Genomic DNA, 72089 nt, shown 5'->3' on the forward strand with positions numbered 1-72089 from the left:
TCAAACATTTTGTGTCACATGGGGATTAGAGTTGAATATGGATAAATCTAGTATAGTTGTTTTTTTAGAACCGGGGGTATAGTGGCACATTCTGAAAAATGGTCATTCCGTGGCAAAAATATGAATGTTGTTTCATATTATAAATATTTGGGTCTTTTACTTTCCAGCCGATTAAATTTGTCCATGGCATGTAAAACTCTCGCAGCGCAAGCTAAGAAGGCATTATTTTCCATTTTCAAACTTTTTAAGGCTAATAAGTTTGTTTCATTTGAATCTACTTGCTTACTTTTTGACACTAAAATAGCACCAGTTTTGTCATATGGATCAGAAATATGGGGAGCAAATTATTTCGAAGCCATTAAAAATGTCCATGCATCATATTTTAAAAGATTTCTTACAATAGGTAAACTTGCTTCCAATAAAGCCGTGCTTGGCGAAACAGGTTGCTATAACATGCATATTGAGAGTCAAATGAGAGTTATTAGATACTGGATTAAACTTATAAGAATGCCTGATTATCGTTACCCCCATCAAAGCTATCAATTATTGTTATCACTAGATAAATGTGGAAAGTATTCATGGGCTTCAGATGTGAGAAATATGTGATTTTCAAACGTGTTTTCTTAAGTTTGATTTAAGCAAGATGTTGTTGATATGAAAATGTTTTTGTCAACATTTAAACAACGAATAAAAGATATATATTCAGAATTGGTACGCATCAGTAAATTCATCCAGTTTTCTTAGTCATTATTCCCAATGTAAATCGATGTTCGGACCTGAAAAATATATCAGTGTTCTTAATGATAAGTCCCATTTAAGAATTTTTTGTAAATTTAGAATCTCTCTACATGCCTTAAAAATACAAAGTTTTAGAAAAGATAATAATACATTGGAAGATTTATCATGTTCTTATTGTTCTTCTGGTAAAACTGAAGACGAACGTCACTTATTATTAGTCTGTGAGGCTTTCTCTGCCTGCCGAAAGAAGTATTTAAAATGCTCCAATGATGCCCCGCAAACGATATATAATGTGCTTAATTCTAATAATGCTGATATTATAAAATCTGTTGCCATTTTCATAAAACATTTGATGCCATCCGTAAATCACATGTAAAACCATAATTTCATGTCACGTGACCTATAGTTGTAATTGAGCAACTTCAATTGTACTCTGGGCCACTGGGCCTTAACTACTGAATAAAACCTGTCTGTCGGTCTCTCTGTCTGTCTGTCTGTGTGTCTGTCTGTGTGTCTGTCTGTCTGTGTGTGTGTGTGTCTGTGTGTGTGTCTGTCTGTCTGTCATTGTCCAGGTAATCCATCAATGTCAGGTGGTTATTTGCAAGTCTGAACTTCAAGGTATCTAGTCGTTCCTCCAAATCTCTGTACTTCTTTTTGGGGACAGTATTTGGCCGGCATTGTACTGAAGCATCTTTGCCTCGTTCAGTTCTTGTTCATCTGTCAAGAACTTGGCCATCTCGAAAAGGTTGGGATGTTGTTTTCCCACAACCTTAGACAGACGTTTTGGTAAATAGTGTTTTCTGGTCAGTTCATATACAGAGGAAAAAACTATTCTAAAAGGGTAATCTAAAAAAAATATTTTCATAAAGAATGGATAGAATTCACAGATCAGGATACCTCTAATCTCTAGAAGTTTTCTATTCAGTGCACATATTATGCAAGTCCAACAAGACGCTCAACATAATATGCAACGTTACAAGATACATCATTATGCAGGCATCGCACGAGTAAATAATATAGTGTAATATCATGACTACAGAGGATCTGAGTTGTACGAGTAACTAATGTAATATCATGACTACAAAGGATCTGAGTTGTACGAGTAACTAGTGTAATATCATGACTACAAAGGATCTGAGTTGTACGAGTAACTAATGTAATATCATGACTACAAAGGATCTGAGTTGTACGAGTAACTAATGTAATATCATGACTACAAAGGATCTGAGTTGTACGAGTAACTAATGTAATATCATAACTACAAAGGATCTGAGTTGTACGAGTAACTAATGTAATATCATGACTACAAAGGATCTGAGTTGTACGAGTAACTAGTGTAATATCATGACTACAAAGGATCTGAGTTGTACGAGTAACTAATGTAATATCATGACTACAAAGGATCTGAGTTGTACGAGTAACTAGTGTAATATCATGACTACAAAGGATCTGAGTTGTACGAGTAACTAATGTAATATCATGACTACAAAGGATCTGAGTTGTACGAGTAACTAGTGTAATATCATGACTACAAAGGATCTGAGTTGTACGAGTAACTAATGTAATATCATGACTACAAAGGATCTGAGTTGTACGAGTAACTAGTGTAATATCATGACTACAAAGGATCTGAGTTGTACGAGTAACTAGTGTAATATCATGACTACAAAGGATCTGAGTTGTACAAATATGCCTCTGTCTTGTTGATCATCACCAAAGTATTTTGGATGCAAAGTGAAACAGCTATGTCTGTAAAACATAGATTTGTGAATTGATGGAGATGTCCGCCAATAATGCCAAACAAGGAGACAAATAGTTACCACCAACATATCCCAATTAAGTTCCAACACAAGAACTCCTGTATCTGTGAGTATGGCCGATGATATGAGCCAGTCTTTACAAAAACATAAGCAGAGACAAAATGGTGTGGATAAAATATAGTTAACTTAACGAAACCCTGCTATTTCCTGAATATAAATCACGAGATGGTAATTGGTCATGTGCGCATAAACTTCCCATAAAAGCTTGACGGCAATTGTTGCATTCCCCCAGTGCTGTTTATGAAATATCTTCCACAGTACTATGATATTTGTCGGGCTACATGAAAGTGGCCTTTATTGATTTTCGTGCGAAACATAAAACATATGTTCTGATCTTTTACTTCCTATGACTGTAGAAGATTATATACAATCCTTCTGGGACATGATGGTAGTATTCACTATATTGTTTTATGATACGTCTAGGAAATGAACAATAACAGGGATTTAGTTTCGACTTGTAAATCAATGACATGATTCAACTCCTTCCTTTCTGAACGTCAGTGAAGAAATACCCTTCTTTCTGGCTTCCAAAAAACAGTTAGGCTGCAATGTATACCGGGACTGTCTGACACTACAGACGGTATAATTTGTGTTTTACAAGAGTGTAATCATGAAAAATCAATACAATAATACAAAACCATACTGAAACACGGTTAATAAATCGGTTTTATTTTCGTACAAACCTTGCATTGACAAGTAGTCCAGATAATTTAGATCGAGCGTTTTCGTATGGTTTTCCGGCTAAAAGGTGGACTGATTTGGCTTTGATTGGCTGATTGTGCACTCTGACTTTCGCTACAGTAAATCATTCATATTTTGACACCAATAACATCGTTTTTGTATACGCTGAAAACAATGGAAAACAAACTGGGTTAATTTTAATATTAAATGTATTCATCAATATCGGAAGTATCGGCGATAGTTCAGGATGACGAATCTGGGATGAGGCAAATTCAAATCACAAATGCAAATAGCAGATGACATCACTGCAAAATGTGGAGGCAAGTTATTTGGGGTAGGGTAGGGGGCGGTGGGGTGTTGGATGTGGCCAGACTCCTTCATGCCCACCAGCACCGACCTCTAAAAAGTTGCATGATCATAATTGAATATTAAAAACATAATTAATGCATAAACCTTTCATTTAAACTTCACTGTTCAACCTTGATATACGGTCGTGTTCAGTAAGTATGATCGGCCAGGGATTGGGATAGACGACGAGGGGCGTAATGTCAGGTATTGAAGCGGGATTTCCACAGGGATAATAGGACAAGACACAGAAACACCCGAGTAGTGCGTTTCGTAGTTTACTGTTACTGTCATTGTTACTGCTTGATGACCTCAAGCTGGAATAATTGCGTTGATCGATGCTCAAGGTGTTGATCACTGGGTTGTCTGGTCCAGACTCGATTATTTACAGACCGCTGCCATATAGCTGGAATATTGCTGAGAGTGGAGTAAAACTAAACTCACTCACTCAAGTTGTAATGCTGGAACGCAAACTGGAGCCCACGTTGCATGAAGGGGATACTATCTCATTAGCCAAAGTCAGCAAACGATTATGACAGATGTTAACAGTTAAAAATAAGTGTATGTTATTCCTTATGATAATGATTCATTTTATTGATAAAAAAATACGATATTTGTCAACATTATAATTTGAGAGAAGAAAAGAGCGAAACATTTGGGAACAGTGCCGTCATATCGCTGACATGAACACACGCTGTTGCCAGAGCCACCGTTGTTGATACCCGTGAATCAAGCAGCTAGACACTTGAAAATAACAGTAAGTCCAACAAGTCAAAACAAGTCCGGACACCTTAGTTTTCATATGACAAAAGTGAATCGGCTGTACTAGGACGACCTCTTTGAGTGGCATTGCAGAAGCAAGTATGATGAAGAGGAACAATTGGTATGGATAGACAACTTCTTCACATGTTTCGGTTTAGATGCTTGTAATGTTATCAAGCCTGTGATACACATTACACACAAGGAGACTATATGTGAAGGGTATTTGAGTTGATGTACAGTGTACCGTGATGAGATTATTGATGGTTGTTGTGATTACAGGTACTAGGATGTCTCACTGTATTATTACAGCACACAGACCCGTGAAGGTGCGGGTCAGAACTGGTCTTCAGCAACCCATGCTTGTCATATTTGGCGACTAACGGGATCGGGTGGTCAGCTTCGCCGAGACGGTGCAGAGCAGTTCTGTGGGATATTGAAGACAACGCCCTGCTGGGAACGGACGCCTTCACTTATTTATTTTTTTTATAAGCAATACATGTTGAATATAACATTTCATCTGTTATACTGTAAATTGTGCCTGCAACAGAATAAATTCGTTAAAAAACACCTATGCAGGGTGTTTTTGTAAGAGCATATGAGCTGCAAAAGCCTTTCCACAAGAAGTCCTAAAACCAGAGTTTAAGATTAAGTGTTTGTGTGTGTGTGTGTGTGTGTGAGAGAGAGAGAGAGAGAGTTTAGTTTTACGCCGCACTCAGCAATATTCCCGCTATATGGCGGCAGTCTGTAAATAATCGAGTCTGCACCAGGCAATCCAGTGTTGAACAGCATGGGCATCGTACTGCGCAAATGGGATACGATGACATGTGTTTTAAGATTAAGACTTCATGATAAACAAGTCCCTCGAAGGTATTGCGAAAGGCGGTTTTATCACTTATTTCTATGAAAACCTATCAAATAATGCTGATACCAGGTGTGATACCTTATTGCATAGCAAGTATTGCTGTTGTCATATTCCATATGGACACGTCTAGTTTCCACCAACATATCCCAATTCAGTTCCAACACAAGAACTCCTGTATCTGTGAGTATGGCCGATGATATGAGCCAGTCTTTACAAAAACATAAGCAGAGACAAAATGGTGTGGATAAAATATAGTTAACTTAACGAAACCCTGCTATTTCCTGAATATAAATCACGAGATGGTAATTGGTCATGTGCGCATAAACTTCCCATAAAAGCTTGACGGCAATTGTTGCATTCCCCCAGTGCTGTTTATGAAATATCTTCCACAGTACTATGATATTTGTCGGGCTACATGAAAGTGGCCTTTATTGATTTTCGTGCGAAACATAAAACATATGTTCTGATCTTTTACTTCCTATGACTGTAGAAGATTATATACAATCCTTCTGGGACATGATGGTAGTATTCACTATATTGTTTTATGATATGTCTAGGAAATGATCAATAACAGGGATTTAGTTCCGACTTGTAAATCAATGACATGAGTCAACTCCTTCCTTTCTGAACGTCAGTGAAGAAATACCCTTCTTTCTGGCTTCCAAAAAACAGTTAGGCTGCAATGTATACCGGGACTGTCTGACACTACAGACGGTATAATTTGTGTTTTACAAGAGTGTAATCATGAAAAATCAATACAATAATACAAAACCATACTGAAACACGGTTAATAAATCGGTTTTATTTTCGTACAAACCTTGCATTGACAAGTAGTCCAGATAATTTAGATCGAGCGTTTTCGTATGGTTTTCCGGCTAAAAGGTGGACTGATTTGGCTTTGATTGGCTGATTGTGCACTCTGACTTTCGCTACAGTAAATCATTCATATTTTGACACCAATAACATCGTTTTTGTATACGCTGAAAACAATGGAAAACAAACTGGGTTAATTTTAATATTAAATGTATTCATCAATATCGGAAGTATCGGCGATAGTTCAGGATGACGAATCTGGGATGAGGCAAATTCAAATCACAAATGCAAATAGCAGATGACATCACTGCAAAATGTGGAGGCAAGTTATTTGGGGTAGGGTAGGGGGCGGTGGAGTGTTGGATGTGGCCAGACTCCTTCATGCCCACTAGCACCGACCTCTAAAAAGTTAATGAAACGTATGCATGATCATAATTGAATATTAAAAACAATTAATGCATAAACCTTTCATTTAAACTTCACTGTTCAACCTTGATATACGGTCGTGTTCAGTAAGTATGATCGGCCAGGGATTGGGATAGACGACGAGGGGCGTAATGTCAGGTATTGAAGCGGGATTTCCACAGGGATAATAGGACAAGACACAGAAACACCCGAGTAGTGCGTTTCGTAGTTTACTGTTACTGTCATTGTTACTGCTTGATGACCTCAAGCTGGAATAATTGCGTTGATCGATGCTCAAGGTGTTGATCACTGGGTTGTCTGGTCCAGACTCGATTATTTACAGACCGCTGCCATATAGCTGGAATATTGCTGAGTGTGGAGTAAAACTAAACTCACTCACTCAAGTTGTAATGCTGGAACGCAAACTGGAGCCCACGTTGCATGAAGGGGATACTATTTCATTAGCCAAAGTCAGCAAACGATTATGACAGATGTTAACAGTTAAAAATAAGTGTATGTTATTCCTTATGATAATGATTCATTTTATTGATAAAAAAATACGATATTTGTCAACATTATAATTTGAGAGAAGAAAAGAGCAAACAAATTTGGCACAGTGCCGTCATATCGCTGACATGAACACACGCTGTTGCCAGAGCCATCGTTGTTGATACCCGTGAATCAGGCAGCTAGACACTTGAAAATAACAGTAAGTCCAACAAGTCAAAACAAGTCCGAACACCTTAGTTTTCATGTCACAGAAGTTAATCGGTTGTACTAGGACGACCTCTTTGAGTGGCATTGCAGAAGCTGGTATGATGAAGAGGAACAATTGGTATGGATAGACAACTTCTTCACATGTTGGTTCGGTTTAGATGCTAGTACTGTTATCAGGCCTGTGATACACATTATACACAAGGAGACTATATATGTGAAGGGTATTTGAGTTGTTGTAGATTATTGATGTGATGAGATTATTGATGGTTGTTGTGAATACAGGTACTAGGATGGCTCACTGTATTATTACAGCACACAGACCCGTGGAGGTGCGGGTCAGAACTGGTCTTCAGCAACCCATGCTTGTCATAAGTGGCGACTAACGGGATCGGGTGGTCAGGTTCGCCGAGACGATGCAGAGCAGTTCTGTGGGATATTGAAGACAACGCCCTGCATGGCACGGACGCCTTCACTTATTTATTTTTTTTATAAGCAATACATGTTGAATATAACATTTCATCTGTTATACTGTAAATTGTGCCTGCAACTGATACATAACTACATGTGTTATCTCACTTCAAAGTTAACAGAATAAATTCGTTAAAAAACACCTATGCAGGGTGTTTTTGTAAGAGCATATGAGCTGCAAAAGCCTTTCCACAAGAAGTCCTAAAACCAGAGTTGAAGATTAAATGTTTAAGTGTGTGTGTGTGTGTGTGTGAGAGAGAGAGAGAGAGAGAGAGAGAGAGAGAGAGAGAGAGAGAGAGAGAGAGAGGAGAGAGAGTTTAGTTTTACGCCGCACTCAGCAATATTCCAGCTATATGGCGGCGGTCTGTAAATAATCGAGTCTGCACCAGTCAATCCAGTGTTGAACAGCATGAGCATCGTACTGCGCAAATGGGATACGATGACATGTGTTTTAAGATTAAGACTTCATGATAAACAAGTCCCTCGAAGGTATTGCGAAAGGCGGTTTTATAACTTATTTCTATGAAAACCTATCAAATAATGCTGATACCAGGTGTGATACCTTATTGCATAGCAAGTATTGCTGTTGTCATATTCCATATGGACACGTCTAGTTTCCGGTGTGCCGCACGGTGACGCATTGTTTTGTTGGTCGGCCTTTGACAGATGTATCTTGAAACAGCCACTTCATGCTTTCCAACTGAATGTGGAAGCAGTATGACTTAAAGAATTTTAATGACGGAATGTAGTACCCAGCTTGACTCTGTAATTTCACTCAGCAAGACCAATTTCCCATCGTCAGAATCCGGAACTCATCATATATTATGCAACACATAGCTCGTGATAGGACATTCTCTTTTTGCAGAGTTTATGATGCAAAAAATGTACATGACATGAATGACAATCTTCATCGCAAACACAGCCTGAAAGGAGAATTGATCATAAGGTTACACGATGCAAATTATATCCATGAATGACAATCTTCATCGCAAACATAGCCTGAAATGAGAATTGATCATAAGGTTACACGATGCAAATATATCCATGAATGACAATTTTGAAACATTTCGTCTTGCACCACATGTTCCCCTGATGTAGTTTGTTTGTTTGTTTGCCTATTTGTTTGTTGTCTGGGATATATTTTTTCAGCATAATTGTATTGTTCGACATTGCATGTATTAGCAACGGAAGCCACCGACATGGTATAAACTTAGCTTTTCGTGAAAACCTGGTATAACCCCTCCTTGATATTGATGTATAAACAGATGCTTATGATACAGACAGAATCGTACAGTCGACTCTGCTTTCCTAGCTTGTGGCAAAGTTTCGTCATCATGATAACCTCTCAGCCAGATGGCAACACATTAATCCACCCATGTAAAACTATCCGTCTAGAGGTAAACTATAACACAAATATTACAAAGAGATGCTAATGACCCCCCATTGTCGCTCAACCAGGAGCCATTTGTGGAGGTAAGAGTTGAAGCCAAAGTCAACAGTACATAGGTGAATTTTCTTAGTTAGTCACTGGACCAATTGATAATGACGGAAGTTTGTCGAATAAACGACTTCCACCGCTATCTGCTATTTCCAGATGAATCAAAATTGAATAAAAAATTGATTTCTGACATGCGCGAAAGTTATTAATGTACAAATACGCGTATTCTTCCTAGTACTCTGAAGCATATATACATGCGGATACCAACTGTGATTAGTGCCTCCCTTCTTCATATTACAGGATCTAGTCTCCAGAAGTAGTTTGATGTCACAGTTGCAATAGTCATATGAGACTTGATCAGTTAGAATTTCATCACAACCGGAAGTCTAAAACAGTCGTCCGCACACCTAATTCATCGTTGAAGTTTGTGCGATCTACATTCTGTCGCATCAATGTTGTTGTTTTTTTCCAAGAAGAACTTACTGGGTATGATTTAATCAACAGATACGTTACAATTGGAACACTTTAATCATCACAAGTGTTTCTCCAGTCTACGTGTCAGGCAGTCTGCAGTGTGTGGGAAGTATCTCTAACTTCCTTGTTTTATCATAGGTCAAATCAGTCCTTGTAGACATGATAAGGCAACTGCGTAGAACGACACAAATAAATTCAAATATTGATTTTTTTCATCCCAATACTAAGGAAATGTTATAAAGAAACAAGAGCTTTATGTCAAGAGTGTCATCTTCACATAGATATTGAAAAAGGTGAAATGGGTTTTAACGTCGTATTTATGAATATTTCGCTCATTTGAAGAATATATTTGAAATAAGATTTGATCATCAAAGAGTCATTAGTAGTACACTTGTAAAGCATATAATGGACGTATTTTCATGCAGATACGATGACATGCATTTTTTATTCTCTTTAGAAGCTCAGATGGAATCAAACCTACTAATGTTCTCTTCTTAAAGGGTTTTTTGATGGGAATATCCACGACGGAACACTGTTACTATCTGTAAATGTATGTAACAAAAGCAATAATTATCCACATTAATGTCTCATAAAAGAATATATGGTTATGTCAACGTTGCTTCACTAACATTTAGTGTGTACACGTCTCTCGATATACACAGTACAACCAGAAATTATTGAGAATTTAAAGACTGTAATTCTTTTTTTTTCACTCATTACTCACGTATTAAATGTGAATATTAGCAGAACATAACTCCAGATTCAAAGAAAGGTGAACAGTTAGTATTTTGTCAAGTCACCATGGGTAGCAATGCAGGCTTCAATCAAAGAAGTTAGAAAGTCGTGGTCCATGCTGTCCCAATATCGGACCACCTCTTCTTTCATTTCAGCAATATTTGTCAGATTTTTCTTATTGACACTTTCCTTCATAAGTCCCCAAACATTTTCTATTGGATTTAGGTCAGGGCTTAGCTTGGCCAATCTAATAATGTCATATTTTGGGTACGAAACCAGGCCTTCTTTCATTTCAGCAATATTTGTCAGATTTTTCTTATTGTCACTTTCCTTCATAAGTCCCCAAACATTTTCTATTGGATTTAGGTCAGGGCTATAGCTTGGCCAATCTAATAATGTCATATTTTGGGTACGAAACCAGGCCTGTTAATGCTTTGAACGATGTTTTGGGTCGTTGTCCTGCTGGAAAATCCAAACATTTCCATAGAACACGTGAGCAGATGGAAGTAAATGTCCCTCGAGAATATCTGTGTACCGCTCACTGTTCATATTCCCTTCAAATACACAGAGGGGCGTTGCCCCTAACACAGATATGCCACCCCACACGTTTAATTTCGGACTGTACTTTGGGCGCTGATACAAAGGTTTTTCAGTTTGTTTGGTCCAGAATTTCAGTGTATTAGGAAACAGCCACACAGATTTTTCATCTGAGAAATTCACATTGTCCCAGTTAAAATTTCTATGCTGTAAGCACCAGTTCAACCTTCGCTCCTTTTGTTCAGGTTTCATAATCGGTGATGGAATTCCTCGACTTTTCTGCCAACCCATTGCATGCAGCTCAGTTCCTCTATCAATCATATCCAGCCTTAAGTTTTCTAAACTACTTCGTTTGTTTTAGAAACAAGAATACCAAGCCGCCTCCTGTCACCGACAGTCAATTTTCTGGGCCCCCCTGCGCCTCCCTGGTGCTCAGTGCCATATCCATTTGCGATATTTTTCAAAACACGATAAACAGTGGACAAAGGGATGCCTGTTCTACTTGAAATCACTTTAGCTGATCTGATGTCCATGTTATAATACTCTAAAATCAACTTCCTTTCTCTAAATCATCCATTCTGAGGATCACTGAAAATGTAGGGGGGGGGGGTAACTCTTCACAAACTAATGAAAAAGGATTAACGGAGTTGTCTCTCTTGAATGAAACCAAGCACTTGATAGCAGGTCAAGGTTGTTTATACTAGAAATCCAATTAAACATATTCCTAAAATTCTCAATAATTTCTGGTCATACTATATATGCTCATGTGTAAGCGTGGACTGAAAAATAATGTTATTTTAGTATTCAACGCAATGCGGACAATCACGTCGACAGTGATAAGACGAGTATTCAGGCCAGGTATTTCTTAAATCGTCATTTGTACTGCTATTGTTCCATAAACATCGAGGATGAAAAAGGGGTATCTTTCCCCCTGTTCTCCTTCATCAAACTAAAGTATGGCAGTAAAAGGCAGAGAAAGCAAAAGCATGATCTCAAGTTTGTTTGAGATCGTGTTTTGACAAACATCACACTTTGTGTACGATAATTCAGAGTACATCTTTTCCGCTGGGGTTAAATATGTCCAGTCATATCTTTCAGTGTGGCGATAGACACTCCGTAGTGTTGTGATGGTGGTAGTAGTGTTGGTGTAGTTTATTGGTGATATGAACCAGAAATATGGTATATTTCCTTTACTTGAACTATCATATATATAAGTAGACACACTGCACTAAAAGATTTACTATGCATAAAGATGTAGTCATTGTATTAACTTATTTTGATGAAATGACAGGATCCTCTGCTGAATTAAAACATAAAGCAACCAATTATTTTTGGGCGAAAAAAAAGGACCCAAACATTCACACAAATAATATGCTCGTGTAATAAGAGCAGAAAAGCAAACAGAAAATAAAATGTTACATTTTTTTAAAAGCAATGCATATATTTTGTTTAATGTTTCTACCTTATGACATAAGCTTGGTAGTCTCCAATTTGCCTGATGTGGCCACATACTTTGGTACAGCCATTTGAATTGATTTGTATATGATGTTGGGGTCCAATTTTGCAGGATCGGAAAATGTATCACCTTTTCTTGAGCACGACATTTCTTAGTTTTTGTCTAGATTTTATGTTAACATAACGGAGACAGTCCAATGGCTAGAGTTGAACTGTTTCAGGCGTCCTATCACTCCATTGGTCTCAGAGAGGTGATATTTCCTTGTCAACAACAATTGTGTAGGCATTGTGTGCACAGTCATGGGCGTATCGAGGGGGGGAGGGGGTTCGAATCCCCCCCCTTTTGAAGATGACTTAAAACCACATTGAAGATGTTTTGTTTGCGTTGGCTGAGCCAAAGGGGGTTCAGGGGGTTCGAAGCCCCACACACACACACACACACACACACACACACACACACACACACACACACACACACACACACACACCTTTTCAAAATTCCTGGATCCGCTCATGACAGTTACCAAGGCGAAGTTAAAACAACTTCATCACGTCTTTTACGACGGCGAATTATATAAATTTGTATTACTGGAGGACAGAGTGTGTACCTATGTCTTCTTGTAGATCCAACATCCAACACGTTTGGCAATTTCATAGACATCGACTACAAATGGCACATTCAAAGTTGCAAGGCCTGAATTCAAAATGATCAACCTCATACTTTAGCGGTCCTGACCAAGCATGATTATCTGCTGTTTCATTACACTGCTTAAAGGGCAACAGCTGCAACCCATACAATAGCATATGAGATATAGTTAGTATTTAAAATGTTGTCCAGTTTTAAATGTTCGTAAACAATATTAACCGATTAACTTCAGACTAAAATGGTGTCTAATTTCAAATGTTTGTAAACAATATTAACCGATTAACTTCAGACTTAAAATGGTGTCTAGTTTCAAATGTTTGTAAACAATATTAACCGATTAACTTCAGACTTAAAATGGTGCCTAGTTTCAAATGTTTGTAAATAATATTAACCGATTAACTTCAGATTTAAAATGGTGTCTAGTTTCAAATGCTTGTTAACAATATTAACCTATTAACTCCAGAGTCAGTAGCCTTATTGGCTACCAATGAATCGGTAAAATGACTGCTTCAAAAACACTGAAGTTTCTCTGTATTACGAATGGTCTCACTGTACTAGTCATTTCCTGAAACCACAGCAGTCCGCAAACATTAGAAGCGCCAATGTCACTATACTAAGGTCTCCTAACTCTACAAAATGATAAAAGATCTGCGTTGTAAAAATATGCCTCTGATTTACTGATTATCACCAGTGTATTGTAGATGCACTCGCAGTCACATAACCCTGTCTGTAATACATAGATATGGTGACACTGATAGGTAGAAATATCGACCAATAATTCCAAACAAGGAAACAACTAGCCATGACCAACACATCCCAATTCAGTTTCAACACAAGAACTCCTGCATCTGTCAGTATGGCCGATGATATGAACCAGTCTTACAAAAAAAAACATTAGCAAAGACATAATAGCGTGTATAAAATTTAGTTAACTTGACGAAACCCTACTACTAGTATTTCCTGAATATAAATCACGAGGTGGTAATTGGCCATGTGGGCATAAACTTCCCATAAAAGCTTGACGGCAATTGTCGCATTCCCCCAGTGCTGTTTATGAAGTACCTTCCAAAGCACTATGCTATTTTGTCGGGCTACATGAAAGAGGCCTTCGTTGATTTTTTGTATGAAACATAAAGCATATGTTCTGATCTTTTACTTCATGTGTCTGTGGAAGATTATGTAGTATTCTTCTGGGACATGATGGTAGTATTCACTATATTGTTTTATGATATGTCTAGGAAATGAACAATAACAGGGATTTAGTTCCGACTTGTAAATTAATGACATGAGTCAACTCCTTCCTTTCTGAACGTCAGTGAAGAAATACCCTTCCTTTCTGGCTTCCAAAAAACAGTTACGCTGCAATGTATACCGGGACTGTCTGACACTACAGACGGTATAATTTGTGTTTTACAAGAGTGTAATCATGAAGAATCAATACCATAATACAAAACTATACTCAAACACGGTTGATAAATCGGTTGTATTTTCGTACAAACCTTGCATTGACAAGTACTCGAGATAATTAAGATCGAGCGTTTTCGAACTGATTTGGCTTTGATTGGCTGATTGTTATTCCTGACTTTCGCTACAGTCAATCATTCCTATTTTGACACCAATAACACCGTTTTTGTATACGCTGAAAACAAAGGAAAACAAACTGGGTAGATTTTCAATTTGGAATGTTTTTACCATATTCGGAATTATTTTATTATCAGATTTCTTATTAGACAAGTAGACCAAGTCCAACCACGTATGGTCTTCTGACTTGTAAGTAGTTCTGTATGTATATATATGTTTGTCAGGTTATCACCTCTTAGCGTCAGCTATAACACTGCCTACAAGCCGCTTAAGACAAATCGCATGGTGACAGTGATTTAGTGTACGTCGGAGGCATTTAATAACCATTCACAACCCAACACCAGAACACGAAACGAAATACACATGGACTACAAAAGTAGTGGTGTAGTTTTGCCTACAGTAATTATTATAATCAGTTTGTACTTTGTTTGGAAGAATAATGTCCAGGAGACTACTTGCATCAACATGTACATCAATGACACGCAGACTCGAGATGCGATTTCATATCAAAGGCCCTCTTCCTAAAACATCAAAGACTGGTAATCACATGGCCATTGGTTCAACTTGGAACTGGTATTTCCAGATATATCAAATTAAAATTAAATCAATTTCTGACTTGAGCGAAATTAAAAAAAATAAGCGTATTCTGTCTGGTCACTTTAAGCATATCTACACGTAGATACCAACTGTAATCAGTTTCTCTGTTATTGATATTGTAGAATCTATTCAGGCTGCCTTCAGAAGTAGTTTTATGTCACAGTTGCAATGGGAGTTAATAAGTCAGTTAGAATTCTATCACTGTTAACATCTGAGCTGGGTTTTCACGTTTGCCGTCGATGCAATCCCTCCTATTTTAATGATATATGTATCGTGAAGGTCCCCGACCATAACTACCGGAAGTTTATAACAGATCCGCTCACCTGACTTCATTCTGACTTCTACATTTTGTCTCATCGATTTGTTGTTCTTTGTGTCAGAGAGACGGGTACTAACTCCATGAAGGCTTGCTTGGTATAGTTTAATCAGCAATACGTTAAAGCCGGAACGCCTTCATCATCACAAGTGTGCCAGACAGCTCGGTGCTATGTGTGGGAAGCATCTCCATCTTCCAAGTTTTATCATAGGTCACATCAGTCCTTTTACACTAGATAATCCAGTTCTTGACAACTGCGTAGAACGACACAGATCATTTTTAATATTAATTTTCCGTCCCAATACTGAGTAATTAAACTAAAAACGATGCTCTTTAATGTCAAGAGTGTCCTTTTTACTTTGATATTGAAATAAGATTTGATCATCAAAGGATCATTAGTAGTACACTTCTGAAACATGTAATGGACGTATTTTCATGAAGATACGATGACACGCTAAGCATTATTATTTTCATTCTCTTTTCAAGCCTTATAAATCAAATCAGTATTAGTCAAACCTACTACTGTTACTTCTTAAATGGGGGGACCGCCGTGGTGTAGTGGTTAGAGCGTCCGCCCGGAGAGCGGAAGGTCGCGGGTTCGGTAGTATATATATTGATATGTATTAGTGTCTGATAGGAGGATAGACAATCAGTACAGACAGAAACAATGATGTTATTCTGTAATGTAATGAGGACAATCACGTCGACAGTGGAAAGTTGGGTATTCAAATGATTAATTTGTTATGTCTTCATTTGTATTGCTTTGGTTCCATAGATATAAAGAGCCCCACAGGGATCCTTCCCCTTCTTCTCCTTCATCAGGCTACAGAATGACACTAAATGGAGGAGAAAGCAAAAACATGATCTCAAGTTTGTTTCAACTATTATTTTTCGTGACAAACATCACACTTTATAGTCGATAATTCAGACTCGTGCCTGTTTGTGAGACCCACGAAGGTCAGGGTTAGAATTAGTCTTCAGGAACCCTTGCTTGTCGTAAGAGGCGACTTACGATGGCACATGTAATCGTATTCCGGTTGCGTAGATTGATGGTCATGCCGTTGATGACTTTATACACCGCAACCATACAGCTGGGATATGGCTGAGTTAAACGACAGCCACCCAGTTAATGTTATGTTGTTGTGGTGGTGGTGGTGGTGGTGGTGGTATTGTGTAAGGGCGACGTAGACCAAAAATAAGGTATAATTGCGCCCTATACATTAACGGATGTTGAACTATCATAGATTGATGCTCATGCCGTTGCTGGCTGGATTGTCTGGTCAAGACTCGATTGCTTACACAAACCGCCACCATTCAGTTGGAATATTGCTGAGTTAACCAATAGCCACTCGGTTACTTTGTGTTATTGTTGTTGTGGTGGTTACCCGTTAAGATCCGGGTTAGAATTGATCTTCAGTAACCCATGCTTGTCGTAAGAGGCCACTAACGGGATCGGGTGGTCAGGCTCGCTGACTTGGTTGACACATGTCATCGGTTCCCAATTGCACAGATGGATGCAAATGCTGTTGATCACTGGATTGTCTCGTCCAGACTCGATTATTTACAGACCGCCGCCATATAACTGCAATATTGCTGAGTTGCGGCGTAAAACTAAACTCACTCACTCAGTGTTGTTGTGGTGGTAATGGTGGTATTGTGTGAGGGCGAATTAGGCCAGAAATGAGGTCTATTTGCACATTAATGGATGTTGAACTATCGTAAATATAGGTAGACATACTGGACCAAAAGATCATATTTACTATACATAAAAATGCATCTATTATATTGAGAAAGTTTGATGACATGGCAGGATACTCTGCTCATTTAAATGAATTAACACATCCAGCAACCAATTTGTGTTTAGGAAGTATGATGCTCGTTTAAGACAAACACAGGAAATCAAACTGAAAATGAATAGTCAAAACGATTTATAAGCAATACATATAATTGATCTAATGTTTCCACCAGACGACATATGCTTAGATTGTCTCATACTTACCAGATGCAGTCGTGTACTCCAATACAGCCCTTTGGATTGAACCGTAGGATTTTGACGCCCAATATAATGTAAACCTTTCAAGAGCACTGCACTACGTGTTTGCCTTACGTTTACATAGCGGGAACTCTGATTCTGTAACAAACTGAAAGTTACAAAATCGTCCCCAGAACGAATCATCTGCAAACTAAGCAGCATCGACATTAACAGGTTGGTCAATGAAAAAGTCGTTGATCATGATATTAAACAAAACTAATTAGACTTCCAAGGAGTATCATTTCCTTTAATGTGCGTACCAGAAAGTTCTGCCCCAATACGTACCTGAGACAGAAATGGTTGAATTTATCCAAACATGTTACCTTTTATTGCAAGCTTTCAAATTATAAAAGCCAACCCTGTCGTCAAATAATACAATATGCATTTTTATATCAAGAAACACGCTGAACACATACTCCTGGTTTCCAATTGCCTTCTCAGCTTCCGTCTGAAACCATGCTTGAATAAAAACTTGTTTTCCTCACGATAATTAGTCATCGGTTGGTAACTATTCTCTCCATGGGGGCGAGGGGTAGCCTAGTGGTTAAAGCGTTCGCTCGTCACGCCGAAGGCCCGGGTTCGATTCTCCACATGGGTACTATTTGTGAAGCCCATTTCTGGTGTCCCCCGCCGTGATATTGCTGGAATATTGCTAAAAGTGGCGTAAAACCATACACAGTCAGTCAGTCCCTCCATGACTTTGCATAAATTAGATATAAGATAACTTGGCCTGTATGAAGCTGGTAGAGAGGGGTCTGTATACGGCTTTAGTACCTGTATGACTATGGCATGTCTCCATGCCTTTGGCACAGATCAACATTGCCAGCACTTATTAAGAAACTCGCAAATAACTTCAAGAGCAGAAGAGCTTTCATGATTAAAAGGCTCAAATTATCTGCTCCGGGTGAGGAGTTGTGCGCTTTAGAAATTGCCCCCTTGAGCTATTCATGTGTAATAAGTGTATTTAAATCTGAAGAAAAATCAGCCGTATATCTGGCTTCATAGAAATCCTTAACATTTGGAAATTCTTGAAGGATGTTTTCAGAACTACTTGCATCCAAAATCTGTTCTACCAACCAGCTAGCTTGTGCACTATGTTTCCAGATATGCCGCCCATAGCAGGAATGAAGACCTGTCATTTGTGCCACTTCTTACCCTGGACCAAATTGACTACAATGGAGCAAACCTATTCATTATAGAGACTAACGGCTTCGAAACACGAGCGTTGGTACTCAGCATGCTTTGTAACAATACGTTGGAATTATGTAGGTGTATTTTGAAAATCAGCCACATCGCAAGAGAGTATCGTATTATAAGCTGCTTTCTAGCACTGTTGGCCTTTTCACATTCCTGATTCCACCAAGGTTTGGGGGCTGAGACTGATCCCTTGACAACTGAAATATGGACCATTAGATGACTCAACATTTTTCGCATAGTAACACATGGTTTTCCAGTGTTGCATACATTGATTACTGTCAATTTATTTGCCATAATATATGTCTACTGCTTTAGTTTCATAGGCTGTTCTTGGTAATATGTGGTCTTTAAAATATACATCAGATTTAATAAAACTGGTACATCCTCCTCTATGGTGAATGTTCAGATTGGGTTACCAGTTATTCTGTGTGTAGTGTTGTGAATCTACTGATGGAAGATACAGTTTTCTGTTTGATGTCAAGCGGTAAACACAACAATTCCATAAGACTTTTTAATGCCAGTGATCATGGTTTCACCATGGATCTGAGTCACACCACTAATCCGAGTCTCACCATGGATGTGTCATACACTGGTTTTAGTGTCAACGTTGATCTGAGTTGTTATAATGTCGATCCGTGTTCTACCACAGACCTCATCATAGATCTGAATCATGCAATAAAGCCGAGTCCAAAAACGAATTTCAATCTCACCACAGATATGTGTTACCGTTGATCCGAGTTTTCCATAGTCTTACTTCGGACCTGTGTACTACCACAGATCGGAGTCTTATCACAAATCGTTGTCTCACCACGGTTCAGAGTCTCAACGCGGATCTGAGTTCTACAATGGAGCTAAGTCTCACCGTAGATTGGCGTCCCACACAGATTCAGAGTCTCAAAGTCAGATTCAAAGTCTCCCCATCGTTCAGATTCTCTCCACGGATAGAAGTTTGTACACGGTTCAGAGTCTTTCCACGGATCGAAGTTTGTACACGGTTCAGAGTCTCTCCACGGATCGAAGTTTGTACACGGTTCAGAGTCTCTCCACGGATCGGAGTTTGTACATGGTTCAGAGTCTCTCCACGGATCAGAGTTTGTACATGGTTCAGAGTCTCTCCACGGATCGAAGTTTGTACACGGTTCAGAGTCTCTCCACGGATCGGAGTTTGTACATGGTTCAGAGTCTCTCCACGGATCAGAGTTTGTACATGGTTCAGAGTCTCTCCACGGATCGAAGTTTGTACACGGTTCAGAGTCTTTCCACGGATCGAAGTTTGTACATGGTTCAGAGTCTCTCCACGGATCGAAGTTTGTACATGGTTCAGAGTCTCTCCACGGATCGAAGTTTGTACATGGTTCAGAGTCTCTCCACGGATCGAAGTTTGTACATGGTTCAGAGTCTCTCCACGGATCGAAGTCTGTACACGGTTCAGAGACTCTCCATGGATTGAAGTTTGTACATGGTTCAGAGTCTTTCCACGGATCAGAGTTTGTACATGGTTCAGAGTCTCTCCACGGATCGAAGTTTGTACACGGTTCAGAGTCTTTCCACGGATCGAAGTTTGTACATGGTTCAGAGTCTCTCCACGGATCAGAGTTTGTACATGGTTCAGAGTCTCTCCACGGATCGAAGTTTGTACATGGTTCAGAGTCTCTCCACGGATCAGAGTTTGTACATGGTTCAGAGTCTCTCCACGGATCGAAGTTTGTACACGGTTCAGAGTCTCCACGGATCGAAGTTTGTACACGGTTCAGAGTCTCCACGGATCGAAGTTTGTACAGTTCAGAGTCTCTCCACGGATCGAAGTTTGTACACGGTTCAGAGTCTCTCCACGGATCGAAGTTTGTACACGGTTCAGAGTCTCTCCACGGATCGAAGTTTGTACATGGTTCAGAGTCTCTCCACGGATCGAAGTTTGTACACGGTTCAGAGTCTCTCCACGGATCGGAGTTTGTACATGGTTCAGAGTCTCTCCACGGATCGAAGTTTGTACATGGTTCAGAGTCTCCACGGATCGAAGTTTGTACATGGTTCAGAGAGTCTCCACGGATCGAAGTTGTACATGGTTCAGAGTCTCTCCACGGATCGAAGTTTGTACATGGTTCAGAGTCTCTCCACGGATCGAAGTTTGTACACGGTTCAGAGTCTCTCCACGGATCGAAGTTTGTACATGGTTCAGAGTCTCTCCACGGATCGGAGTTTGTACATGGTTCAGAGTCTCTCCACGGATCGGAGTTTGTACATGGTTCAGAGTCTCTCCACGGATCGAAGTTTGTACATGGTTCAGAGTCTCTCCACGGATCGAAGTTTGTACATGGTTCAGAGTCTCTCCACGGATCGGAGTTTGTACATGGTTCAGAGTCTCTCCACGGATCGGAGTTTGTACATGGTTCAGAGTCTCTCACGGATCGAGAGTTTGTACATGGTTCAGAGTCTCTCCACGGATCGAAGTTTGTACATGGTTCAGAGTCTCTCCACGGATCGAGTTTGTACATGGTTCAGAGTCTCTCCACGGATCGAAGTTTGTACATGGTTCAGAGTCTCTCCACGGATCGAGAGTTTGTACATGGTTCAGAGTCTCCACGGATCGAGAGTTTGTACATGGTTCAGAGTCTCTCCACGGATCGAAGTTTGTACATGGTTCAGAGTCTCTCCACGGATCGAAGTTTGTACACGGTTCAGAGTCTCTCCACGGATCGGAGTCTTGTACATGGTTCAGAGTCTCTCCACGGATCGAAGTTTGTACATGGTTCAGAGTCTCCACGGATCGGAGTTTGTACATGGTTCAGAGTCTCTCCACGGATCGAAGTTTGTACATGGTTCAGAGTCTCTCCACGGATCGAAGTTTGTACATGGTCGGTTCAGAGTCTCTCCACGGATCGAAGTTTGTACACGGTTCAGAGTCTCTCCACGGATCGAAGTTTGTACATGGTTCAGAGTCTCTCCACGGATCGAAGTTTGTACATGGTTCAGAGTCTCTCCACGGATCGAAGTTTGTACATGGTTCAGAGTCTCTCCACGGATCGAAGTTTGTACATGGTTCAGAGTCTCTCCACGGATCGAAGTTTGTACATGGTTCAGAGTCTCTCCACGGATCGAAGTTTGTACATGGTTCAGAGTCTCTCCACGGATCGAAGTTTGTACACGGTTCAGAGTCTCTCCACGGATCGAAGTTTGTACATGGTTCAGAGTCTCTCCACGGATCGAAGTTTGTACACGGTTCAGAGTCTCTCCACGGATCGAAGTTTGTACACGGTTCAGAGTCTCTCCACGGATCGAAGTTTGTACATGGTTCAGAGTCTCTCCACGGATCGAAGTTTGTACATGGTTCAGAGTCTCTCCACGGATCGGAGTTTGTACATGGTTCAGAGTCTCTCCACGGATCGAAGTTTGTACATGGTTCAGAGTCTCCACACAGTCTCAAAGTCAGATTCAAAGTCAGATGCAGATTCTACACTGATCTGTTCCTACCACGGATCCGAGTTTCACGTCTCTATGTAAGCACTCACTTGAGAAAAAGTTCTTGGTAGTGCGTGTAAAGTAAGGAGATACTTACATCATGACAAGCGAGTATTAATGCATCTCCGCCCGCTATTTGTGCTTGTTATCGATTGATATGTCACTAATCCAACAGACAAAAATAGCATGTCCATATGCTGACGAGAGCTCACCAATAAAATCAATTAATGTAACTAATTTCGTTAAAGCGTCAAAACACAAGAAACAACATTCGGCATTGCGGAAAAAATCTAATTTATTAGAGCTAGGTTATTTTTACTGCAGAATAACGTACAACGTAATAAAGGTTAGAGTATCAAGGATGTAACATTACACATCAACAAGGGAAGCATAGATGTTCTCCAGAATAGCTGCGTCTGGGTGCAAGTCAGATGGCGATGTAAATGTTAACGCACAACTCCCAGTATAGCAGCTGTTGACACTGATATCGATTTGATTATAAAAACATTCGGAATCCTTAATCTTGATACAATTACACGATCAATATAAATAGTGTCACTACATTCCCTTAACAGTCTAACAAGAAGAACTGTGCACTAGAGAGATTGGGCTGGATATTACGAACAATCAATTTGCCTACAAATGGACCGAATGTAACCTAGAGAACATTAATAGAGAACGTTGTTTTCGTGGTGAAGAAGCACACAATTTCATAAAAGATCCGGGACAAGTTTAATTAAACTTCACTTTTTCTATTTCATACTTAACACTAAATTCTTGTTTATTTCGTTTGTTGTGTGTTCAAATTGCAAACTTTGAATTTTACATACAAGTGATCCCTGCACCCACCTCCCCAACACACACACACACGCATGAATGCACGCACGCGCGCACGCGCACACACACACACACACCGAAGCGGCAGTTGTTAGTCGTAATAAGCCTTCGACCAAAGATCGAATTACCGGTTATAAGTAATAACAAAATTTATAGTTTCCTAAAAACCGTGTCATTTTTATCATGACAATATTCCTAACTCCCATCTCCGATAGTTACAGTAGCGCGTCTGTTGTTTCATGATCCTTCAAACTCTCACGCACGAACCCACGGACGCACGCACGCATGCATGCAGGTATATACACACAGATATGATTTATCATCAATACGTTTACTGATGGATTTAATGTGAGTATCATCATTGTCACTTCCCAGATGACTACGGCAGTTGTAAACCACGTTATTTTACAGCCACTTCTTCTGATATATACGCTGCATTCGGACGTCGATTTGGGCTACAATTATTGTAAATCCCTAAGATCGCTATCTTAGGCTACAATCACCATCCACTTGCGCAAGGCGATTGTTAGGAGCTAAGATCATTGTAGTCTGTGACAAAATGGCGTTCAAGTTAGTGTCTGTTCCACGCAAATAATCAGCTTTACGTTTGGAGATATATTGCATATAACTGTATTATTCGCCTCGACACTTCAACAACACGGCACGACGAAGACCCGGGTTCGAATGCCCACATGGGCACAATGTGTGAAGCCCATTTCTGGTGTCCCCCGCCGTGATTTTGCTGGAATATTGCTAAAAGCGGCGTAAAACCAAACTCAGTCAGTCAGTCAACAGCACGGAGAATGCACCACCGATTTAACGTCAGAAACATCGTTATTTGCGGCAGTGAAATACATAACTATCGAGTCGATATCAGAAAGTACTATTCCCATCCGGTTCAGTGATAATCAAGGAAAGTATAGTAACGAAAGTATAGTAACATCCTCAAGCAATCTTACTGAATAATTTTTTTCACAATATAAACACACTCTATTTTCAACTGAGACACTTTCCCAACGTCCTGACTCAATACGTAAATTATTGTATCCACAGCGAAATGTAGTCATAAACCTTTTAAAAAGTTGTGTTTTTATGTTAAACAAATATTGTTCAGGTTGAAGTGAGAACTTAAATATTTCATAAAAACTTAATTTAACATTTTCATTTATATTACATAACCATTTTTGAAAAGAGACATCTTTGAGTCTTTGTACAAAAGAATTACTAAGCGCATTTCCAACACCTTGATTTAGCCAAGCAAAACCAAAACCATACTCACAACAAATAGTCTCTAACAAATCCAACCCATGTTTGTCTACCAACATTATCAAGTGAGTACATCATTTTATAACAAATAAGTGGATATCTACAATCTGGCATGGACAATACTTTCAACCAATATTTAATACATTTTGTTACATACATACATATAATCGATACCTTCCTAACTCACCAAGTACTGCGACATTACTAGTATTACTTGAAAGACCTAGTAATTGTTTTCAAAATTAAAGTTGAATATTTTCAATACATGACATATTTTGATATTGTCGTAACTGGCGTTTGGGTGCTAGTAAACCCTATCGCAGTTACCCATTGGTTATGGTCGTTCCACATTGTCAGGGGGGCATGTTCCCATTTCGCCTACATCCCATTTTGCCTACATCCCATTTCGTCAGGGGAGATGTAAGCTACAGCTCTGCACTCGCTTGGTCCATGGGGAATGCTCAGTCAGGGAGTGAGGCGTCGGGCGACCGTGACTCCTAACTAACTACATCACATTCATGTACTGGCCTACATACATTCAAGAATAAACGCAACACCAAGTTCTATACTCACTTAGGTTTACTGTCTCTCAGCCCATATCTCTCCAAGTACAACTTTAACACAAGACAGAGCAAGCTCGTATCCCAGTGATTTGTTACTTCCGTCTCCGCCCTTTAACTCATGTATTTTGTAACTTTCCTCTGACGACCTTGTCGTGTCCTTGCCTCACGAAAGTTTTAACCAAGTTCATATCTCAATGTTTATCTTTCTCTTATTCCCGACTTTCTGTCTCCATTATGTGTTTAACCGTTCTGAGCCAAAGGTTATCAGTTCTGAGTCATACTGCTAATCGAAGTACGGAATCTGCTGTATTTCTCTTAATGCTTTAGGGATACATTTTCCCCTTATAACAATATCCCCAAATTTAGAGCCGTATACGAGGATGGGTAAAATCATTCTATCAAATAAAAACAATGATTTGGAAATGTTGATGTTATAACGCTTAATAAACTTTAAATGAGAAAAGGTTCCCTTCTTTGCTTGTTGAGGTAAATGTTGACAGGCTTTTCCCCAACTTAAAGCAGGTGTAAAATAAATGCCTAAATATTTATAATTTGAAACTGATTCTAAAGCGTGCCCTTCAAAAATATATGTTGTAACTACAGCTACACTGTTACCCGTAAGATGCGACAAACGGGATTGGGTGGTTGGGCTGGCTGACTTGGTTGACTCATGTCATCGATGCTCATGCTGTTGATCACTGGATTGTCTGGTCCAGACATTATTATTTACAGACCACCGCCATATAGCTGGAATATTGCTGAGTGCGGCGTTAAATAACAAACCAACCAAATAAGCAACTACAGTTGCGTTGTTAATACGTGGTAAAACTACATCCGCGTCGACAATAACTACTGTCAATAACTGTAAATAGCTGTGTCAACTTAAATCTATCGTAGATATGACTCGCCGCTGCATGGTAATGGCGACGCGGTTCTGCAGGACGTGAGGTCAATAAGGTCTGGAACGCTGGACAGCAATCTGAGAGTTTGGTATATACAGTAATCAAAGACTATTTCTCCTCAAATCAAGTTAGTGAGAGAGATAAAATTGACTGCCACATCGGCAACGTTTCAGCCATATCGTGACGAGAACAATTCATACAATAAAGAAATATACATTACGACTTTAAACTTAAGTAAACAGTAAAACAACAAGAGTATCACAGATCTGTTTTAAACTAGCGATAAAACAGATACTATGCACTGTATACACGATTGAGTTAGCACGGCAGCACTGGTACAAGATAGGCTCAGCTTTTCGCGAATACTTGTTATCATGATCACAGTTTGATTCATAACACATACTTGTGATACAGTCAGAATCGTCGGGGCGGTGGGGTAGCCTGGTGGTTAAAGCGTTGGCTCGTCACGCCGAAGACCCGGGTTCGATTCCCCACATGGGTACAATGTGTTAAGCCCATTTCTGGTGTCCCCGCCGTTATATTGCTGGAATATTGCTAAAAGCGGCGTAAAACTAAACTCAGTCAGTCAGAATCGCCACGATTTCGTGTCTTTCGTTTACTTTCTAATTAAGCCAACGACTCGGTTGTGTATTTCTCTCTGGATACCTAACTCCTTGTGAAAACTCTTGAACCTCATTACACTCCCATAGCACATATCACTATGTTCAGTAATAACACTTTGCAAGACAATAAGAAAAGAACCTTCACAACGATTGTTTGATGTGAGTATTAAACGAAGCTTACGTAAAATCTCAATCTTATTCCGTACATGAAGGCATTATATTCAGTAAGAATGGAACTAACAGGCGCGCGATAAGTTGAGGCATCGGTCACAAGTACTGATGTGTCATTTGACCATTTGATGTATCAGATTTGGAAGTGTCCTTCCGAACCTTTTGAAAACTTTGCCAAGTGCTGATACAACAGTGTTAATTCGAGAGACATGAAATGAAGTTACCGATATCCGTTGAGCAATAGTAGTCTACAAATGTCAGTCTCCTTAATTTAGTAGACTTTCTTTAAGTAAAAGTCGCTATTGTTGCACACACTTTATTTTCACCCGCTTTCTATGCTCATTTAATAAACGTTCAGGATGCGCACCCCTGCACACCCACACCTCACACCCCACACTTCCCATGCCCTCTGGATCCGCCTATGCATTTAAGCGCACTCGCACCAAGCTCTAAGGATATGATGACATGGATTTGAATGAACACTTGCTTACTCTCTATCCTTACGGTGGGGACAACGGATTGTGCAACACACTGGCTGAGCCAGATGACAAAGTTGGGACATCCTCTCTCTCTCTCCCTCTCTCTCTCATGCTCTCTCTCTCTCTCTCTATCTCTCTCTCTCTCTCTCTCTCTCTCTCTCTCTCTCTCTCTCTCTCTCTCTCTCTCTCTCTCTCTCTCTCTCTCTCTCTCTCTCTCTCTCTCTCTCTCTCTCTCAAACGCCGTGAGTCTGGTTAACCTCATGACCAAGTAATCCCTTATAGCAGTGTCATACAGTCATTAATATTCCATGTCTTACAGTCACAGTAACTCGGTGTTATACAGTCATGGATATTTGATAATACACCTCGTATGACTAATACATGCTATTGAACATATGGTGAAGCTCGGACTCTTCAATCAACAAAAACATCGAACCATTTCAAGTAACATTATCGTCACAGCAGAAAACAACCATTATGCATCGAAACATTCAATTGGGCGTGAAAGTCAAAACAGCAAAATAACACATGTTATAAACTGACAGGTTGCTGGGGTACCTGCACTCCTGAGTGTCCCGTTGATATACCTGACTAATTATCATTAAAAAGCTTTCTCAAACATCGTCTCCAGTTGGGTAATTTGGATCTGGCAATATTACGTTATATTCAATAGAACAGGTCAAACTGAAACGTTTGTAACAGAATACTCAGAACACATATATTGTGTGAGATGTCCTGAACGCGGAAGTGTCAGTGTCATAGTGTCTTCCGGTGAAGCTATAAACACCTCATGTCCTCCCACTGGGAACTGCAGGCGTGCTGAGTCACCATGGAGAAATACATCGATTAGTTTCCATATCTCTTCTATTTTTATTACTTGTTTATGGAAATGATATGCTGTCGTTGCACCTGAACACAGTTGGGTCAGGTCATAAATTGATACGTATGTTGGCTCGACACTATTTGAACAAAGGAACATATAGACATTGTATGGGTTTTCCGTGAATTAGCTGACGGTATTGTGATATTTGCTATCAATCTCTCTGTGAGAAACAGATGTCTATAAATGACCCCCCTGACACTGATGAATATTACTATACATCCACTTTACGTTCATTTTATTATCTCTTTAACCATTGCACGAAATGACAAATCAAAATGTGTATAACGTCAATGAACGTTACTCAATGACATTTTTTTTATAGTTGTGTATTCGTAATTTATGCCAAGAAACAAACGAAATTGAAACCCTATCTGGCGCATTCAATCGTACTAGCCACAACTTAAAATGTCAAGCATTTATAAGCGTTGTACAATTATTGTATGAAGTATTGATCAACGCAAGGCTGGCGCGGTGTTTACAATAGCATTCTTTCATTAGTGTTCCTTCTGAACACGCGTAACCCTAATGATATCGTAGCTTAAAAACACGTTCTGATTTACAAAGGGCAGCTCAGTCTGTCGGATGAAATTCATACTAGTTTATCGATGTCGGATGTCGATTGCGTGTAAATAAGCCTGCATGTTCTCGCGCCCCGACTGGCGTGTATCGTCACTGGACCGTGACACGTCACACAATATGTGTATTACTACCAGGAAGACATGTAACGGTGCGCTCGGTATTCATACAGGGACAGTTATGGACAACGTGTGAAAATGTGTAAATGCAAGGTAGGTGCATGAAATGTGTCTTTTTGTTAGACTGGGCTGCAGGGCTGCTCCGCGTTTCATCTGTTGCCTAGTACCCAGGTCAAGTGACATTACGTTACTATGACAGCAGTGTCACCTGCCAGGCTTATATCAGGATATCAAAGGTAAACAGATGGTTTAGACCGACAAGGTGTGCAGAACATCCATCTGCTCATCTTCAACACACGTGTTCGTATCTGAATACACTGAAACCTCTTTAAACCGGAGAGTTATATCGGATTTACAAACACGTTGATTGTTGATATGTTGAGTGGTGTTTAATTTAGGTATGTTTCCTCGTCGTGTTATGGAAGCACTACTGTAGCAATTGTAGCCGATGTTCCTTATTAGCACACAGTGAACCAGTAACATGAAGGTGTATGTAATCTATATATACAACGTCAGCTATGACTGCATGATCTAATAACAGTAACAAACGTATAACACCAATATCACATTCATGTTTAATGTATAATGATATTTTTTCTAAAACTATTGGCGTTTGGTTGACATTTTACCTCACTCACTCACTCTATTTACCGCTAGCACAGCTTGTTCAACGCCGAACCAAATCTATTTCCGTTCAGAGTGGCCTACGAATATGAGCACAAAAAAAAAGAAGAATTATTATTGTGTCCAGTTCGGCATAACTTTATATCTAAAGCAAGTTTATGTGCAATCCTCCCCCACAAATAATAGTCATATTTCATCATGGAGTGTGTGTGTTACCAAGTATCGATTATATCGGCATGTTGTCCGCCCTGGGCACAACAATCATGCGTTCATTGATCGCACCGCCTTCCGCGTCAAGGCGATAATGCACCAGACACACGTGCCTGTTGTTTATGTGAAAACGAACGAGGGTTAGACATAAAAGCTGCACCATATGATACCAATGGCGATTGTCAGTTTTCATTCTTCTTATGATTATTGCATCTTATTAACTATTTTTATCATTATGTATACCAAAAAGCAAACGAAACCGTCATCATCAGGTTTTTAGGTAATCTGAAAATAAAATTATAACACTAACTAAATTTAATTTCGTTTAAATCAATTTTTTGAATGTATATAAAACCCAACTGACCAGTGTGGTGACATGCGGTCTTTCAGTGACTGAGTAAGTGGGTTTAGTTTTACACCGCAACTTAGCAATATTCCAGTTATATGGCGGCGGTCTGTAAATAATCGAGTCTGGACCAGACAATCCAGTGATCAACAGCATGAGCATCGATCTTCGCAATTGGGAACCGATGACATGTGGCAACCAAGTCAGCGTGCCTGACCACGCGGTCTTTCAGACTTAAAAGCTAAATGACAAGCGACTCTTCATAATGTGATTGTTTTGCATAACTTGGGTTATCCGGGGTAATAAAACAATAAAAATCAAATTGTAGCTCTTTGAGCGTGCGCCTCCGTGGTGCATCATGTTTACATTACAAAATATCAAAACTATTTAGATGATTATATGCCCAATCTTCTTTCCAGTCAAGCATGGGGGTTATGAGTTATGTGTTCCTTATCACATTACTATGTATACTACCCATCAAAAGTTTAGACTCACTAGTGTAAATGTAGCCACTTACTTGTCCACTGTTCTAAACTAGCTTTTGCAAAATATTCCATACTGTTTAAAGGTACTGTTTAGTTATGAACTGGTGTATTGTAAAACATATTCGTAACATTGAAAAGATTATTGTCATGAGTTCAGTAAATGATTAAAATCTGTGAAAATTGGCGAATTCTTAACAAAACTTTACACCAAAACGCATCTGTTCACATGCACGACATTTGCTCATGCCTTCGCAATTTGAAGCATCATCCTTGTGCAATTCATCTGCATAAATTCAGGTTTTCAGTTGGTTCCCCAAGTTGGTGGAGAAATTCATCTTCGATGTAACCACATACATATACATAACATATAGTGAGTGCTTTAAGTGAGTCTAAACTTTGATGGGTAGTATAGTTAAAAACAATGAAACCGCCTCATCCGTATCTAAAACACGAAAAACGAGGGTGCTGAAACACACCAGCACTATGTTTGATTCAAACGCCCAATCACAACAACCTAGTGCGTGTGGAAGACAGACTTTCCATGCAGCTTATGGCAACTTTTGAATCAAACATGGTGCTGGTGAGTTTCAGCACCCTCGTTTTTCGCTCTTTTTGACAATGTTTCATTTCACTCAAACTCAACGAATACTGAATCAGTTTCCAGACGGCATATTCCATGTCGTTTAAAGTGCCCATTAAGCACACAAAAAGTTGCATTTTTACCTTAGAGTATAATTGACCTCACCACGTCTAAGTTTATTTATGACTATCAAATTTTAGGGTGTTCCCATACTTTTTGTTTGTAGTATATATTCACAGCGGGAAACACATTCCACAAGACCTGTGATTAGAGACATGACTTCAACTTTCCAATAATAAGCTAGACAAAAATGTTTATCAGCTTTGGGTGTCAGCTTTTCATAATGTTTAAGGTACAATTGATCGTGCCCTTTCCTCGAAGATTACAAAGAGCATTGTGAAGAGTGTTTGACCTGGGTCACAGCATACCTCACTAAGCAGCTTTCCGTGATAGTAATAGTAGAGTGGAGGATATTTCCAAATTTACTGCAGTTGTAACAAAATGGAGCTGTCACCTATTTGGACATTTTATATATTTTTGTTATTTTGTGTGTGTGTGTGTGTTTGCGCGCGCGTGTGTGTGTGTGTGTGTGTGAGCGTAGCGCGCGTGCGTGTGTGTGTGTGTGTGTGTGTGTGTGTGTGTGTGTGTGTGTGTGTGTGTGTGTGAACAGCCGCTTAGAACAGTTAATAGGTTTCTGGTACGGGTAAGGGAGGCAACTCTCCAATACAATTTGCTACGCTTCAGGCGACTGGACCACTCCTGCCTCTCGGAAGAAATAACACTTCAAGCATAACCACTGGTACACATACAAAGATATCAACGGCTATTGATATTGGATCATGTTTGATTGGTACTATGTAACTATGACACAATGTCACTTTTGTTGGGGGGCCGACAGAATTCTGATAGGAAAAATATATTGTCAGCTGCACCAAATACCTTGTTGCGAGACGGCTTTCAGCAACAAAATCTATTTCGACTCATACTTTCTATTAAAGAAGGGGCGACGGGGTAGCCGAGTGGTTAAAGCATCCGCTCGTCACGCCCAAGAACCGGGTTTGATTCCCCACATGGGTACAATGTGTGAAGCCCATTTCTGGTGTCCCCCGCCGTGATATTGCTGGAATATTGTTAAAAGCGACGTAAGACCATACTCACTCACTCACCACTGTGCTACTCGATCCTACGATCAGCAGATCATGCAACAACTAAGGGACGTAACTATGCATTACGCTTACATAGACCACCTGGGCAACGGCCGCCTGAAGTTTCGCAGATGTCAGCTATTATTCTTATTCATTGTAAGTTAGCTTATTACTAGTATCGACAGCACATTGTGTTACAGAATCATTCTCTCCCAGAGTCGACTTGATGCTTTTATTGATTTTAATCGTCATAAAGCTGACACTCAAAGCGCCGTCCGTGAACACTTTACGTACGACAGACTGTACAACATTAATACATAGTTGTCATTGTGAAATGGCAGACTTTATCAAAGGAACTTAATAACATACATCAGATACATTCTATTAGCTCGCCATTGATCAGTCCACTTAGCTTCGGTCGATATAGGCCTCAATTTGCAGTCCATTACAATGTTGCATGGCACATATGTTTATAACTGGTGCCACATGGAACTCTCCGGCAGTTCAACTTGGAACACTGCCACATCTGCAGACAGGTAGGCAATGACTTTCTAGCTTTAGTTCTAAATCATCAGTGTTTACCTGGAATGCAGCAGCATACAAAAATAATATTTCATCATTAACGATGTCTAAGTTTATTTATTTCGCTAACTTTATATATTGATGAAGAGGTTTTGTATTCATACATTACCGTTTTCTCAATTGTACCTTCTCATATTTCCAGTATTAGGATACAGAGAAACAGGCTATGCGCGGAGACCTCGTTAAGACAAAGCCCAATTAAACTGTGTTACTGTGGTACAATCTACAAGAAACACAACGACGTGTAATCCTATGTTAGGGGTCTTCTTAATGGGACTATGTAAATCCCAGCATATTATAAGGAGATGTTTTATTTATGCATTATGTTAGAGAGTGAGACATGTAAGTTCGCCTGTCCGAACATGTCAGTGAAGTTAATCTTATGTAGATAGAGGTAGACGTTAATATGGATAGTAGATAAAGGTAGAGGTAGATACAGGTACAGCTAAAAAGGTAGAGAAGGATACAGGTAGGGGTTTCTACAGATAAACCTAGATAAAAGGTACAGCTAAAAAGGTAGAGAAAGATCCAGGAAGAGTTTTATACAGGTAAAACTAGATAAATGGTAGAGGTAGATACAGTTAAAACTACTTCCAGGTAGAGGTAGATCCAGGTAGAGGTTTATACGGGTAAAACTAGATGAAAGGTAGAGGTAGATACAGTTAAAACTACTTCCAGGTAGAGGTAGATACAGGTAGAGGTTTATACAGGTAAAACTAGATAAAAGGTAGAGGTAGATACAGTTAAAACTACTTCCAGGTAGATGTAGATCCATGTAGAGGTTTATACAGGTAAAACTAGATGAAAGGTAGAGGTAGATACAGTTAAAACTACTTCCAGGTAGAGGTAGATACAGGTAGAGGTTTATACAGGTAAAACTAGATAAAAGGTAGAGGTAGATACAGTTAAAACTACTTCCAGGTAGAGGTAGATCCAGGTAGAGGTTTATACAGGTAAAACTAGATAAAAGGTAGAGGTAGATACAGTTAAAACTACTTCCAGGTAGAGGTAGATACAGTTAAAACTACTTTCAGGTAGAGGTAGATACAGATACGACTAAATTAGGTAGAGGTAGATCCAGGTAGAGGTTTATACAGGTAAAACTAGATAAAAGGTAGAGGTAGATACAGTTAAAACTACTTTCAAGTAGAGGTAGATCCAGGTACGACTAAATTAGGTGGAGGTAGATGCAGGTAAACCTAGTTAAAGGTAGAGGTAGACATAATCTGAGAAGGAAGATTTACAAAAGAAAACCTATATGTACCGATCACAGTTGCAGGTTGACCTTAATCTCCTCATTGTTGTCATTGTATAGCGAGGTTTTGTGCACGGCGTTGTGGTGCTAATGGCGGGTGGCAGCTGTAACTGCTGCAGGTGTACAGCACTGAGGCCTGCTGCCGGCTCTGTAGGTGTTGATGATAGGTCGTTCACGTCACGTATTTGACACTGATTCATGTGTTTGCTCTGTATTTTTGGAAGTTGACGTCGTCGTACCTGCCACATTGTACAAACTGTCACGTGGTTTCTAGACAGGGTTTCAGTACAGTTCATTATATAAGACAATTATAAAATCAAATTTACAAGCAATGAATTATTAATACTTAGTTATGGCTCTTTTCTTCCGTTCAAGCAGACACGCATGTACCATACAGTTAAACAGAGACTGGGCTCCAGTCTCGGCATGCGTGCGACGTGCAGGGAACATATGCTTCACTCAGACTGCACAAGATTACAGGTACGGTCGAGTTCCTGTTTCTGTAACAATATTTACTTAGCCATAAAAATGTGCTATGTATATGTGCGCGTGTGTGTGTGTTTTAACATGTTATGGCGCAGGGAAAATGCTACACTTCTATCTCAATCAAAAATGCCAACCATGCAGTTCAACAACAATAACCAATACCGGACAAATATGAATATTACCCTTTTATAGTTGAGACTTTGGCTACGAAAGGATTAGGGTGTCGTAAATAGCTAAAACTTTACATAAAAAGAGCCGAAGATTGCTTTGAGAAAGCCTGAACGGAAAAAAATACTAAGAAATTAGCATATATGCTAACACGCATTTGCTCTTCAGCCACGAATCTTTACATAAAGCATACCTAATATCTGTTACAATACAAAAATATTCAAGTATTGCTTGTGCGGGGTGGGTTAATATGATCCAAAGATCGATCAAGTATATCTTGTAGACTTAGTGTTGTGGACCATGAGTATAATATTAGGCTTGTTAGTTATTTCTGTCTTCAATAAGGAAACAAATATGTTCCACAGCTTACATGTAATCGAACTATCAGTGTGTTTCGTACACTCATATCAACCTCAAATATAACATTATTACAAAATATTACATTGTACATTCTTCAAATCCTTCTAGTTAGACGCTATATTGCAATCGTGTTGAATATGTGAAAATCTGCAGGTATTTGTATGTATTGTATATACATGTAAGTGTATGTCTGTCTGTCTGTCTGTCTGTCTGTATGTATGTATGTATGTATGTATGTGTGTGTATGTGTGTGTGTGTGTGTGTGTGTGTGTATGTGTATGTATGTATGTATGTATGTATGTATGTATGTATGTATGTATGTATGTATGTATGTATGTATGTATGTATGTGTATGGATGTATGTATGTGTGTATGTATGTAGGTAGGTAGGTAGGTAGGTAGGTATGTATGTGTATGTGTATGTATGTATGTATGTATGTATGTATGTATGTAGGTATGTAGGTATGTAGGTAGGTAGGTAGGTAGGTAGGTAGGTGTGTAGGTAGGTGTGTGTGTGTGTGTGTGTGTGTGTGTGTGTGTGTGTGTGTATGGATGGATGGATGTGTGGGGGGGTGGTAGGGGTGGGTGCGGGCGGGTGCGGGCGGGCAGCAGTGTGCATGTATGGATGTATGTATGTATGTACGTATGTACGTACGTATATATGTATGTATGTACACATGCCTTCGATTTACCTCTACCTGTACCTTATATCGTCGTACCTGTATCTACCTCTACCTATATCTACCTGAAATTGTATCTACCGCCATGTGTATATATCTCCCCGTATATTAGATGTATTCGAGTCCACCTGTACCTGTATGTTGTTGTATCTATTATACCTGTAGCGTCACCGAATCACCAACTGACTTGCTGTTATGTGTCTTTGTGCCAGTATCTGAAGGTATAGGTCAAGGTTATACCTGTAACAAGTAACGTCTTTTTTTCAAGTAAAATCCTATTCACAAGTAAGTCATTTGTGTCTGATATTCCTGGTGGTGAATACCTGTGTCAACAAAAGCACATACCTGTCAGTCGAGTTATAGTCCTACGGCGGAGACCCGGATGTAAACACATATGTAGCTACATGTCACTAATCTAACACTGTTTCCTTTACAAGGATGAACTGTCATTTGTTTCATTACTTACCACTGACATCAGGTAATGAAGTATTAATACAGATTTCCCAGATCTAATTTTATCTAATGTTAATCTCAACCTACTCTTCACGGGGGTACCCGATAGCTGGACACGTATCCTTTCTACCTGCATCAACAAAATGACATAAAACAATTCAAGGACATGTGTAACGTTATTACATGTACAGTATTTTAAAATAAACTAAATGAATGTCTTACCGATAATACCTCTTTATTCATGCAAGTTTGTGTTACCTAACGTTGTACCAGGCAACAGGGTTCGATTCCCCACATGGGTACAATGTGCGAAGCCCATTTCTGGTGTCCATCGCCGTGATATTGCTGCAATATTTCTAAAAACTCTGTGAAACCCAGGCTTAGGGTTATGCTGTGATGCCCCTAAACCCATGGAGTGCAGTCATATTCTAATCAGCGACACGTTTCAATATGAGCGTTAGAATTCAATAACAACAGTTACGCCCTGTTTGTACCTGCCATGTTGTGTATACGTACCGTGTATATTTCATTGTATGGAAGGCGAGGTATGATCACGCAGCATTGTGCTGCCTCGCCACTTTTATGACCTTGTACCTTTTGGGCTTATTTGTTGAAACTTACTAGACACAGCGCCGAACATGCTAGACTAACGCTTAGTCCCTATAATATACACTGTATATAGTTTTGATAGTAACAAATAGACCCATTTAAATTTAAAAGGAGCCCCAGTGAGTTAGGAGATTCAGAGTCTGAACCTGGTGAAATCTAGACTTGCTTCACTTAGGACTTTAGCATTGCATGGAGAGACAATAATGTAGTTCAGTGACTGTGAGACAGACTACAAGAAAGGTTTAAACAAGTAGTAATCGCTGACGGGCTTCTAAGCTTCTGCATCTGTTTCAGGTAAGCTATGGAATACTACAGATACTTGGTAGCATGGGCTTCTCTGCTGCTGTGGATCTACCCTGCGATTGGTCAGTATAAGTACACGTTTATATACATATGTCGAAAATGACAAAAGAAATCTTATCGAATCAACCTTTCTTTATGGAGACATATTGAACACTCTTTAAAAAATGTTCACAGTACATATCTTGATATTATGTATTTTTTTCATTCAGGTCAAGACATTTGCACAAGTACATCGTTCTATCTCCATCGAAATAACACAATCTGCCCCAATCGGGGCGACGTGAACATCTTCCAGAAGTTTGGGTTTCAACCTGATGCTGTCCCGCGGGATCTGTCTGGCTATGTTCCCCGCCTTCTCCACGAAGACTCCGTCGTCCACCACGTAGACAGCAATAAGGCCTTTGTGAAGGTGGGGAGCGGCCACGAGGGCGTCGTGTACAGAGCCGAGATTAAGGATTCTAGAACACCCATCATTGTCAAGACATTGATGAACAAGAACTTTCATCAAATCTTCCACGAGGCACGGATTCTGACGTATCTAGATGACGTACCTTCCGTCCCAGACGTAGTTGGTCTTCTGCCAACTGGACCGAGTATGAATAACTTGTCAATAGTGTCAGAGTATATAAAAAATAGTTCCACAATTGGCGTGTGGTTCAACAACTCCCATAAAGTCAGTGGCTGCCAGTGGTTAAACATTTCCTATCAAATAGCAGGTGCGCTGAGACACATAAACGAGAAGTATGTTCTCCATAATGATCTTCACCACAAAAACATCCTCATCCAATGGAGAAGGTCGGACCCAAAGGTTTATTTCATTGACTTCGGGGACTCTACATTCCGCCATGGCAGGGCTGTTAAGAACTTCAACCCATATGACAACAAATCACGCCATGTTTACCTCCCACCGGAAGTGTCTTACGACCAGTCGACTCCGGCAAGTGATATATATAGCGCTGGGCAAAACCTCCAAACTATCGGGCGTCTGGCTAAAATAGACAAGCTGATTCACCTGGCGGCTGAGTGCATGAAAAAGGATCCGGACTCCAGAATATCCGTGCGGGCCCTTGAGGAGGCTCTCCTCGCTCTTCTACAGAAATCCTGCCCTTTATCTCCCGATATCTCAAAGCAAAGAGAGTCACATGCCCATCAACCTTGCAGTGGGAAACACCGCGCTTTTCATCATCTATCATTACCCATCCTGTTACTGAAGGACTTTACAATATATAAAAGACCTATGATATTCCAAGGCTGGCATATAGCAAAGTATAATCCTGCAAAGGAGACAGTGGTGATTCGAACGTTTAAGAGGGTAAGCTTTAGATACATTCGTCATTGTGCGAGAGTGAGCTTATATCTGAATGACACGAGTTATGTCCCTTTGTTCAAGGGCGTTGTATTTATGGGACCTCTGCTGGCTGACATGGCGCTGGTGCAGAAGGGTGTAAGTGACAGCGTTACGCTGTCGAACGTTGTCCACGACCGAAGCTCTTTCAATGAAGTCCAGAGAGTAAACTTGCTGAGGGAGGTTGCAAAAGCACTCATTGTATTTAATCAAAGACATCTTGGGTGTACTCGTTTGCATACAGATGATATTCTTATAAACTTTATAAATAACAGACCCTCAATCAAATTTATCAGTCTCGGTCGAATACACTATGGACGAAATCCTAAGGTCAAGTACAAACTAACCAGAAAACCGAGATATATTGGAGGAAGGGGTCATCGCTATCGCAGCCGAGTCCGGTTTTCTAGTATGATACAACAATTGCTCCCGGAATTCTATGACCACGTGAACGAACAGAGCTCAGCAAATGCGTCATCTCAGATAGCTATGGACATCAATTCTGTCTCCGACTGGATGTTTTCTATTAGTTAAGATTACCGACCTCTGTATACATGTATGTATATGGCTATTTTACCTTCTATTGTTGAACATTGGATCTGAATCACAATATTACTTGTTACCTGTTATGTGTTTGTGAATGACAGTCTATGTATGGTTCAGCACTCAGGAATAGCCAAACTACAAGGGTAGGCTAAAAGTTCTGGGCCTTACTAGAAGAGTTATTAGGGTACTCCCTCACCAGTTTGTATGTATTAGAGAGGCGGTAGCAGAGTGGTTAAAGCGTTCGCTCGTCACGCCGAAAAACCCCGGGTTCGATTCCCTACGTGGGTACAATATGTGAAGCCCATTTATGGTGTCCCCTACCGTGCCATTGATGGACTGTTGCTAATAGCGGCGTAAAACTAAACTCACTCATTCAGTTGAATGTATTCATTACAGTAATCCTCATGCTTACGTCCTCCAGTTGAATCGGTCATCATGTATATGTAGTCATCAATTGATGAAAATCGATAACCCTGGATACCGTGCTGTCATCAAGACGTAGTATTTGCAACTGCAAGGGTGAGCACCATCATCCATGAGATCATGACTTCAGAAAACTTATACAGATTTAAACTTGATACCCGTTTCCGTGCAACTGTTAAGAGGTAGGTAGTTGAGATGCGTGGAGACTCGAAGATCATCAAATATCATGACTTTACAGGCGTTCGCTCGTCACGCCGAAGGCTCGGGTTCGATTCCCCACATGGGCACAATGTGTGAAGCCTATTTCTGGTGTCCCCCGCCGTGATATTGCTGGGATATTGCTAAAAGCATTCAGCCTCCTCCGTTTCCGCCAGGTTTGTATAAGTGGGAATCGTGTTGTAAAATGACAAAGAGATCAACCAACCACAGTTACCCTCACAACATCTTACGTCTGTAATAATGGTATCTGGATCAGGAGAACCGGTGATTGATATCATGAGCAACGTTTCATTTCGACAGGATACGATGACTTTCAATCACCCAAGTTGCCATGGTGTCAGCTCTTACGACAAGCATAGATTCTCTGAGCTGACTCTCCTCTAGAACAAGAAGAGATGGAACTTGAACTATCCTGTGTTTAGTCCTGTGTGTCCTGGCAGTGAGACATGCCAACCCCGCACATCACGTGTTAATCTACACCATCCGCAATGTTGTTACATTCTCTTTAAGAAACATTTTGAACATCATTCAATGTGGAACTTCATAGCAATGGTTGGAAGTACACACATTGTATTATCTCTCGTTGTTTTCGTTGAACATACTCTTATCCTACGACCATGTGTTATTTTGTTTTATTTCATATTTCATTTGTATTCTGAATACCAAATTTGAATTCAACCCCGGAGCGCGGGTGGCCCAGCCTAATAAGAAGCTGTGTGTTTTAGCGAAAAACGGTGCGAGAAAACTTGTGGTTATGTGTTCGAATCCAAAATTGTTCCTGATCACACGTCTAGGTTTATGTGCATCGTTCACATGCTGGTAGGCCTCAACAAGGCGGAGAATGTCTATCTGTCACAACCCAGAACAACAACAGAACGACGATTACAGGGCCAATTTGTTTACAACCCACTGTTCATATAACCCTCATACATGTCACAACAATCACACCGCACACACGCGCGCGCGCACACACACACACACACACACACATACGCTCTTGTTTACATAACTGTACATTCAAACTTAATACTTCCTTCTTAGTACTTGGTACTACCACCAGTTAGCTAAAGTTAATTAGTTAATCAGTACTTGATGGAATATCAGTCTACAGTTCTCAAGCCCGAGTCCAACAACTGGTTATTGCACTACAATTTCAGTTCATCCAACTGACCACTCAGTCCATCACCTCGTCCTCCGACTAAACAGCTCTTGCACAGTGGCACACCTGTAAAATGAACCTGCTGTATTTCATTACATGGGTGGGCGGTGGGGTAGCCTAGTGGTTAAAGCGTTCGCTCGTGACGCCGAAGACCCGGGTTCGATTCCCCACGTGGGTACAATGTGTGAAGCCCATTTCTTGTGTCCCCCGCCGTGATATTGCTGGAATATTGCTAAAGCGGCGTAAAACCAAACTCACTCATTACATGGGTATCAGTGTATGTGACCTCACCACTGTAGGTTTCATGTATAGCCGTTGAATAACGAACCCACTGCTAGCACGTTAATCGTTACTCGACATATAAATAACGAGACACGAATCTGTTGGGAGTCAGGCACCTAATACTTATTATTCCATGTCTGAACAACAAACTTGGTGCTGGATAGCTATATTTTATATTTGATAGAACTGATGGGCTCAACGAACCCACTGCTATCACGTTATTCGAAAAACAAATAACGAATAACGAACCCGCTGCTGACATCAGACTGCTCGAGTTACCTCCCCTCAATTGCATGCCACGTAAACATTCTTCAAGGCGATCAAAAGGTTTATCTCAAATTTTCTGAAAACCTAGTGAGACAGTTTCCTTGAAGAAACATTTTGTCATGTTTGTATTTATGCTGTATTTAAACTGCTGGAATTGATTCGTAACGTGTTCCTTCCAAGTGCTGAAAAAATAATTTTTACAATACGCAGAGAGATGTTACTTCACTGGAGAACAGTCTCGCGCTCTACCGACAAGGGTAGGAGTTACCTCCCCTCAATTGCACATCACATTCCAAATGGTCGAGACGGATGCGTTACATCTTTCTCTTGATATTTATTTGAATTTGTCACGTATGTTTTAGACACGGATGCTGACGAAATTTTATTTTGCATTCTCTAGGCAAATCCAATGATTAAACCGCGTTTAAACAGTCGTAAACAGACAAGTTCATCACAACACGTAGGACGATCAGAAATCACTTAATGTTCACTTCTTTTGTACTGTTACCACAGGAAGATTAGACGATTGTCAAAACATGAAAACTAAACATATCCATCCCTGTATTTCAAATCTTTCAGAAGCCGCCTTTATTACTGACGATTGATAAATATTTGTTACAATGAGTGTGATTTTATGTCGCTTCAATACATGGTCAAGTGTATTCTGTACCCTAGAACGCTCTGGAACGCACTTGGATCCCGGTGTCCCTTTCACAAACTGACTAGACTAGACACAAAACGGCGACTTGACTAGACACGATACGGTGAATAGACTGAACACAATACGGCGACTAGACTGAACACAATACGGCGACTAGACTAGACACAATACGCCGACTAGACTGAACACAATATGGCGACTAGACTAGACACAGTACAGCGACAAGACTGAACACAATATGACGACTAGACTAGACACAATACGCAGACTAGAGTACATACAAAACGGCGACTAGACTGAACACAATATGCGACTAGACTAGACACAATACGGCGACTGGACTAGACACAATACAGCGACTAGACTGAACACAATATGGCGACTAGATTAGAGTGATTTTATGGCGACTTTGACACAGTACAGCGACAAGACTGAACACAATACGGCGACTAGACTAGACACAATTCGGCGACTGGACTAGACACAATACGGCGACTAGAGTAGATACAATATAGCGATTAGACAAGTCACAATACGACGGCAACACATGTACAGTATCGTGTCGTCATTGCGAACAGAGAAAGATTTAACGAATGCTAAAACAATTTACCCCTAATATTTAATCAACCCTGGAATGTTTAACGCAATGTGAACACTACTAATTCCATTCTCTGTTTTCACCTACTTCCTGTTTTTGACTTCTATCGTTTATATCCTTAACATGATAAACACGATATCTCAACAGCCTAGTAGCCCAATGAAGCCAGATATGGTTAAACCCCACTCTTCTGAGTTGGGTTGCTGAGCTGCTGAACCCTTCAGGGCTCCGTTTCATCATTGTATCAAATTTGTAACACATTTTATGAAGTTAGGGGCTTCATTAAAAACATGACTAAACATCTAACAACGCATGTGGTGTTGGGTGTGTGTATGTGTGTGCGCGTGCCTGCGTGAGTGCGTGCGCGCGCGTAGGTGCGTGCGTGTGTGTAGCTTAAATCTGAATATTTAACCCATCTGTTGGTGCATGTGTCATGGAACGAAGCCTGGTGTTTTAACAGGACACATTTTCCCCTTTTCGTAACACGCTGTATTAGACAGGTCAAATGTTGACATGTCTTGTTCTTACAACCAGGTAACACATTATGTACACGTACAAACATTATATAACGTACTTCATGTCAAATATAATATCGACTCTATTAATATAGAATATAAACATTGATTAACAAGCCTTTATTCTTGAAAAACATAAATATGGGTTTCTATGTAAACAGATAATTACCACCAACAGTAAACTTTCCGCCTATACCCAGCCTCCGCTAGATTCGCTACGTTATCTGATAGATACTGCGGAGGTTTAGACGAAGGGACACCCGCGCCCCACGTACGTTGCTACTATGCATCAGAATGTGTCTGGCATCAGTGTTCCATATGTCACAGTTCTCTACGGCAAAACCGTGTACGTTGTCTCCATGCCAGCACTGATGTGATCCAATACGTGACAATGAAGGATCCATGTCCCTACATCATGCGCGCGCATCTCCACCTCCTCTGCCTCTCCGGGATACAGTTCGATGACGTCAGTACGATGATTGTTGTTGCTGACGTGTGAGAAGGTCTGCCCATGGAAATGAATGGTGTGCATATCTAACTCCGACCCTGAAGACAACAGGTACCAAGCGATGGTGTCGTTCAGATGTACGGTCAGACCAACGTTGTTGCCAGTCAAGAGACCGTTAATGGAATGGAAGAGGTTGCTTTCCTCAAAGTCTCCATCATCACCATAGTCACTGCCCACCCTTCCAGGCGCATGTTTCGCTATGTTATCTGATAAATACCAACTTTTGTTCTCATTGAATATACTAAACAAAAGGGCGAATTCCTTATTTACGTCCGTGCGTTTGTTGTTTGAGTCAAGTGTGCCCTTCCTGCAGATCACAATTGGACCAATAAGTCCTGCATATGTGTCTCTTGTTGACTCGATACCGGATGTGTACAGCCAGGGAATACAATTAGGGTCCTTACTTCCGGGTCCAGAGCGCGCTGGTACGTACCACGTGAATACGCGCGTCTTACCCGGCAGGGCGCCTCCATCATGGCCGTTGTTGTAGGCTGTGCCTTCGTTGGACTTATTATAGAATACCCCATGTGGGTGAATTGAGTACTCTCTGCTGGCAAGGTTCTTTAAAGTTACTTCAATTTTATCACCAACTTCCGCTTTAATCATAGGTCCCATAATTCCTAGATGGATGTCCTCCTGGCTTCGTGGCTTCCGGTTGGTAAACGTATTATCAGTATATTCCCTGTACAAAGCCTTCTTGTACGTATCACCGATGAAGTTATCGTCATCTCTCACAAAAATGAATGCTCTATAGTGGAAGAAAATAAAAACAACAACTATATTCATTTAGTCTGGTAAACGATAATATCATGTAATCCTAACTTTTTGTATATATACCTAGTAACATAAATATGTGTATTGAAAATAAGCTTAATAAGCAATATATAGAAACGACTATGTCAGCTTCATTTAACCCTTTAAAGGACTGAAGAAGATATTTTCCTTACAGAACTAATTACAATTCTAGAGAATGAGAGAGTTCGGTTAACGCCGTTTTGAATGAGGTGTCAGCTTGTATTCATAATGACCATTTAATTGAGCTCGACACCCACGAGTACGGATATGGTGCTGACGAATCTAGAAACATAACCAATATAGGGCGAAATGGGATTGGAATTATGATCATAGGTTTCTGACGGCCAGACACAACAACAACTGCGGAGGTTTAGGGACAGCCGTGCCCCACCTTTATTTCTAGTTACAATTGAATGAGTGGATATAGATTTACGCCGCTTTTAGCAATATTCCAGCAACATCACTGCGGGGGACACCAGAAAAGGGCTTCACAAATTATACCCATGAGGGGAATCGAACCCAGGTCTTCGGCGTGACGAACGAACGCTTTAACCACTAGGCTACCCCACCGCCCCTCTCGTTACTTGTAATTGCTACTACGCATTAGAATTTGCCCACACAGGAAGGACTTACGCTCTTGGATCATTTAGATCAACACCGTTGATGAGGCTTGTTTCGCGTGGCGCGTAGTCCCAGTCCGCTTCCTCGACGGCAATGTTGTAGCGTCTCGTGACGCCGCTGGCTGCGCCGTCGGCTCCAGTTTGGGTTGTACCGCAGGGGTTTACCTGGTAGAAAGCTGTCACGCCGGTATCCGTCATGACGTTGGTTGCAGACCTCACAGCCCAAATGCCTGGAATGAATGTGTTCCAGGAAATATATGGGGCGTTGTACTTTCGGATTTTTATTAAACCCTCTTTTATCTTCATACACAAATGTTAAAATGCATTACAATAATCATAATAATAAAAAAAAGTAGCAACGTTTGATTTTCGTTGTGGAATGTACACCTTTTGATGGTTGTGTGTGCTTAAAATTAAACAGTACTACTTGTATCAAAATCGGAATTGTTATAATCAATTAAAGGGAATATGTTTGTCATTTATATTAACAGCATCTTTTGTACAAGCAAAACGTAAGGATTACATGCAAACTTGTATTATCTTGAACTATCTTTTCAATATGTCTAACTGACATCTAATCACTTTTCACATCAATACTATGTTTTCTTGAAGCCTTTCCCCTTTAGCCCAGTCAAGGTCAATTATAATAGGTGTTATAGAGTATCTCGCCATCCACAGTCCTCTCACCTGAAGCGTCTGCAGTCGTCATCACTTGGGCCTTCGCTCACCTAGCATAGGTTATCAGGCGTCAGGCAGATTGAGTGAATTTTCGTCTCCTTGATTATCAGGCGTCACGTAGAGCAAGTCTGTCTCTCACCTCGATTATCGGGCGTCACATAGAGTAAGTCTGTCGCTCACTTGGATTATCAGGCGTCACGTAGAGCAAGTCTGTCTCTCACTTGGATTATCGGGCGTCACGTAGAGCGAGTCTGTCTCTCGCCTGGATATCTGGCGTCCTGGATTATCATGTAGAGGCGTCATCTAGATTTATCAGGCGTCTAGAGTAAGTCTGTCTCTCACCTGGATTATCAGGCGTCATCTAGAGTAAGTCTGTATCTTGCCTGGATTATCTGGCTTCATGTAGGGCAAGTCTGTCTCTCACCTGGATTATCAGGCGTCATCTAGAATAAGTCTGTCTCTCACCTGTATTATCCGGTGTCACGTAGAGTAGGTCTGTCTCTCACCGGGATTTATTGGTGTCATGTAGATCAAGTATGTCTCTCGCCTGGATTATCTTGCTTCATGTAGAGCAAGTCTGTCTCTCACCTGTATTATCCGGTGTCACGTAGAGTAGGTCTGTCTCTCACCTGGATTATCCGGTGTCACGTAGAGTAGGTCTGTCTCTCACCTGGATTATCTGGCTTCATGTAGAGCAAGTCTGTCTCTCACCTGTATTATCCGGTGTCACGTAGAGTAGGTCTGTCTCTCACCTGGATTATCCGGTGTCACGTAGAGTAGGTCTGTCTCTCACCTGGATTATCTTGCTTCATGTAGAGCAAGTCTGTCTCTCACCTGGATTATCCGGTGTCACGTAGAGTAGGTCTGTCTCTCACCTGGATTATCTTGCTTCATGTAGAGCAAGTCTGTCTCTCACCTGTATTATCCGGTGTCACGTAGAGTAGGTCTGTCTCTCACCTGGATTATCCGGTGTCACGTAGAGTAGGTCTGTCTCTCACCTGTATTATCCGGTGTCACGTAGAGTAGGTCTGTCTCTCACCTGTATTATCCGGTGTCACGTAGAGTAAGTCTGTCTCTCACCTGTATTATCCGGTGTCACGTAGAGTAGGTCTGTCTCTCACCGGGGTTATTTGGTGTCATGTAGATCAAGTATGTCTCTCGCCTGGATTATCTTGCTTCATGTGGAGCAAGTCTGTCTCTCACCTGTATTATCCGGTGTCACGTAGAGTAGGTCTGTCTCTCACCTGGATTATCTGGCTTCATGTAGAGCAAGTCTGTCTCTCACCTGGATTATCCGGTGTCACGTAGAGTAGGTCTGTCTCTCACCTGGATTATCCGGTGTCACGTAGAGTAGGTCTGTCTCTCACCTGGATTATCAGGCGTCACGTAGAGTAGGTCTGTCTCTCACCTGGATTATCCGGTGTCACGTAGAGTAGGTCTGTCTCTCACCTGGATTATCAGGCGTCATCTAGAGTAGGTCTGTCTCTCACCTGGATTATCCGCTGTCACGTAGAGTAGGTCTGTCTCTCACCTGGATTATCTGGCTTCATGTAGAGCAAGTCTGTCTCTCACCTGGATTATCCGCTGTCACGTAGAGTAGGTCTGTCTCTCACCTGGATTATCTGGCTTCATGTAGAGCGAGTGTGTCTCTGCAGCTATCAAAGTGCCCACGTCTCGATGTCTGTTCCCAATACTGAATGTGTTGCCATGGAAATATGGTGCCTGCACGTTAACCTCAGATCCGTAAGAAAGTATATGCCACGTGACATTGTCACCAACACACATATCCAAGCCATTTAAGTTCCCGAAACTCAATCCATTGATTCCTGTCGTGAAGAAAACAAATATATGCCAAAACAGCACATTTCCAACATTCGAAATATATTGATCCGATGTGGGCTCATGGTTTCAACTTGCGCTCTTGAAGGTCCTGGTTCGATTCCAAAGATGGGTACACTGTATGAAAATCACTTCTGGTTTTCTCCGCATTGCTGGAATATTGCTAAAAGCGGCGTAAAACTCACTGACTAATACCTAAAGTAAATAAACACGTTACATATGTAATCTTATGCTCATGCTTTCAACCACTGGTTTGCTGGGGCAAATGTAATTGCGGAAGGCCTGCCACGAATTACCTAAAATAGGGTGGAGATGTTGTACAGCAACACTGGAAGCGTTATCCGTCTACAGAATGCACAGTTTAAACAGTTGCTTATGTTTCTATTAAACCTATACTTGTAGAGGAGACGGACACTAAAAGGGTCATTAGTTTTGTATGAATCCGGAATTTACCGTGCATAACGTTGCTCTCAATGAAGTCGGCGTCGTCCTTGTTGACAGCGGAAGTTAAGTAATTCTTGATGTTGGCATCTAAGAACCAAGACTTGTTTTCATCAAATGCACTAAAGAGCAGGAAAAACTCCTTGTCCGTGTACCGCTACAAATGAAGAAAGTGTCCAATTAATTTCAGCTCAGACTATTAGCATGGGGTGTCAGGCTCGCTGAATTGGTTAACATATGTCATCGTACCCCCAATTGTGTAGATCGATGCTCATGCTGTTGATCACTGGCTTGTCAGGTCCAGACTCGATTATTCACAGACAGCCGCAATATAGATGGAATATTGCTGAGTGCGGCGTTAAACAACAAACAATTAATTATAGCATGCCCTAGTGTTATCAAGGTAAACTGTCCTTTGATTATCAACATTACAATGCTATCACGGTTCACGGCTATTATAAACATAGTATTACCAACCGTTGGTGTTGATAATACCAGAAGACGACAATGTGGACACTTCCCCCTGCAGGCCCAACCTCAATATACATGTATATCTGTATTTATGGTATGCTTCGTGTGAGAATGTAGGCTTGTAGACTACTCAATAGGTCAGTTACGCCATCTGTAAACGATTACTACATGACAAATGAAGATGGATTGGATGTACTTATATTAAGTATACAGTAAGAGTTAAATGTCATGTTGAAAATTGATATTATATGAGAATTGTTAATTGTTAAGACAAGTAAATGCTATCATTCTGAAACAATTTGAAACGTTATTGTCTTATAGATTCTGCGTCTGATTACATAGACTATGTACTGCCAGTGCCCTCCTCACTATAAATCAGTTCCTATGATACGCTTCATATATCATTGCATGATTTAAAGCTGTAATAAAGTGAGGTGAGTTCACTTTGATTTTAGAAAAGCTGACTTAAGTTGAAACGTGATAGAGCCCGTTTTTAAACCACTCACAAGAAACAGAATATGGTTTTACTTCGGTGAAATGGTTTGTTAAACCCAACCGTTCAAAGCGCCGAAATTCGATTAGCAGGGTTGAGTTCTTCAGGAATAGAAGAACCCTGAAATCTTGGGTTAGATTCCCATCTCTCCCCAATTACGTCAAAAGTCCGAGTCCATGTGCCTCACGAGAGAGGTAAATGTCCGAGACTAGCATAACGTGTTGTTGTTGTTGTTGTTGGGGGTGGGGGTGGGTTTGTTGTTGTTGTTTTTTTGTTATTGTTTTCAGGTGGGCTCCTATCTCGCTGAAAACATATCTACCTGTCTCCCAGTGGCTTTATCCAAAGCGCCCCTCCGACACAGAACTAGAGGTCCTATCAGGCCGGAATTGACGTCACTGATTGTCGATGAGTAGTATATCTTCACGATGCAGTCCGGGTCATTTGGGCCAACAACGTCATCAGGTACGTGCTGATTGTACACATGAATGGAGCCAGGGTTGACAGGGCAGAATGGCCTATGAAAAGACAGTTCCATACAGATGAAATATGTGACTGATTCACAACGGTACAACAGAAACAAGTGGATGATGATGGTCGGCATAAGGCCTTCAGCAAAACCCCTTCTATCATCCTATCTACGGGGATATCGAGTGTAAACTGGTCCCATACTCGTAAAGGCTAACTTCAACGGGAATTCGGTATTCATCTCTGTGCGAGTCATCGTACCCCCAGCTTGCATCAGTGCCCATATCTATAGTACTGGTCCCCACGCAATAGCGGGATGTCTATGGATTCGGACTTGGAGCGATATTCACACTCCACACTATTCACATTTAGTTCAATCTGTAATGGTTTGGTTCACTCACTCAGTCAGTCTTTCACTTCACCTGCTGCAAGGAGTATAGCTTAGAACATGCCGTCACACTACCTATTCGGTATGGGATGGTGACACTACTACAGTTTCTACTCAGAACAAAAGACCCAAGGCTAAAGACGCCTCATAACAATCGTGATATTCCTAGCATACATCATAATATACTGTAAGGTATTCTTAAGTTAGTTTATGTATGATGTGTGAGCACATTACACCCGGTTGTGAAGTATGATGACAGATGTCATGAACACCTGGGTGCGTATCCTCGAAACGTTCTTAGCACTAAGAATTCTTAACTCGATCGTAGTCAATGTGTTAAGAATGGGCTTAAGAAGTTCGCAGGGCTACGAACGTTTCAAGAATAGCTAGCCTGATCCTGAAATATGATAGGGCTAAAGTGTGAAATTCCCAGGTCATCAGCCTGCACCACTGCCACGATTTGTGAAAACATTCATTCACTCGAAGATGCACATTGCGTATGAGCCTCCCAATAGCGAATTGGGGAGTCTGTCCTACTCCTCTTGCAGCGCCTGACCAAGTTCAGCCAACGTGGTTGGCGTCACACTATCATGAGATTACTTCAAATTGGGGAATTGTCTGGGTTCTTTGTTGCCAAGGTCAATCTATGGAGGTTGCCCTGTGGGCGTTCAACACTGGCAATTCGTGCACGGCAAAACATCGACGCACATACAACAGAGGTTTCAATATCTTGTCCAGATAATAATGTCACATGATCTTCCACTGCACAATATGGAATTCATTCAGTCATATTGAATCCACCCTTCAAACGCCATAAACGCCATAAATAACCTGATCACTTTCATACCTGTCATTTCACCTGCGCCTTGTGTGTATGTCAACCCATGGCCAGTAAACGAGAACGGTCTGCTGCCTTTGTTCTTAATGACAATCCTGACGTCATCCCCAGATTCCGCTCGTAACACCGGTCCCAGAATTCCAAGCGATGTATCATGAGATGACTTCCGGGTTAAAAAGACAATGTCGCCATACTCCTGGAATCTTGCCTTCCTGTATCTACCTCCGATGCGAGCAGTAGTTTGAGCGAAATAGGGTTCCGCCTTGCTGCAGATTATGCAAAAGGGACGTCTTAAAAAATGTTTGTTATTTTAATATGTCGCAATTGAATCACGTTAAAACATTCTTGGGCCTAATGAAATTTGTGAGTGAGTGAGTTATAATTTGACGTCGCATCTGCATTGTTTCAGCCACAGAACGAGAAAATGTACTATAGATTCTTGACATGTATTATTCAAAGGAATTACTTTCATGACACAAAGAAAACATGTTATATGATTAAAGAAATTTTGCATAAACTAATATGTTAGGTATTCTGTAATGTCTGTACCTGCCGGGTTCACTCAGCATGCCGCCATTATATTTATCCATGCCGGAAGGTCCATAATTCCACTCTTCTTCTTCTATGGCGAGATAGTAGTTTCGTGTGTTTCCGGGTAGCTTCTGCGATGTCTGAGCCCCGCAATCTTCTACGATGAAGTATGCATTCATACCACCTACAATTACAAGTATATTCCGATGAGAATGCATCCTACTAATACTTCAATAAAACACCTCATCGTTTGTTTTCAAATGTAGACAACCACATTCACCTGAGATAATGTGCAGGGCCCACTTGCACAAAGCGATCTTAGCGCTACGATGATTGTAACTTCCATTCTCTAACATAGGCGTAAAATAGTCGTACCGCTAAGATTGCTTTGTGCAAGTGTGCCCAGGTAACGTTAAGATTGACAGTGACATTTTGTTCCATTTATCTTCGTAGTGATCTGCTGTATGTCGACTGACCGGCGTAGTGATCTGTGACCATACAGCCTATTATCCAATGTCCCGGGGATCCGACCGTCATCATACCCGTCTTGAACACAGCCGGGAACACCTGGATATTGTCGTCACTGAAACGACAGCCAAGGAAAATATGGGGATCCAGACACTTCCCACACGGACATTTCCCCCACCGGACAAGTCCTACTCCAAAAAGATATTTTTCCTACATGTATGAATTAAAACGAGGAAGGTTGTTTGGGGATTCTGGATACCTTTTCACACGGAATTCTTATAACGTTTTCCACCATTTATACCAGGATATTGCAAATGAATATTGCCAGTCTATTTTTCTGACTGTAGATATGATTTGTGGTCTCTACAAATACCGGTTGTGAGAATTTGATTTAGGATTTGTGATTTTTACACTAAGTGCGCCTGAAGAACCTCTGCTAGTCATACTTTGAAGGAATGATGTCACTGACACAGCTTATGCATTTGTTGCCAAAGAAGAATCCCTCTTATCTATGAAAGTTTCTTCTCGGTTACATTTTTTCATATCATTAAAGTTTATCAAACTGTAAATTATTCTTTAAACTATAAATTATTTGTAGACTGCAGCTTAATTTCATTTCGTGTACAATACTGAGGGAAAATCTACATAGGGAAATGGCAGTGTCCGGTATTGTTCAAAATGAGGAATTATTCCTTGGGTAAATGCTTAAACGAAGTTTTGGAAGGACATTTTCACAGTAAATTCACCCCAATGTCTTATGTTTACCTTTTTATTACGACCACTGATCTTACCATTTAGGAAAGCAAATCCAGCCAATAGTGATTTAACAAAGGCTACAGACAAACTGTGCAGGCTATTCACCCCTACCTTGTCTGTTCTGTCTGTACTATCTGACCATGGAACTCGATCGAGTGGATGTCAATTTCATTGCCCATGCCAATCACGTGCCACGCGACCTTGTCCCCTGAACAGGCGAGGAGATCCGGAAGTTGCGCAAACACGTAGCCATTGAATGTGTACATGAGGTTGCTCTCCATGAAGTCCTCGTCCTCGTTGTCCAGCAACCTCTGACACTCAGTTGGATCTCCACACTTCTGTAAATTTCGGGATGTAATCCAGTTTGCATTTTCGTCAAATACTTTTGCAACAATGAAATACTCTTCATCCACGTCCTTTCTTTGACCTTTGGCATCCAACGTTCCTAAAATATGCAACATTCACAAGATGTATGTACATAACATCAAACATATGATTACCTATGGTACAAGTAACAATGTTGACCTTATTCAATTACTTGGTATACGGACTGTTTGTTCGGAAACATAATAGGTTTGCCATTTTATTTAATTTTATGTAACACGGGAGGCCCAATCGTCTAAAGCGCCGCAATTTTGCTTTATATAGGCACTCCTGAACTCTTTCATCGTGGCTTCGAATTTCTGAAAGACCCTGAACTATTTTCCAGCTCGCCCAGTTTCTGTTTTGCAAAATCAAGAAACAAACCGACTGTAGATTTAACCAGGAGCCACCATTTTCACTGCAGCGTCTTTTCAATATATATGTGAATATACTTGTTTCTTGGAAAGGAGACCATGCCTCCTTCTATCGGTCCGTCCTGATAATGTTTAGGGGTCTGTCTAACCCGTGTTCGTGGTGAATGCCTGTGTTAACCTATGCCACCGACTATGGTTTGGGACATATATCACATGTTCCGCAATATATACCTGGTTCACATGTTTCCACGACACGTATTGTTCTATACCGGGTTCCAGGTACACACGGCACATATTTGTCATTAATTGGTTTACGGCTACACAGTACACGTACCTGATCTGATTTACAGGTTGACACAAAAACATTGGAAACTATTTGAGCAACAGGCTGACTTGATACATTTTGTTCACTATTTTGACAGGTAGACCGAGCATCACGATTGCATCAGCTGTTATTGCATTACCTGGCTTACAGACGGAGATGACACCGATCAGACCTGTGTTGGTATCGGGCGGTGTATCAACATGTGAGTGGTACACATAGGGTATACAGGCAGGGTCGTCTTGACCAGGGGCATCGTCAGGGTGTACTTGCCACGTCAGCGTGACGTCAGATCCGGGCATAACTATGTCATCGTACTTAAAATGCCCGGATGTGCCATCCATGTAGATCGCACCTGATGTAAATCAAATGTTGCGTTAACATTTATGAACACATAAAGTATCACGTTAGTTGCAGATCAGAACGCCTTTGGATGAGACTGTCACGTTTGAAATTGTCACATGATCAAAGAAGGTTACCAACTGAGTAACACAATATCATATTATTCTCTCTTTTTTTTTAAAAACACATCTTACTTTCACTGTCTTTCTTATAAAAGAGCCCGTGTGGATGCATAGAAAACTCCCGCGATCCATTGTTCCGGAAGTGGACAGTGATGGTGTCACCGATTTCTCCTCTGATGATTGGTCCATACAGACCGAGCCAGGAAGGACTTGGGATCTCAGTCCGGTAGGTGGCGTCTGTGTACGATCTATATATAGTCTTGGTGTACACGCTGCCAATACGGTTCCTGCCATTCACCAGATACTTGTCCGCAGCTCTATGTGGGAAAATAAAAGTTACTCATATCTATAATGTTTTGTTTGTTTGTTTGTTTCTTTCTTTTTATATACAAAGAAATGGGTGTTAGAGTTTGTTATATTGTTCAATGCAATCTAAATGAACTGCGCGTCACACAATGTGTTGTGTGTACTCAAACTTCCCTTCCTCTCCCTCGAAGTGTTACGAGAGTGGCTACTGGGCCATACATGCAACCAAAATGTTAGCTGGAATATTTGAACAATGACAACATGATCGCGGACATTTTAGTGTCGCTACAAGCCTCTCCATTATATTATGTGTTTCTTTTGTTGTTTAACATGCACTTACCAATGTGATGGAAGTCCTTTTGATGAAAGGAGTTGCAGATAAGCCTGACGCTTACCTTAGACAAACATTAGTGGAATCATACTGTATCTTAAAGTCTGTGTGTGTTCTTCATACGAAGCCAACAGCTGGATTAACGACCGTGCATTTACCTAAAATTACACTATATCCTCGTTCGTCAGTCTTGGGATACGATGACATGCATCAACAAGTCAGCGAGCCTGACCACCCGATCCCGTTAGATGCCTCTAAAGAAAATCATGGGTTGCTAAGGGTCCATGGTAACCCGGGTTTTCACGGGCACTTCACATCTACCTTCATCATCACTTGATGGTCAGTAACCTTTCTTTCACTGAATAAAGTATTGCACTTCTGTAGTCGCTCATGACTTCAGTTCCATAATTGGGTTTCCCAGCTAAACAAGAGCGCACTTCCGAGAATCACTTATGTCCGATCAGCTGGACGGTATCCTGCTAGTAATGACCTATTTGTGACAGTTGCCAGGACACCTTTGGTCATTAACCTCTTAAAATAAGCTATGCCACTTCTGTAGATGCTCTTAACTTCAATTTTTGGCCTTCCTATTCCAATTCCGTGATAATTATGGAATTACATTAATTATGAAGTCTATAATATTAGTGGCCAGGAGACTGAGAACGGAAGTGGAAGAGCGGTAAGTCCAAACAAGGAACTTCTCGTCCTTAGTCATAATGTGTGTCGTTTCTCTCCATTATACGTCATTTGCTTCGTTACCGTTCAACATACAATGTACATACGTAATGCCTGGCCCCCATATACAGATGTTTTCGTTAATAACTTAATATCTTCTTAAGTCATGGCATTTTGCCAAATGCATAGCAACATAAACTGACGTCCAAAAGAAACTTGTCAACCGATTTGAGTGAGTGAGTGAGTGAGTTTAGTTTTACACCGCACTCAGCAATATCCCAGCTATATGGCGGCGGTCTGTAAATAATCGAGTCTGGACCAGACAATCCAGTGATCAACAGCATGAGCATCGATCTGCGCAATTGGGAACCGATGACATGTGTCAACCAAGTCAGCGAGCCTGACCACCCGATCCCGTTAGTCGCCTTTTACGACAAACAAAGTCGCTTTTTATGGCAAGCACATGGATTGCTGAAGACCTATCCTACCCCGGATCTTCACGGGTCGTCAACCGATTTGAAGCTCGACAACGAAAAGACAACAAAACATAAATGATCAACATAAACGGTATTGTAAACATCAATATGTGCTAAAAAGTCATAACAATACAATGAAGAATGAATTAAATATGGCTGGTGATGTCTATGTTGGGTACATTAAACAGTTTTTCAACACATGTCCAAATGGTACGACATGACCACAGGTGGTGTAATGTGTCACCCTAGAAGCGTGTGTGACCTGCATTGGCTTGAATGCATGCAAACACTCTTCTACACAGTCAATCAGTATATTTGTGTCTTGTAAATGGCGTGATATGAGACGCATCTGACTTGATAGTATTATTACTTCCGATGTAAATTAAAATCACAAATACATGTCTACGACACACATGATAATATAATGACGTTAGTGTAAAAAAAATAGCCAGATTCGATTATCCTGAACATAGATTACATTTGGTTAAAGGTCAAAATAGCTGTGAAAATTGACCAGTGAACATCAGTGATGACACCAGATGTTCGTGGTGACATATGTGTAGATAGTTATCTGTAGCTGCCATCACCAAGACGGACATCTGATTCAGTGTGTCATGTCCAGCAAGCCAGTAAGTGCTGAAGTATTCAGAAAGGTATTCACATATGCGCCTGCTTCGCGTATCACCCACTTCAGCAATAAATGATAGAAATTGCCGTGAGATTAATTTTGTATGTTTTAGAGGGACACCAGAAGAACGAATGTGACGCATTGAGTTCTTTCATCTTGTTGGTTGTACATGTTACCATTTTACGACCGACAAAGAAACCTCTACAGTAAGAACATTTTGAAATATAATGTGGTAAATACACGAGCAAGTTCTGTTTGTGTAAAATTCGTAATAGTGTCATTCGCAGCCAAATGAATTGTTTTGTTTAAATTGGTTTTTCATTTTGCTACGTCGTCTACTTTCACATCGTCCAGTTCCGTATGAATTAGAACAGATTTATTTTTTTATTTTTATTGTTGTTTTTGTCACGCAAGATATGCAGTAATCCATTTTAACCTATGTTATCCCTATAAACACAATATTATAGCCCTGTGTCACACAGCCGTTATCCTGCAGGTACGTCCAGGGCAGGTTTGACGTGATCTGAGGGGCGAATGTAAAGGTAAATAGCTTGGGCATCACGGGGCAAGTATCGATGAACATTGTCAGATGAATGGCATTGTCGAATGTCTCTGAAGCGAGGTTTGGAACCATTCCCAGAAGGTCTGTATGTAACAGTCCGATTTAAGGCGTAAACTTCATATTAAATCATGCACAAATCGCTGGATTATTTTTATCAATACTTCACTTTTTCCACCCACCGGGCATCCATGTGCTGCAAAGTGAACAGAGGCATGTTTCTTTTAAGATCAGTTGCTCAAGGACACAGCACGCGTGCTACGTGTGCTACCGTTTGGACCTAAAACCCAAGAAACTCCATGCAGCCAAGCTGCTGAACTCTATCACCCGTCCAAGGACATCACTTTGTTTAATCACTCTGTGCACTGAACACACGACAACGACTACAGCAGCAACAACACACACATACACACATCCTGTGTACATCACAAACCTAATTAATCGCTTACTCTTACCCCTGATCCTGTGGGTTGATGATGTTTTTCCCCGTAGGTGCATAGTTCCATTCCCTCTCTACAGCCGCTATAAAGAACACCCTCTCGACGGCCCCACACCCGGGGGCAAGCGTCAGGACCAGCAACCCTGTCAGAATAGTCTGTAGCTCCATGACTTAATGTACAACTAGGGGAGGCGTCCACCCTTATATACCCAGTTTTCTCACGACCCGGGATTCCGTTGTTGCTGTGAAGGACCACTTCGTGTTAGGATAGACCAGTTCAACCAGTTCACCGTGGCTAGTACTCCACGTCACCTAACAGGACACAACAGGACCTTCAGTACATTTAACTGTTATCATCAGGAACAAAGAGGCTTGTTCATTCAACTGCGCATCAGCTAGCATGTACTTTGAATTACATTTGAAGTTGTTATTTGCATGTGGCGTAGAAACAGTCACATGCTATATATTTCATAACAATCTCAAGGAGGAATTATTAATAACATCCCGACGCAACTTCCAAAACACGTGCCGGTGATCATGACGTCATGGTCTGTGTATACAGAATTTCACTCAGCAATTTCCCGAAACCATCCGTGGCAGAACTGCAAATTAGACTTTTGAAAGGTTTTCATAATTGACAGAAACTATTGGTTGTGTCTGTTTTACGGCGATATCTTGGCACAGAACAGGATAAACTGTCATTATATATTTTTGATTTCCCTATCACAAAGAAACTTCACAATCATAGATCTAATAATATATAAAAGAAAGAACACAATAATGTGGTATAGGTTATCAGTTAATTGTTCAGGTCGATAAGATAAACTGAGAATTATGACAATGCCAAAATCGGTTCCATGTGGTTACAGAATTTAGCAATAAAGGTGTAAACAAAGTGTCAAGTCACAAGGAATTAAATCTAATGTTTCAGTAGCATGTATGGCCACACCGTGCGTTCACAACTGCCAAGCAACGCCTCCTCGTGGACTGTCTGATGCGTGTAAACACATTATTGGGGAGTCGGCGCCATTGTAGGTGCCAAGCAGCACCGAGATCCTGCAAATTCTGGGGTTGGTTCCTGAGAGTGCGCTGACCTCTACCAAGAGCATCCCAGATGTGCTCGATTGGAATGAGACCAGGTGACCTTGACGGCCAGTCAGTAACGTTGATTCCTGGGTTCTGCAGGTAATTCCTGGTCAAGATAGCTGTATGGGGTCTGGCATTGTCATGTTGAAAGTGCAGACCTGGACCATGTTCTGCCATAACTGGAATAACTTCGGGGGCTAGACCTGGTCGCGGTAACCTGCAGCATTAAGGTTCCTACGGATAACCAGAAGTCGGTAACGGGCAGTCCCACAGGAACCACCCCAAACCATGACACCTACGCCCCCAAACCTGTCAACTTCCTGTGCGCATCACTGATCGCGGTGTTGCCTCCACACTGTCATCCTGCCATCGCCATCGACAAATCTATCGATTCCAATCTATCTGAATCCATCGGAGGTGTCGTCGGACACACAGCAAACACTGACGTCGATGCAATGGCGTCAAAATGGTTCCGCTTTTTGGTCGTCGATCACGAAGGTGAGCAGCTAGCAGCCGTTTTCGGATGGTTTGTGTCGACAATCGTCCCCTAAACAGCTCATGTCTGGTTCCTGTAGGCGCCAAAAAACGGTTACGGAGGTGACGTAACACAATTTGACGGTCCTCCGCTTGTGACGTCATACGTGGTCTAGGGTGGTGCCAGTTTGTTGCAGTCGAGTCTGTAAATCATAAACAGTCCGACGGCGGAACCCTGTTGTCCTTGCAACGTCACCTATTGACGTCCCCGCTTCTAGCATGCCAATGGCACGTTCACGCTGCACGCTGAGAGACGCGGCATAAGAATTGGCTGTTCTGAAAAGTGTTTTAAAATGTTTTTTTCACTTTGTACTTATGATGGGAACATGTACGATCGAATGCACGTGCAATGATAAGATCACGTGACCAGTGGCAAGTGAAAAACACGTTTTAACACTATTGTGGGATGCACGATGTTTGGACTGACTCAAATGTGATGTGGTGAGTTTTTTCTTGATTCGAAACTTGGGGATTAATGTTATGACACCCGAAAACCGTCTACTAAATAACAACTCATATTTGTATTTACAAATATGGATTGTGAAGTTTATATTTCATATATATCCCTATGTGGTATTCTAATTAACAAAGTAGGTGCTACAATATTAGTACCAACGTTCGGAATCAATGATGGCAAAGGTCAGAGTATATTAATCCAACCTGAAACTAAAACTTCATCTGTATTGGTATTTGCCTGCCAATCCGCCCGAAGAGTTACTTCAAGCGATGCCGTGCTCGCGGGTTCTGAGGCACTGGTCTACTCTCTGTCCGTCAACATTCAAGACTGAATGTTTGGGACATGACATCGGGGTAGAGCCATGGTATGACCTGGGCACGATGTGGTGTGCCATTGTCACCTTGGAGGTGAATATTTCTGCCGATAATTCTATGAATGGATCAAAGACAGGATTCAAAAGTTCGTCAACATACCTCTGGACACTCAAATGTTCATGAACAATAACTAAATTAGATCGTTGGCATGTGTGATGCCGCCCCACACCATTACTCTACTGACGCCATACCAATCATATACCAAGAATTACGATATGCTCTCCGCTACTTCGCCAACAATTTGTTCTGCCATCTGGGAATCTAAGGTAAAACCTGTATCCGTCTGTAACATGGTTTTCACGCCAGTGGTGTGCAGCCCGTCCTTGGTGTTACCGAGCCCAGCCCAAACGCCTCTTCCTACGGTAGGCTGTTAGGGTCACACCCTTCACCCTTCATTTCACGCCTTGTATCCACCCAAAGTTGGTGTTTAATGGTAAAGTTCGCGATCCTGTTATTGCGCAATATTCCCTATTGAGAACAGTAGTACATTTTATTCTGCTGGTGTAGACGAATTAGAAATGATGTAATGAGACGATTTTGACTAGGTATCAGTACTTTAGTCCTGCCATTCCCAAGCCTCATTGCGACCCCACCCGTTTGTCAACACAGTCGAGAAATGACTCATTTTCCTCACCTTCGACCCCCTTATTTTCATAACAAGTGTGTTTAAGTTGGTATAAGAGAGTGTGTATCCGTTTTGTTTTTGTGTTATGCTGTAACAGAATTTGTATGCATTATTTTGTTGAGGTAAATAACAAATTGAGGACGTAACCGTCACTTACCTCACCTATTTACACTGTACTAGCATTGCCAACACAGTGTACAGAGGTAATGATCGATAATGAGCCGGTCGTTTGATGTAAAGCACAGGTGTCAGGACAGCTCAAAGCCCATAATCTGGAGAATCATGGATGTGAACCAACAACCAGCGGATCCTAGCTTGGCTGAGGGACATAACTCTGCACAGTTAATCATAGCCGATATCATGACAACTGAACTACAAAACAAAGTCACTAAAGGTCACCAACTGAGCTAAATTCAGTAGTCATAACAAAGTCCTTGACCACATTCTATAAAGTGATCTAAGGTTGAGGTACCTTGTTTGTGTTCAGGCTGTCACTTCATGGCAGTTGAACTGTTGTACGGCGTCTCAAGGCAGTTGTACTGCTGTACAACGTTTCATGACAGTTGCACTGTTGTACGGCGTCTCATGGCAGTTGTACTGCTGTACGACATCTCATGGCAGTTGCACTGCTGTACGACGTTTCATGGCAGTTGCACTGTTGTACGACGTTTCATGGCAGTTGTACTGTTGTTTGGCGTCACATGGCAGTTGTACTCCTGCACGGCGTCTCATGGCAGTTGTACTGTTGTACGGCGTTTCATGGCAGTTGTACTGTTGTTTGGCGTCACATGGCAGTTTTACTGTTGTACGACGTTTCATGGCAGTTGTACTGTTGTACGGCGTCTCATGGCAGTTGTACTGTTGTACGGCGTCTCATGGCAGTTGTACTGTTGTATGGCGTCTCATGGCAGTTCTACTGTTGTATAGCGTCCCATGGCAGTTGTACTGTTGTATGGCGTCTCATGGCAGTTCTACTGTTGTACGACGTCATATGGCAGTTGTACTGTTCTCATGGCGTCTCATGGCATCTCATGGCACTGTTGTACGGCGTCTCATGGCAGTTCTACTTTGCACGGCGTCTCATGGCAGTGATAGTGCTGTACGACATCTCATGGCAATAGTACTGTTGCACGGCGTCTCATGGCAGTTGTGCTGTTGTATGACGTCTCATGGCAGTTGTACTGTTGTACGGCGTCACATGGCAGTTGTACTGTTGTACGGCGTCTCATGGCAGTTGTACTGCTGTACGGCGTCTCAAGGCAGTTGTACTGCTGTACGGCGTCTCAAGCTGCGCAGTTGTACTGTTGTACGGCGTCAGACAACAAGCACAGACTAAGTTTGTAAGCAGATTGTATGAGTGACGAGTGCTAACGTTTGGGCAAAGCATGCCTTTTCATCAACATCTGGTGTCATAACTTCTATTCCTGAAATTTACATCAGTTTTACCATGTACGTCAAAACGGTGAATAACCCACATTGATTTTTTCCATGCCGTTGAAGTACATACTTATGGCATTTATAGCAATAAGATTGCTTTGTGAAGCAGATTGCATCAGCTACATACAATGGTGTTCACATACTCGAAAACAGAGAAAAACAATTGGGACAAATATCTCGGTTATCAGAAATGAATGTAACCACCACCGTCAATAACCTTAGTGAAAAAGAATTAATCTCAATAACATTAACATATCATGGTCGTCAGACTGGTGACACCTTAACACAGCTAATCAATAATCTAATGAAAACTTTGTTCCACCTGTAACCGTCTGACACCTTAACACAGCTTATCACCTTAGTGTAACATTGCTGTAACCACCTGACACCTTAACAGTGTAACACAGCTGTAACCACCTGACACCTTAACACAGCTAATCACCTTAGTGTATCACTTGGTCTGGCAGTAAGCCTGATACCTTAAACCTTAGTGTAACATAGCTGTAACCGCCTGACACCTTAACACAGCTTAATCACTTTAATGTAACACAGATGTAACCACCTGGCTCCTTAACACAGCTAATCACCTTTGTGCAACATAGCTGTAACCACTTGACACCTTAACACAGCTAATCACCTTAGTGTAACACAGCTGTAACCACCTGACACCTTAACACAGCTAATCACCTTAGTGTAACATAGCTGTAACCACCTGACACCTTAACACAGCTAATCACCTTAGTGTAACATTGCTGTAACCACCTGACACCTTAACACAGCTAATCACCTTAGTGTAACATTGCTGTAACCACCTTATACCTTAATACAGCTAATCACCTTACTGTGGCATTGCTTTTCATCTAAAACCTGAGTGTTACACACACACACACACTAATCACCTGAGTGTTACACCGCTGTAACCACCTGACACACACACAACACATCTAATCACCTTAGTGTAACATTGCTGTAACCACCAGATACTCGTACTTTAATGCATCTAATCAAATGAGTGTAACACCGCTGTAACCACCTTATACCTTAACACAGCTAATCACCTTAGTGGGTAACAGCTGTAACCAAGATGATTAGTTTGACACAGATGATCACCTAAAGTGTAACATTGCTGTAACCACCTGACACCTTAACACAGCTAATCACCTTAGTGTGGCATAGCTTTAAAACACACACACACACACATACACACACACACACAGAGATCACTTTAATTTCAATGCACTAATCACCAGGGTAAGAAGCTGCGTCTAAGATGATTAGTTTGATACAGATGATCACCTAAATCGAACACCACACACACCACACAACACACCACACACATACTGCAGCTGATCAGCTAACTGGAACTACCCCCAGTTTCACTGAGCATGTGTTGTATTCGTGACAACACTTGGTGGGAGATATACACGCCCAAGATCTTCAGGTAAACAGCTTATCACAACCAGATGTACTTAAACCGGACCAGTGTGCAGACACAGGTTTCATAACATTGTGCATAAACACGCAAATGTCGTATGACTGTTTAGGACTAGGTGAGGGTTATCTTCGAGTAGAAGATTGACATAGCGACGTGCAGAGAGTAGTCCGGAATATCTCAGGCACGTAGTGAGATACCACGGACTCCAGCCCGCCCAGTCCTTGCCGTGTCCACTTCAACTGACCGCCAGGCAGGGTAACCATATGGACCATGTTTTAACGTCTAGTGTGTGGCGGAGTTCCAACAACTGAACACCCTTTCCTGTAGTTAGTAGTAGTAGTAGTAGTCGTAACTGGAGTAGTAGTAGTTCCTGTAGTAGTAGTAGTAGTAGTAGTAGTAGTAGTAGTAGTAGTAGTAGTAGTAGTAGTAGTAGTAGTAGTAGTAGTAGTAGAAGTAAAACATAATAGAAACTAGGATCATCTATTATAACTGTTGCACAGCTTCACAACTGTGCGTGCGTGCGTGCGTGCGTGTGTGTGTGTGTGTGTTTATGTATACACGCACAGATGGGTGCAGGCAGCCAGGCAGAGGTGTGTGTGTGTGTGTGTGTGTGTGTGTGTGTGTGTGTGTGTGTGTGTGTGTGTGTGTGCGTGCGTGCGTGCGCTCAATGCACACAATACTAAATGTGTCTGACTAAATAGGTGTCAAGGTTTGTCCAATTTTCTATTTTAGCATACACCTTACAATATCACTGTATACCTGACCTAGCACTTGGACAAATTGAGTTTTCACCTTGCGCTCAACTGCATCACGCTCTGTTGAGGATTTCCCACGGGTGACGGCCGGGTATTCCATGAGTGACGGTATGACTCGCCAGAATTATGTTACATAAAGTTAAACATATTTGGCAGCAAAATACAAAGTCAACTTCGGTAGCCATATGTCTCTCGAGCTTAATATCATTCATAAAGGTAGATGTTCAGGTATAGTATGATATAAATTAAAAACATCGCGTACAGACTTGAACGTGGACGTGATGTGTGGTTGTTAGTGTTCCACGTCGTGTACAACAACTGAGGTATCAGTGTCATTCGTCTTACGTGAAGGTTGTACACCAAACCAGTATTGGTCTTATATACCATTCAAGTAGGGGATATTGGATATACAAGATTGATAAAATGCAAATGATGAAGCCAAGGAGGAAACAGATGATGAAGAGAAATTAACGGAAAATGTGACAATTTATTCTATTCCTTTGGAAATGTTTCATCTGTATGGATATATATTACTTTTTCTCATATGCATTGGCATTGGCTAGTGGTATGCTCGCAAAATGGAATATCCCCTACTTTTTTTTTAATGTTATATAAGGTTGACTCTTCACAAACCTGGTTTCCACTGCGTGAACCAAGAATGTACAGAGAAGTGCATAATGGACAGTAAGAGAGTACTAATAAAAGAAATGAAACGGTCGCTGTACAAGCCTGTGATAAATATTCGGTGAAGTCGAGCATTTACTGTGAACCATAACAATGCGGTTACATATAGTACTTTGGTACGAGGAAGAAGGATCACGTTTAAATGTGATGGTTATCTATTTTAAGTCGCTACACCATGACCCGTCACTGTCATGGCCATGCCCGATAACAAAATATATTTTTGGAACATATCTCGGTATGAAACTGTTTGGCCATTTCAAGATTTAATAGTCGATCAAATATCGCCGTATATACAGGGTGCTCCATAGAGTGTGTTGTTCCTGAATGAACGATTGTTTGATAGTGTGTGTGATGCCTTGTGTGTGTTCTGTTTCCAGCTGCAGTGTGTGTGCTGCTTCGTGCGTACCGTTGTGTGTGATGCCGTGTGTGCCATGTGTTTAAATGTTATGTGTGTGCTGCTGTGCGGGCTGCTGTGTATATCTGTTATGTGTGTGTTGCCTGTTCTGTGTGTGTGTGTGTCGTGGTGTGCGTTTGTAGCTTTTTGTATGGGCGGGTGTGCTGTTGTGTGTTTGTAGCATTTGTGTGAATTGCTGAGTGTGTGCTGTGATATGACTTTGGCAATAATTTCAACTGAGAATGTATGTTAGTTACCTAACTGGACATGGTAATTGGGGCCCAGGACTCATGCATTCTGCATTTCATTGCCGCTGGCTTGTGTGGTTGAAGTGTGTCCCTCTTAACCTGGTATCTGTATATATCGTGGGCATTGGTTCCTTTCACCTGAAATCATCAACCTGATTCATACCTGGCATTCAGTCTGTGTTCTGTACAGGATTAAACTGTTCAAATAAATTCCTACCTGTCTTTTACTGAGACCTTGTCAGAGAAAGGATGATCAAATCCATTCATACCTGTCATTGTAACCAAGGTCCATAAACTCATTCAGTCGTACCTGTCACTTAAAACTGACACTTGTGTGAGATGGATGTGATAAAATGTGTGAAATGTGTCTGATACCCAACCTTCTGGTTCCAAACGGAGTGTCATCAGATGACTTACCGGTCACCATAGTAGCCATGTTGCCTTCCTGTATTTTTCCATGCTTTGACTGAAATAGGACGGCGCAGTGAATCGGACAAGAGTGACCTCTTCAATAATGTTTGACCTTTTCAAAATGATTTTCAGACGAAGACGGATTGCAGAAATGAGGATTTAAATACAATAAATTGTTTGAAACTGGACGTGCTCTCTTTTGCAGTGTTAGTTCACTACCAAATATGTTCTCAAGAAGATCTGTGTCTATGGCGCTCAGAACCTGCCCCTATTATATGTGTCCATGTCGGAAGACCCATAATTCCATTCTTCCTTGCAGCAACGTAGTAATAACGGGTTCATCCGGGTATCTTAGAACCGCATCATCCTCAACGGCGACGAAAGCTTACGTGTTGGTTAAAACCAAAGAAGCTACCATTGAAACCAAAGAATCTACCATTGATCATTAACCGAATGTTTCACTGCATACATACAGTATACTTTTCTTGTATCATGTCGCACTTCACGGTATTAGCCCATACCATATTACAATGTAAGAGTTACTTCCCTTAAGTTACAACGCGCTCTCTTTTAGTGTATAAACATCAGTTTGAATGGTATGAATCATCTACGAATGCGAGAATTCCAACGAGTTTTATATTTTTGAACTCACGCAAAACTAATCGCTCAACAGTCAGCTTTTTCAGCATACACCTGCCCAAATATGTTAATTTAGTGTATTATGACATACAATTCACTTCTAAACATCACTCCAAGGGGTGGTGGGATAGCCCTGTAGTTAAAGCCTTCGCTCGTCACCCTATGTTCGATTACCTACATGGATACAATTTGTGGAGCCCATGTCTAGTGTCCCCCGCGTGCGGGAATATTGCTAAAGGCCTAGTCAGTCAGTCACTATACATCTAAGTCCCGCTAAATGTAAAGAGATCACGCTATTTCTACAAAAATAAAGACGCCCCTGCTTCAAGCTGAGACCGTTTAATGATTCCGACTCTCCAACCATTCTCACATGCTGATTATGCCCGGGTTTGAAAAACTCCATATCTTTTGGAAACCTTACTTGTTTCTAGATACAGTCGTGGGAACAGCACTGCCTTTAGTGACTTGTACATAAAGAAACATGGCATTAATAGGAGGATTACGCATTATGTCGGAAAGCGCACGTTAAATCTCCAGATCATCATCGCCGACAGGAGTATTTGTTGCCATGTGAGCCTGGCTTACATCGTGTCCCCTGCATCCTGTCTGCATTTGTTGTAAGTGGCGGCCATTTTAGATCCTGAGTGAGTGGGTGAGTTAGTTTAGTTTTACGCCGCATATATATAGATATATAACATTTATTTTTACTGAAAAACATCTTTTTCTTAAAATTGGAAAAATCATTAACTTAGGCTCCTTGTAGTGAGTGAGTTTAGGTTTACGCCGCACTCAGCAATATTCCAGCTATGGCGGTGGTCTGTAAACAATCGAGTCTGGACGAGACAATCCAGTGATCAACAGCATGAGCATCGACCTTTGCAATCGGGAACCGATGAAATGTGTCAACCAAGCCAGCGAGCCTGACCACACGATCCCGTTAGTCGCCTCTTACGACAAGCATGGGTTACTGAAGGTTCATTCTAACCCGGACCTTCACGGGTAGATCTGGATGTCATATACGGTGACTCTGTCGACTTGTGGGGTACTTTGTTTACAATATCAACCACTCGGATATTTACTTGAAGAGTAAGCGACTGAGTAGGTATGGTTTTACGCCGCTTTTACCAATATGCCAGTAATACCGATGAGGGTTACTGTAGAAATTGGCTTTGCACGTGGGAATAACGAGCGAACGCTTCAACCACGCGTCTACCTTCATCCCTTGCTTCATTAAGTTACACAACCATTCAACGTATTGGGCGTCGTTTCTGTGATACAATCACTCAGTTGTGGTCATTTATGTCTATACTAGGTTCACATGTTTCACGTGTGCATGCGCGCGTGTGCGTTTGTGAGTGGGGGTGTTAGTTTAGTAGCGTCAACAGAACTCCTTTTTTAAAAGAATAACAAAGTACACTAATTCTGCCAGATCCGTATCTATCGGTCTTCACAGTATGGATAATGGACTTCACCCACGTAACACCTAATCGTGAGTGTGACCTTTGGAACGTAGGATAATTCACCATTGTTGTACACCCACTATGTCAAAAATATTGACTTGAATATCCTATTTGATTTATCCCCTGTTTGGTGTTAAACTGGTTCGGTATGTTCACCCCTCTGAACAGTATTGTGTCAGTTTAAGGTGAAGACTAATGTCTTACACGTTTATCAAGGTGTTGAAAACCACGAGCACCAAGATAAGAGTCGTAGGCAGGGAGAAACCAGGATTCGAAGCCCCTATCAGAGGATTCTGACAGACATAACGTTCACTATCGCCGACAAATCGGCGTCTCAGGGATATTTGTGTATAAATTTCAAGTGTGGGGGGCGAAGTAATTTAATTATCTCTCGTAGCGTTCTTTAGTTGAAGGGTCTGTCACTGACTATACAGAATTATGACACATACTATGCCAGGATCAGCTTGTGGTCGTTCACTACATATAGATCTACCCAACAAAACTCTTTCCATGGTCACAAGTCCATCACACGATTCTGACGGAATCTTCAGCATGTGTCCATGAAACTGCGTCATCTGTTGCATATCTTTATTCATCCATGCATCAAATGCCTGGTGTTCGCGAAAAGGTGGGCTCATTCTTCCATATCGCTGGCACCCGTTACAAACACTTGGCGAAGACAAATCAAGTTTTCAACTGAAAATACACAACGTGGCCATTCATGTCTTTAAGGCCATGTGTATTAACTGTGATGGATGCAGTACTACACAGGCGACTTCCGATATTTAAAAAGAGCGCTGATATGGATAACTTTGGGACCATACAGATGTATCCTAATGTAGGGGTAAGAATGGCTCAGTCGTCTAAGACGTTGATATTTGATGTGCGGATTTGTGTTTCTTAGGCTGGGCAGGACACCCTCACCTTTCCGCAGCCACCGTGCTGTGTAATAGTGATTCATAGTGATTCGTTCAAATTAACAGATAATTCATATAAGCAGAGTCGAATATTCTTAGTTAAATCACAACAAATAAGTCATAGTATCCTGCTCCACCGGTTGTAGTGGAAAACAATTGCAATGAATGGTTAAATGTCCTTTCGAAATGTATGTCAAAATGGGGAATTGGCTATTCTTGACTAAATATTTTATCCCCAAAGTTTAAAGAGTTGTTATCAATAAGGAAATGGAGTTTTTCCCATTTAGTGTTGTTACAGTAACTTCATATGGAATTCAATTTTTATTTCGAACAAATTTGCCTAAGCAGATCTAGAATATAAACCCACCACATTTTGTGTTATATGGACCATGGATCAAGGAATTGGGTTTTTCGTGTGGGATGAATATACGATGTGTAAAAAATATACGGATATTATTGAGTTTTGGAATCCAGTGCAAAGGAGAAATGGCCACATGATTTCTTTCAATACAGTCGGAATCATACAAAGTATTTTCCTTATGGCAGAGGGGCGGTAAGGTAGCCTAGTGGTTAAAGCGTTGGCTCGTCACACCGCAGACCCAGGCTCGATTCCCTACATGGGTACAATGTGTGAAGCCGTGATATTGCTGGAATATTGCTAAAAGTGGCGTATTTTATATGATGATGGAAATATATTCAATCTGCAAAATATCTGTGATCATAGGTTCGAATCCCAGTTAAGCCCCGATTCTGTCTCATAGGTTTCTAAGAACCATCCGTGCGTTTGGCAAACTTTACATGCAAAGACCAGCATTATTTTGAGACTTTCTTCCCACACTTCCAATACACGCCATGATGGCACTGTATCCTGCACAAGACGGCGTCGGACCATGACTTTAGGGATTGGTGGAGTTAGTGTTGACGATGCTTCAGACTAATTGGAGCCGCCTTTGATATGGGTATACCGCTACAAAGTGATCCTCTCCTTTTGTAACAATGAGTTAGAATAATGAGGTATATTTACAGAGCAGAACGATTAAACCTCCTACACCCACACTGTCTCCCCGACCCATGTTATGTTTGTTTTGCCATGTACATGTGTAAAACCTTCTGTAAATGTCTAGACAATACTCTATTGTAATGGAATATATGGTTACAGTAATACTAAGTTCGCAGTGTTTTCTTTCTTATGTCAACTAAATAGCAGGTCGTGTCATACGCTTGTTTGGGGAAATCAGAACACACAGATTACATCCTAAGACGACAGGGTTTTGTTTCCTCACGACAACATTGAGGTAAAGAGGTCATGATTAGGTCACATTATAGCCGTAAAGGTCAGACATAATTTTGGAAAAGCAAGACATGTTTCTTAAAGTTTTCTGTTTCTCTGTCATAAAATAACTAAGTATATCAGTCGCACGAATAATGATGATCATTGAGGCACATCATTTCCTGTGTGGCATTTTCTATTTTCTTTAATTAACAAAGTATCAGTATATGTAGCTAGGAGTGAGTGATTAAATGTGTGTAGCAATTGGTAAGTTCGCAGCTGAATCTGGCCTTTCACGTTAGTGTGAAAGAAACCTCATGGTAATCAGTTTCGTAAATCTTCTGTTTAAAGATCCTTAAGACTTTACATCCTTAATAACATGATACAGGACGAGGTCAGTGTTTAACATGATCCACTCACACCTTAAAGTAGCCGTGCGTGTTTGTTATTACGCCATGGATTAGATCGAGCATGTAAATTTGAAAAGTAATAGTAGTTGATGAGTCAATCATTTGAACACATTTCTTGAAGAAATATAGGTTAGATATTGTGAAAACCTCCTCAGACATAACGTGAAGCATGGAGACGCTGAATTTCCGTCTTCCGGTCGGTATCAGCGCGTGAGAGGAGATTTCTCTGCACGATTACAAATGTCAGCATTAGGAAAAAGTAGTTATGTAACATACAATCGGTGACATTTACCGAGCATATACAAGAGGTTCTTGATCTCCAAAAGCTATGCAGATCTAATTAAAGTGGCTACACAGTGGTGGGCGCCGCCCCATCACCCGGGCACCAAGGCTATTGACTGTACGTGAGGGCTCCTGCAAGGTCCACAGTCAATATTAGAATGACACTGGGTTAAATGTTTAAACTTTCGCCACCCACACCCATTCTTTCATTAAAGGACACAAGTAATTATCGGCCAGCTATTTTCAAGGATATTAAAGGAATGTGTATATGGCTATGAGATATGAAATATCGATTTTGTTCATGTTCGTCACAGTTGGGTGTCATAACACCAGGTGTCATTACTCATCTGTTTCCTCGCTGTTTTACTTTTTACACCTACTGTGCAGTTTATCGAGACATTCTATATTATACAGCCAGTGAGCAGCTGCCCCAGAAAAACTGACAGTACACATTATGGTGCATGTTCTGGTGACCGGAGGGCGGTGGAGCAACCTAGTGGTTAAAGCGTTGGCTCGTCACGCCGAAGACCCGGGTTCGAATCCCCACATGGGTACAATGTGTGAAGCCCATTTCTGGTGTCCCCCGCCGTGATGTTGCTGGAATATTGCTAAAAGCGGCGTAAAACCAAACTCAGTCAGTCAGTCAGTCTGGTGACCAGAACAGTACCGTGTTAAGTCTTGTAACTGGCCGTGTAGATATTGTACTTTACATGGGCCATTATCACGAACACTTATTTAGTTAAATATAATACAATGTAAATTCATTCACTGACAAAATATCAATAAAAAAAGGTTTTAAAATGTGGCATAATGCTAATATATATATCGTATATTATCGTTTCGTATCATGATCATCAGGCCCAATCGTCATGAAGCGCTATACAGTTTTGCACCTGTTGGACACTCCAGATACCTCTGATTTATCGTTGGAATCTCAGGTCTCCCAGACTGTGATGTATTCCTATTCATCAACACCACGCTCTTGGGTTTCAGTAGAGTAGCAACTTCTGAGAACTTCTTTCCTCCCCATCCACACACACACATTGATCAAACGTGCCATGATTCAACTGCAATAGTGCTCAAAGCATGGTTAAAACCAATTCACTCAAAGCATACGGCGATCTTATCCTGCACAGCCCGAATCACGATTGCATCTGGTCCTTGTTTTAACGCAATACAGCCATAGTCAAGCTATTTGATTTGTAAAAAAAGCAAGACAATTCAGTGATTGACATCATGAGCATCGCCCCTCGCCGCCAGGGTTCCATAATCAGCAGTCACTGACCCTGCCCGCCCAATACATTCAGTAGCCCTCTTACGACCAGTTTGTCTGTATTACCTGGGTCTGATTTCACTAGTGCCTGGAAGGATCTTATTAAAGCATGTACGGTACTACACGAGGATGTGGCGATAATAACAGGAAGCGTATACATTGAAATGTTGGGGAAATATTAATAATACCTAATAAAACCGAGAAACCGAGTTAATATTTAAATCCTCAAATAGTCTTTACAAACATATTCCTGGGAAAACCGCTAACATTTCTCGATAACGGAAACCGCCGATATAAAGTGTACCGGGAAACCCTGTAACCATAGCCTAACACACTGGGAATATTCTAATTTACATTTCAACAATATTTCTG

At 41.0% G+C, this 72089-nt stretch overlaps 3 protein-coding genes across 7 annotated transcripts; 1 reads left to right on the forward strand and 2 right to left on the reverse strand.

Annotated features, from left to right (window-relative positions):
• Positions 1-28479: 28479 nt before the first annotated feature.
• Positions 28480-38780, forward strand: LOC124274326. Of its 5 annotated transcripts, none has more exons than XM_046709685.1 (4): positions 28480-28590; positions 34103-34204; positions 36775-36845; positions 36993-38780. In XM_046709685.1, exons 3-4 carry the CDS (start codon positions 36782-36784, stop codon positions 38660-38662), a joined length of 1734 nt encoding a protein of 577 aa, XP_046565641.1. In that variant the 5' UTR covers positions 28480-28590; positions 34103-34204; positions 36775-36781; the 3' UTR covers positions 38663-38780. The 5 variants fall into 5 exon arrangements, with proteins under 5 accessions (XP_046565641.1, XP_046565638.1, XP_046565640.1 ...); XM_046709684.1 differs by lacking the exon at positions 28480-28590 and adding an exon at positions 32157-32423; XM_046709682.1 differs by lacking the exon at positions 34103-34204.
• A 4123-nt stretch (positions 38781-42903) lies between these two features.
• Positions 42904-48227, reverse strand: LOC124274288 (hephaestin-like protein). The gene is made up of 5 exons (XM_046709631.1): positions 48216-48227; positions 47692-47836; positions 47013-47225; positions 44735-44951; positions 42904-44054 (listed from the first exon to the last, which is right to left on the reverse strand). The coding sequence occupies exons 1-5, from the start codon at positions 48225-48227 to the stop codon at positions 43130-43132; spliced, it is 1512 nt and encodes a 503-aa protein (XP_046565587.1). The 3' UTR covers positions 42904-43129.
• Positions 47700-57194, reverse strand: LOC124274289 (hephaestin-like). The gene is made up of 9 exons (XM_046709632.1): positions 57043-57194; positions 53685-53929; positions 53291-53503; positions 52201-52534; positions 51342-51448; positions 50884-51049; positions 50344-50600; positions 48963-49158; positions 47700-47836 (listed from the first exon to the last, which is right to left on the reverse strand). The coding sequence occupies exons 1-8, from the start codon at positions 57192-57194 to the stop codon at positions 49064-49066; spliced, it is 1569 nt and encodes a 522-aa protein (XP_046565588.1). The 3' UTR covers positions 47700-47836; positions 48963-49063.
• Between the last annotated feature and the right edge of the window lie 14895 nt (positions 57195-72089).

This window comes from Haliotis rubra, unplaced genomic scaffold (genome assembly GCF_003918875.1).
Source record: "Haliotis rubra isolate DU_JTF1 unplaced genomic scaffold, ASM391887v1 Scf19, whole genome shotgun sequence".
Taxonomy (NCBI): domain Eukaryota; kingdom Metazoa; phylum Mollusca; class Gastropoda; order Lepetellida; family Haliotidae; genus Haliotis; species Haliotis rubra.

Excerpts from the sequence above, each read along its gene's own strand:
- LOC124274326 (XM_046709685.1), top strand. The coding sequence starts at position 36,782 with ATGGAATACTACAGATACTTGGTAGCATGGGCTTCTCTGCTGCTGTGG. Across the intron at positions 36,846-36,992 it reads GTGGATCTACCCTGCGATTG|GTCAAGACATTTGCACAAGT; the intron begins GTCAGTATAAGT and ends TTTTTCATTCAG.
- LOC124274288 (XM_046709631.1), bottom strand. Across the intron at positions 44,952-47,012 it reads CATGAAGCCAGATAATCCAG|GCATTTGGGCTGTGAGGTCT; the intron begins GTGAGAGACAGA and ends CATTCATTCCAG. Across the intron at positions 44,055-44,734 it reads GATCTAAATGATCCAAGAGC|AGCATTCATTTTTGTGAGAG; the intron begins GTAAGTCCTTCC and ends CTTCCACTATAG.
- LOC124274289 (XM_046709632.1), bottom strand. The coding sequence starts at position 57,194 with ATGGAGCTACAGACTATTCTGACAGGGTTGCTGGTCCTGACGCTTGCC. Across the intron at positions 53,504-53,684 it reads TTATAAGAAAGACAGTGAAA|GTGCGATCTACATGGATGGC; the intron begins GTAAGATGTGTT and ends GATTTACATCAG. Across the intron at positions 52,535-53,290 it reads CATCTCCGTCTGTAAGCCAG|GAACGTTGGATGCCAAAGGT; the intron begins GTAATGCAATAA and ends TGCATATTTTAG.